This window comes from Perca fluviatilis, chromosome 7 (genome assembly GCF_010015445.1).
Source record: "Perca fluviatilis chromosome 7, GENO_Pfluv_1.0, whole genome shotgun sequence".
NCBI lineage: Eukaryota > Metazoa > Chordata > Actinopteri > Perciformes > Percidae > Perca > Perca fluviatilis.
Window position 1 is genome coordinate 38,327,502 of NC_053118.1, and position 62,075 is coordinate 38,389,576.

The window sequence follows — 62,075 nt, forward strand, 5'->3', positions numbered from 1 at the left end:
CTTTTCAGCAGGACAGGCCTCGCTGTCAACGTCTTCCTGCACTGAGGGCAGCTGTAGCTGTACTTATGATCCTCTTCATCCCAGAAGCCTTTAATACAGTTCATGCAGTAGCTGTGTCCACAGGGAGTAGTCACCGGATCCTTCAGTAGATCCAGACAGATGGGACAAGAGAAGGTTTCCCGGTCCAGCTGAACTCCTTTCTGCGCCATTTTCACCTCTCGCTCAGTGACATCGACTGTCTGAGTCTCACTTCCTGAGAAGCGAAACTAGTCTGAGCTCTGATCTAAATACAGTGATACGCTGTTGTACCTCCCCCCGCATGTTGGTTACACCCCTCTGCAAACTGTAGCTCTGAAGGGGAGGGAACAAGGAAATATGAGCACAGAGTGGAGCTGGCTGTGTTTGAGAGCAGGAAAAGGTGGGAGGGGTTATCAAGTTTTGTTCATTCCTGGAAGAGGAGTGCTTTGATAGAGAGACTGGGTGTGTTGCTATGCCCATACTACCATTTGTATGAGAGGGAAAGATTTAGTTTGTCCCAATACACAGTATGTCTACAGCACTATGCCAAATATATGTTCTAATGCTTCCGGTCGGATTTTGCAGTATGCAAGCCAGCGTGCTTTTCTGACCCACAATCCTCTGTGCAGCATATCTGAACAAGAGGCTCAAAGTTTAAGCTGTGATGTTATCACAGAGTTTTAGATCCGGACTGTCTGCAGACTGTACAGTACGTACTATGTAAGAGCAGCTGCAGTTTGTACTAAAGTAAAAAGAAAAAGTATGCAATAAGGAACGTAGCAACACTAGTTTACAACAGAGCTCATTTCTCATTTAAAAACTCTGTTGACTTCAGCTTTTAGGAGGTAAACTCTTCTTAGAATCAGAGGGCTTGGAGAAGGCTCCCCAGTTTACTAAATGACTGAGTTGTCCTGTAATTAAGTTAATCAAACTGTATAGCTTCACAGCTCTTGACAGAGTAAAATATAAAGCAACCTTAACTCTAACTAGTTCTTATCTCTCTCAAACACCTGAGGGAAACTAAATCCTAGCTCACATAATCCTAGGTAAGAAAAACAGCTCAAACAAATCAGTCACGTTAACGTCAGACAGCAGATACAGTAACAGTGAAGCAGAGAAGCCTATTTTCGTTCATCGTTTCGTTTATTTCACACGTCATCATTGTATCATTAAACACAATTTCAGAAGGTACCATGATCATATCTAGGCCGCGTGAAATGGGAAACCCCAAATCAGCTACTAAAAGCTTTTCAGAGGGGGCCCGATAACAATAAACATACAACAGATAATATGCAAACCAAAAATTCAATTGACCATAGACACAAAATAGACAAATACAGAATACAACAGAATACAGACACTTAACAAAATCAACAAATTCAGTCACAATAGACTCAACATATACAAATACTACAAACAGAGAGACGATCCCAGCACAAATATAGCACTTACAGAATAATCAACAACCCAAGTATATGAGCAATTTTAAAGTGTGACTTTTATATCAGAAAATGTGGGTTTCTATCAACCAAATTGTCAACAATAAATAACATGGATGGTTCAATACAACCGTTATTCTTCACAAGTCAAATAATTTATCAATTTGCAATATTACAGATAATGAGATGAAACTTGATAATTATGTCTTGTACAGAGCTGATAGAGGATCCAGAGGAGGAGGAGTAGCTACATATGTTTCTTCAAATTTGACTTTGTTATCCCTAATGAAAACCCAAAGCATTTCGAATGTCTCTTTATTAAAATAATTGTTCATGAAGACAAACAATTGACTATAAGTAATATTTTATAGACCTCCAAATGTTTCTTCAGAATCTACAAAATGTATTCTGTCTACCATTAACTCTTTAGGTCGCCAGAATGAGCTTTTAATACTGGGCGACTTTAATAGTAATTGGCTAGATCGTTCTTACCCTTAAAAACAGGAACCTATTTGGTAGCATTAATTTGACTCTACTTACATATATATGTGCCTACTAGAGTTGATCGCCAAGTCCAAGTCTCTGCTAGACTGGATTCTTGTCACCAACCCTGACAGAATCCTAAAATCAGGGGTGTTACCAGATTGTCTCAGTGACCACCTTTTTTTTTTGTTTTGGGAGAAAAGGGAGCCTTCTTCTTTTACCACAAGAATTTTTAGATTAAAAAATAAAAAAATTTTAATTATTATGGATATATTTAAAATTTTTTTTCCATAAAGGGGGGGGGGTTTCGGTAAATACCCACTGTTGAAGATGCTTGGAACTTTTTTTAAACTGAGCTAAATGATGTCATTAATAGACATGCTCTTTGGAAATCAATTAAAGTAAAAGGTAGACACTTACCATGGATTAATGGTGATCTCATTAGTCTTTTTAGACAGAGAGACAAGGCCTGGGAAATATATCGCTTATCAAAGGACTCTGATGACTTGAATTCATATAAACTCTTATGGAATACATGTACATTCAAAGCTAGAAATGCTAAATCTAAGTACTTTAAAGACTTTAATTATAAATTTTAATAACCACAAACAGTTTTGGAATAAAATTAACAGTTTAACTAACAAACCCACTAAAAATTAATTTTCTCATATTAGACCCAATAATGAAAATCTTATTGATTCTTCTACAATTGTCAATGCTTTTAGCCAGTACTTTACTTCCATCAGCAGCTCACAGCTCTCTGATTTTCCCTATTTTGAAATCTCTCCCACATAATCCTATATGTCATAGTTCCTTCCCCAGAATTCACCCGGCTGATGTCGAGTAGGTTATTTGTGGATTGAGTTCAGGTAGTGGTGCTGGCCCAGATGGTTTGGAGATTAAGTTTATTAAAATTGCCTCTCATGTTCTTGCTTATCCTATATCTGACTTGTTTAACCTTTCCTTATCCACATGCACAATTCCATCAATCTGGAAATGTGCCAAAGTTACCCCTTTGCATGAAGATACCTGTAGTGAATGCTCAATATGTAAGATATCTAGTTTGGAGGAGTAGATCACTGTATCATCTGCATATAAATGAATATGACAAGTAGGGCAGGATTGCGGAAGATCATTAATAAAAATAGAGAATAACAAAGGCCCCAGAGATGAGCCTTGATGTATACCTTTTTCAATAGTTATAAATTTAGACTGACAACCATTATAAGAAAGATACTGGCGTCCATTGTGAAGGTATGAGTTAAACCAATAGTAAAGAATGTCTAGAGAAGCCAATAGCAAAAAGTTTGTCAAGGAGAAGATAGTGATCAACCATGTTGAAAGCCTTTGTCAGATCAATGAAAATTGCACCAGTAGGCATGTTATTATCTAAAGAAGAGAATATATTATTGGTGAGATTCATAAGCGCAGTGGTTGTAGAAAAATTAGGTCTGAATCCAGATTGGTGTGAAGATATGAAAGTCATTGAAATATTGGGATATTTGATTAAAAATTTGCTTTTCAAACACCTTTGCTATGCTATTAATGATGGAAATGGGTCATTATTGAGGTCAAAAGGGTCATGGGATAACATGTTGTTCGGCACTCAATTTAATTCTCTGCACCCAATTAATAATTGTTCAATTCGCTTCTTAGATTTGATTGGAAAAAAAACAATTGCTTAAATGAAAAAAATAAATTACTGTTTGTGTAGTGTTCAATGTTGTTATCTGTCTTGTTAGTCTGTATTCCCCATTGAAGTTCCACAAAAATCTTGTGTTTGCATTTTCGATGCGTTTTGAGGTGAATTTTCATGGTAAGACAGAGGGGGGAGAGGGACGGAGGGAGGGGAGACACTTCAACTGCACTTCAACACTTATTTACAATTAAACTGCTCTTGTTTCTATCTTGACATATCACAATTTTTTAAAATGTACTTATTTATTTTATGAGTCAGTCATTCAGGCTTGGGAGTGATGTATGTATGTGTGAATGTATTTTGTGTTTTGTATTTACTGTTTAATTGTTTTAAGGACCCCCTCGAAAATGAGATGATTCATCTCAAGGGGTTATCCTGCTAATAAATACTTACTTACTACTGCTGTACACAGGGAACATACTACTTCTACTACTGGGTTACAGGTGCGTAGCAATGGCGACACATACACAGGACATTAAACCTGTTTCAAGCCCTTTGAACCTGTAATTGTCCTCTGTCACTAACAGACAAGTTCACAAACTCACTTGAAACACCAAAATTGATTAGAAAAAAAAAGTGTTATATTATAATTTTTAGGGGGGCTTGAGCCCCCCGCAAAAAAGGTCTGAAAATGCCCGTGATTATTAAAATTATTTTAACACACATTACTTAAATACTGTGGACAAGTGATAGAAAACTCTGCTCATTTCTCTGTGACGGAGCAGTTTTCGTGAGGAAAGTTGAAAGGACAGAGACTGACTGACTCTAAACATGAACACTGTACTTTGTGGTGTTTCAGGAGGAAAAGTACCTCAGTTATACTCTCATATCAGTTTCACATTTTCTCCGTCAGCTTTGTATGAAACCCTGGAATGAAGACAGGAAGAAAATACTTTGTTCATGTTAGTTTATTCATCATGTAAAGCTCCAGTTTGTTCACACATCCCATCAGTAAAGTCTGTTCAAAGACTCTTGTTCAATGATTTCATCAACACATTCACTTCATCCACACAGACAACTGTGGAAACAACATTTTGCTCTGCCACACAAATAAATGTAAATCTAGATTTCTTTACAAATGTCCACAAAGAGAACAAAGTATGTAGGATAAAGGAGGTCTGGTTCTTTTTTGGGGTATTATTGAAAGTGATGAGGTGCTTGGCCAGTTTTTTCCTGAGCCACCTTTGGTCACTTTCAGGACATGTCCTACAATTCGAGACAAACTGGTCTGTAGCCATTTGAAACCAGAAGGCCAACATACTTGGTTGGGATCTAAACCCAAAGGGTCATATAAATGTCAACACTGTAATCATTGTACAAATGTATTACAGTCTAAAACCTTTGTTGATACTGTATCCCTAAAACAGTTTACTATCAACCACTTCATAAGCTGTAAAACGGTATTTGTTATATACAGACTGGAATGCCCTGAATGTAAAGTGTTCTATATAGGAAGGACTAAGAGGCGTTTACAGGACCGTTTGGCAGAACATAAATACGCAATTCGCACGGGCAACATGAACTATCCTATGGCGAGGCACTACAGGGAACACCATAATAGTGATCCATTGACCGTACAGATCTGTGGAATTGATCATATTCCATTGTCACTGAGGAAAGGGGACAGAGTTTCTGGATTGATAAACTGCAGGCTGCTAGTTATCCAGGCCTAAATGAAGAACTTGTTTTTCTCTAAAACTACATTGTTTATTTTTCAATTGGGTCTATTTGTATTTGTGCTGTGCATGTTTTGAATGTAACCTTGGGTTTTAGTCAAATACACTGGTCTATTTAATACAAAGGAGGACATCTAGTGGTCTTTCCATAATCCTACAACTCTGGACCTTCCTCTACCAAAATGGAGGGTTTTGATTGGTTGTGTTTTTTGATTGGTCTGTTTGAAAGCTTATAAGAAGGTCTCTTCCTGTTTTGGAAATTGATTAACTCCCTGACGAAGGCTTGTATGCCGAAACGCGTCAGAGTACTTTAAGATTTATGATGACCAAGCCATAAATAAAGGCTTTGTATTTTTCTAAAAGAGAGTGCCTTGGAGTTTCCTCATTGGTTTCTACAATAAAATAGCATATTCACGTAAAAAAAATAAAAAGGTACATGTAAACATATGAAATCTCAATTTGTCAGAGGTTTCAGGGGGAAAAAGCTCTACAGTTTCTGTAAGTTTAATTGTTGTTTAAAGCTACATTGTGTAAGAATTTCTCCCATCTAGTGGTGAAATTGTATATGATAACCAACTGAGTATTACTTTCTAGCCCTTGCCATTCCGAGCGCGTTCTAACTCCTACGGTAGCCAAACCCGTAATGATCTCTTAGTAACTCCATCGTTTACACGCAGTTGTTCTAGCCATTCCAATATTAACTTTGGTCTGGTTGCTCTGCCTGTCACGTTGTCGTTTTAATTCTCTTTTTCAATTCAATTTTATTTATAGTATTAAATCATAACAAAAGTTATCTCAAGACACTTTACAGATAGAGTAGGTCTAGACCACACTATAATTTACAAAGACCCAACAATTCTAGTAATTCCCCCAAGAGCAAGCATTCAGTGTGACAGTGGTGAGGAAAAACTCCCTTTTAGGAAGAAACCTGGGACAGACCCTGGCTCTTGGTAGGCAGTGTCTGACGGTGGTTGTTGGGGGTGTGATGAACAGTGGCAATAATAGTCACAATAAAGATAATGGAACAGTGACTAGAAATAGTAGTCATAGTAGTTCATGGTATAGCAGGGCACTGCAGGGCGTTACAGGATGTAGCATGGCACAGCAGAACATAGCAGGACATAGCAGGATGCAGCAGGATGTGGCAGGACACTGCAGGGCACCACAGAGAATAGCAGGGAGTGCAGCAGGATCACAGCGACAGCTGCAACCATGAGTTTGGTGCCACCCTAATCCAAGGAACCATGCTGGGCGAAAAAAAAAACATAAGGACTTCGGGGAATAAGCTCTCCAGAGTTAGGTTAGTACCAAACATTTCTGGGACATGGATGCACAGAGAGAGAAGCTCAGTGTGTCTAAGGAAGTCCCCCAGCGGTCTATAACAGTCTATAACTATAACAGCATAATTGAGAGAGACAGGGTAAGGAGAGTAGCCTGGTCAGGCTAGAACTCTCCCCAACCGGATCAGGCTGTACTGGCCTGCCTACCTCTATTTTTATTATATTATTGATTATATGGTAAATTATTCTGTCAACTATGAAGACAGCAGGTGGGCCGAGATAGGCGGACATGGCAACTCCTCACTCCCTAACTATAAGCTTTATCGAAGAGGACAGTTTTAAGTTTACTCTTAAATGTGGTGACGGTGTCTGCCCCCCGAACCCTGGTGAGTAATCACCCCCTGGCATTCATCACGGTGACACTGAGTCTAAAAGTGCAAAAGGTGGAGGTATTATTATTATTATTATTATTATATCATTCAAGCGACTCGCTTGTATGTATTCTGAATGATTCTGAATGTCAGATTCTACGCTTACGAGAATACTTTGATTAGTTGGTGGAAGTAATTACACATGAATGAGCACATATTTGTGAAAGAACAAAGTTTTTTTTAAGATAAAGTAACAAAAACGTGTAAACGCATGAAAAACATCAAAAACACATTGAAAAGTGGCCGGGTTGGCTCAGTGGGTAGAGCAGGTGCACATATACTGAGAGGTTTATGACTCGACACAGATGTCCAGGGTTTGAGTCCGACCTGTGATGATTTCCTGCATGTCTTCCCCTTTCTCACCTAGCTGCAGAGGTGTATAAAGTCCTAGAGACCCATACTTGAGTAAAAGTACAAGTGCTCACTCAAAAAAGTGACTTGAGTAGAAATCAAAGTGCTCTTTAAGCACAACACTTAAGTAGAAGTATTAAAGTATTCAAAAATGTTTGTACATAAGTCTTGCAAGTAATTTATTTTAAAATCTGCTACTCAAGTACTGAAAGTAAAAGTACAAGTATTGTGTTATGTAGTTATTAAAGAAAGCAGTCAAAAGTTTGAATATCATAATGTTTTTATTATTTCAAATGTTTAGCCTAAGGCTGTAGCCAAAGGACTTAACAAATTGTATTATATTAAAAATAACAAATAAACAAATACTGAGATAAAATGTACAATTATCACACTGTGCAAGTAAAATGAACATCCTCTCAGCACAGTAATGATTAAAGCCCAAAAAAACGTATCACACACTAGCTAGCTAGTAACTTGTGTGATGAACAGGAAAGTTAGCAAGCTAGCAAAATAGAGATAAACTAGCAGCTTCACATCACAGGGTCAAATGGTTAACATTCAGTGCTCACTGCAGACTGAAACAACTCAGGAAAAGCTTAACCTGCTGCAACAATAGCTAAATAGAAAGAGTACACACTTACATCGTCTCTGACTTCTGAACGGGCAACCGTAATGAAAAGAAACGCGAGGCGATCTCGGGGATTTCTTACGTAGCCGTAACTACACACACTGTAACCTACGCAGTCTCCGTAGTGTGAGGAATTCACAAAAGTAACGAGTAACGATGCAGCACATCAAAAATGTATCAACGTAAAAGTATTTAATTCATCGAAAATAAATACTCAAGTAAAAGTGGAAGTAGGAGAAAAAAATAATGCTACAAAGTACAGATACAACCTTTTAGTACTTAAGTAGAGTAGTGAAGTAGTTCTACTTTGTTACTATACAGCTCTGCCTAGCTGTCCTGTTGATTAAAGGCGAAAAAGGGCAAAACAATTATTTTTATCTCTTAAAAAAAAAAAAAACATTGAAAAAAAAGCTCTCAGCAACAAACAGAATTTAACCCTTAAATGACTTCTGTCTATTTCAGTTTACAAAACTCAGCAGAGGCTCCATTAGTCGAGAGAAGGCCCCAAACCTCATCAAAACCATAAACCCTTAGTCCAGCATAGAGCGGCTGAGTGAATGTGGTCTGGACTCTGTGGAGGAGAGTCATGGTTTCAGAGACGCTGTAGAAGGACAGAATACCTGCACTGTGATCCAGGTACACTCCTACTCTGGAGGACCAAAGACCTGAGACGGGAGTTTGGACATTGTTGTACCAAAATGTATAACTGTTGTTGTCACAATATAACGCCCAAGATTTGTCATTGAATCCAAATCCACATTCACCTGACCCCCCTGCTCTGCTCATATTCTTGTATGCGACTGCTACAGAAACTTCTCTATTCCTCTCCACCTCCCAGTACCAACGTCCAGTCAGACTCTCTCTACTCAGGACCTGATACCAGCCAGTGAATCTGTCTGGGTGACTAGAATAAGACTGTTGTTCCATCATTACTGTTGCTTTCCTGTTCCTTTCAGATAATACCAGATATGTGTTTGCTGTGTTTGGATCCAGTGTGATTTCACATGAATATTTTAAGAAGTCAGCTCTGGTCTTGGGCTCTGGTTGTGGCAGTAAAACGTCCACTTCAGTCCCTGTCAGTGAGACGTTTGTCCACTTCTCTCTCAGGACGTCTTGTAGTTTATCTCTGACTTCTGACACGGCCGCTGTCACGTCCTCAAAGCAGCTCAGAGGACGGATATGGATGCTGGATGCTGATTGGCTGAGTGGTGACAGTGAGGGGTAGTTGTGTAGAAACTGGTTGAGATCCTCTGTGTGTGAGAGCTTCTTCAGCTCAGCATCTTTCCTCTTCAGCTCAGTGATCTCCTGCTCCGGCTTCTCCTGAAGCTCTTTGACTCGACTCACTTCACTTTTCTGCTGGGATCTGACCTGCTGCTTCACATCAGAGCTTCTTTTCTCCAGGAGACGGATCAGCTCAGTGAAGATCTTCTTGCTGTCCTCCACTGCTTTATCAGCAGAGAGATTGATGGCCTCCGCCTGCTGTTGAAGCAGCTTCACATCTTTCTCTCTGTCCTGGATTCTCTGCTGGATGTTTTGTCGACTCCCCTCAAGCTTTTTCTGCCTCTCAGTCCTTTCTGCTGCAGCTGAGACTGTGTCGTGGCCTTTATGTTCATCCACAGAGCAGAGATAACAGATAAGCTGCTGATCAGTACGGCAGAAAATCTTCATCACCTCATCATGACGAGAGCAGACGTTCTCCTGGAGCTTCTTGGACGGCTCCACCAGCTTGTGTTTCTTGAATGTCTCTGATTCATAATGAGGCTGGAGGTGTTTCTCACAGTAAGAAGCCAGACATTGCAGACAGGACTTGTGTGCTTTGAGTTTTCTCCCAGTGCAGACATCACAGGCCACATCTTCAGCTCCAGCATAGCAGTGATCAGCAGGAGCAGCTTGGAGTCCAGTCTTCTTCAGCTCCTCCACTAAATCTGCTAACATGGTGCTTTTCAGCAGGACAGGCCTCGGTGTGAACGTCTTCCTGCACTGAGGGCAGCTGTAGCTGTCCTTATGATCCTCTACATCCCAGTGGCTTCTAATACAGTTCATGCAGTAGCTGTGTCCACAGGGAGTAGTCACCGGATCCTTCAGTAGATCCAGACAGATGGGACAAGAGAAGGTTTCCTGGTCCAGCTGAACTCCTTTCTGCGCCATTTCACCTCTCGGTCAGTAACAACGACAGTCTGAGTCTTACTTCCTGAGAAGTGAAACTAGTCTGAGCTCTGATCTAAACACAGCAGTGATACACTGTTGTACTTGCCCCAGCATGTTTGTTACACCCCTCTGCAAACTGTAGCTCTGAAGGGGAGGGAACAAGGAAATATGAGCACAGAGTGGAGCTGGCTGTGTTTGAGAGGAGGAAGAGGAGGGGGGGGTTTATCAAGTTTTGTTCATTCCTGGAAGAGGAGTGCTTTGAGAGAGATACTGGCTGTGTTGCTATGCCCATACTACCATTAGTATGACAGGAAAAGATTTAGTTTGTCCCAATACACAGTATGTCTACAGCACTATGCCAAATATATGTTCTAATGCTTCCGGTCGGATTTTGCAGTATGCAAGCCAGCGTGCTTTTCTGACCCACAATCCTCTGTGCAGCATATCTGAGCAAGAGGCTCAAAGTTTAAGCTGTGATGTTATCCCAGAGTTTTATGTCCCGACTGTCTGCAGACTGTACTGCAGACAACAGTACGTACTATGTAAGAGCAGCTGCAGTTTGTACTGATGTAAAAAGAAAAATTACATGATAAGGAACGCAGCAACACTTGTTTACAACAGAGCTCATTTCTCATTTAAAAACTCTGCTGACTTCAGCTTTTAGGAGGTAAACTCTTCTTAGAATCAGAGGGCTTGGAGAAGGCTCCCCAGTTTACTAAATGACTGAGTTGTCCTGTAATTAAGATAATCAAACTTTATAGCTTTACTGCTCTTGACAGAGTAAAATATAAAGCAACCTTAACTCTAACTAGTTCTTATCTGTCTCAAACACCTGAGGGAAACTAAATCCTAGCTCACATAATCCTAGTCTAAGAAAAACAGCTCAAACAAATCAGTCACGTTAACGTCAGACAGCAGATACAGTAACAGTGAAGCAGAGAAGCCTATTTTTCGTTCATCGTTTCGTTTATTTCACACGTCATCATTGTATCATTAAACACAATTTCAGAAGGTACCATGATCATATGTAGGCCGTGTCAAATGGGAAACCCCAAATCAGCTACTAAAAGCTTTTCAGAGGGGGCCCGATAACAATAAACATACAACAGATAATATACAAACTAGGGCTGTCAGCATTAACGAGCTAATCGCGATGCGATTAAGGGCCGAGCATAACGTGTACATTTTTTTTAATCGCATTAATCATATGCTGCCTAACAGGCTACTATTTTGAACCTTTGCCGCCCCTTTACTTATCATCAAGCTGCCATACTTCCTCGTAACACATCCTACTGCTGCAAGCTGCAGGCATGATGGAGAAAGACAGCAGAAAACACAATTCTGTCGAATGGCATATGCTAGCAGGCTCAGGCAAAGCACTATGTTGGAGTGTGTTACTTGCCAACCTCTTGATGAAACTAAATCCAAAAGAATTACTACAGCCCATGCAAAATGGGTGGCAATTACAGTTTTTTCCAACTGCTTACACACAAAATCTTTTCATGTCACACGATTTTTGAAACCTCTCACTCAAAGTGCAAAACTACACAGCAAATCTCCAAAACCATAAGCTATTTCTCAGCCTTTCACTCAGTTTTCCATAGCATAAAACACTTTTTTCAAAACATTACACACAATTCTCTACCTAAGACACATAAATCTAACAGGAAGTGACTTGCTATCCATTTCTAAACACAACCAATCAAAATGCTACACTTATTTACCAGGGCACACACACACACTCCTCACATTTGCAAACACATTATGTCATAACTGAACACTAACCAATCATTGCTTTAGTATAGGCCTATACAGAGGTCAAAGGTCAGATTACCTGTTTTCAACAATGGATGCCAACAATAGACAGAGAGTAAGGGGAGGAGGAGGGAGAGACAGGGGATAACAACGAGGAGGAGGAGGAGGAGGAGGAGGGAAGAAGAGTAAGAAGGAGAGCCATCTCTGATGAGATCAGGGAAAGAAGCCCATCCTAGCTTTACAGTGGCGTCCATACTGCATGCAACTATCTAATGACTATTTCAGCATTACAAATCAATCAGATTTTGTTTTGCACAATTTTGTTTTGTTACAATTCTGTCCCCCCCCGCCCCGACACACAAGCACGGACAAACACTCAACACACACACACACACACACACACACACACACACACACACACACACACACACATACACATATTCTTTATTCTAAAAATGATACCTTTGTTTTACATATGTTTATACTTTTGTTTTCTTGTTTCATGCTACTGTATACAACACTGGGCTACTCTTACAGACGTAATGTTTTGCCCAATACATATTTTCTGTTTGTAACATTAAAAAGAAAATAATTTTTTTTTAAAAAAAATTTTTAAAAACTTTTAGAAGACTATTTTTTTTCTAGAACATTATAGATATAAGCCTATGAAAGACAAAAGAGCTTTAGATTTAGAACAACAGTGTGTACATGGTATGTCAAAAAATTTACTATTATGAAAAAAGTGTTTGCTATTTGATGCAAATGCTTCATTTTGAGATGTGTTTATGGTATTTTGAATGCAGTGTTTCATTTTGAAGGAGATGTGAGGCATTTTGCATTTTGTGGGAGCAGTTTCAGGAATTGTGTGTAGAGTTTTGAAAAAGGGAGACATAGTTTTGAAAACGTGTGTAAGCAGTTGGAAAAAACTGTAACTGCAGACCTGTCAGCATAGTAGATGACTCGGGTCTTAAAGAAGTACTACGGTTGGCATGTTCTGAATTGTGCAATAATGCATTTTTCTTTTGTTTAAAGTAAATAAATAATAAAGAAATACAAATCTTAAAGTCAAGTTCATAAAGCAACTTTCTTTGCATTCATTTGATTCCCAATCAAGATACACTGGTAAGAATTACTTTCCATTGTTAATATGCACTTAAAAACAATTCTGAAATGCAAAATAATAGAATTTTAATCGTGTGATAAAACATATTGATTAATCGCGAATAACTATAGAAATTTAGCAATTAATCATGAATAAGAAAAAATTAATCGTTTGACAGCCCTAATACAAACCAAAAATTAAATTTACAATAGACAAATACAGAATACAACAGAATACAGACACTTAACAAAATCAACAAATCCAGTCACAATAGACTCAACATAGACAAATACTACCAACAGATGATCCCAGCACAAATATAGCACTTACAGAATAATCAACAATCATATGTTATGAGCAATTTTAATTTGAGACGTTTCTTAAATCTGACCCATTTTCAAAAAGTTTCTATAGCAGAAAATGTGGGTTTCTTTCAACCAAATTGTCAAAAAATAAATGTGTGTGTGTGTGACTCTGTGTGTGTGTGTCTGTGTGTGTGTGTCTGTGTGTGTGTCTCTGTGTGTGTGTGTCTGTGTGTGTGTGTGTGTCTCTGTGTGTGTGTTTGTGTGTCTGAGTGTCTGTGTGTGTGTGTGTGTGTCTGTGTGTGTGTGTGTGTGTGTGTTCTATACAACCGTTGCTCTTCACAAGTCAAATAAATGATCAGTTCACTACTTTCATTGAATTTGGGTGCTTGGTGTTCAATTCATAGCATTTTAATTTATGTATTTTTAAGAACATTGAAAAAAATGACAGCAATGTTGGATAAAACTTCAAAAACTGATAAAAAAAATCACAGAAAAAATTGACAAAAACATCGGCAAAAGCGAAAAAAGTGGCGAAAAGGTGACCAAAACATAGGAAAAAAAATTTTTTATTTCAAAAAGTATTTACCCACACAAACAAAAAGTTGCATGGTCAACAGGAGGACAACAAGGGTTCAAGAAACTCAGCCTAGATTCAAGCAGTCTAGCAGTAAGAGACCTCCACAAGTCCAATGCACACTGCATGTTAATTATAAAAGCTTTTATCAGCCTGAAAACATGTTGTTAACCAGCATCAGAAATGGATATTTCATCACTTAATTAATGACTACATTTATATTTAATATCATCTTTGAGACGGATGCATTTACAGATTTTTCACCATCTGGATGAAATGAGTTCTACTTAAAGGTCCAGTGTGTAACTTTTAGCTGCAGCTGTAGTTCCAATGAGACAACCTGTAGGGGGACCGAAGCGAGAAAAGTTACACAGTGTTGCTTTAAGTAAAATACAAGTAGCTCAGAATCATACTTACGTACAGTAGTGGATTAAATGTCAGTTGTTCCTCTCCACCGTTACTATGGCGACCAGCAGATGGAGACAAATCATTACACACTACTGAGAAGCTGTCACTCACACTGCTCTCATATACACTTATACAATGCTCTGTCACACACTACTAAATGCTCTCATATACACTATTACAATGCTCTGTCACACACTACTACATGCTCTCATATACACTATTACAATGGTCTAACACACACTACTAGATGTTCTCATATACACTATTACAATGGTCTAACACACACTACTACATGCTCTCATATACACTATTACAATGCTCTGTCACACACTACTACATGCTCTCATATACACTATTACAATGGTCTAACACACACTACTACATGCTCTCATATACACTATTACAATGGTCTAACACACACTACTAGATGTTCTCATATACACTATTACAATGGTCTAACACACACTACTAAATGCTGTCATATACACTATTACAATGGTCTAACACACACTACTAAATGCTCTCATATACACTATTACAATGCTCTAACACACACTACTACATGCTCTCATATACACTATTACAATGGTCTAACACACACTACTACATGCTCTCATATACACTATTACAATGGTCTAACACACACTACTAAATGCTCTCATATACACTATTACAATGGTCTAACACACACTACTACATGCTCTCATATACACTATTACAATGGTCTAACACACACTACTACATGCTCTCATATACACTATTACAATGGTCTAACACACACTACTAAATGCTCTCATATACACTATAAACAGGGGCGAGTCTAGGATCAGACCTTTAGGGGGCTCAGCCCATAATGAGAATGTGACAGTGCCCCCCACCTGCTAAATCAGTAATTTCATTAGCCGATAATCTCTGAGCTACTGAACAATGTCAGCTAACGTTTTTTGACAATATGATGGAACTAAACCTGACATTTTATAAGTCTCAGTACCATTTTGACAGAATTTTCTAAAATTCAGCAATTTTAGTTGTTTACGTTTCAATTTGGGTTCTAATCTGCACCATGAAATGACCAACTTCTTCTCAGGGAACTACCAACGTTAAACTTCACAACCGTCTCCTGCTTTCCCTCTGACAGATTAGATAGAGACTCAGCCAAAGGCGGGAGTCTTGCATAACCTCCTCTGTTTGGCCAATACTACATTTCTGTTAATCATTTCCTTGACTGGGTTACAGGTGCGTAGGGAACATACTACTACTACTGCTGTACACAGGGAATATACTACTACTGCTGTACACAGGGAAGATACTACTACTGCTGTACACAGGGAACATACTACTAGTACTACTGTACACAGGGAACATACTACTACTACTACTGTACACAGGGAACATACTACTACTACTGCTGTACACAGGGAACATACTACTACTACTACTGTACACAGGGAACATACTACTACTGCTGTACACAGGGAACATACTACTACTACTGCTGTACACAGGAAATATACTACTACTACTGCTGTACACAGGGAACGTACTACTACTGCTGTACACAGGGAACATACTACTACTACTGCTGTACACAGGGAACATACTACTACTGCTGTACACAGGGAAAATACTACTACTACTGCTGTACACAGGGAACATACTACTACTACTGCTGTACACAGGGAACATACTACTACTACTGCTGTACACAGGAAACATACTACTACTGCTGCTGTACACAGGGAACATACTACTAGTACTACTGTACACAGGGAACATACTACTACTACTACTGTACACAGGGAACATACTACTACTGCTAGATTACAGGTGTGTAGCATCAGCGACAGACACATAGGACATTAAACCTGTTTCAAGCCTTTTGAACCTGTAATTGTTTGTCCTCTGTCACTAGCAGACAAGTTTACAAACTCACTTGAAACACCAAAATTGATTAAAAAAAGTTTTATATTATAATTTTTAGGGGGGCTGAGATGAAATTTAGGCAAAAAGGGTCTAAAATTGCCTGGGACTATTGAAATTATTTTTACCCACACTACTTAATCACTGTGAACAAGTGGTAGAAAACTCTGCTCATTTCTCTGTGACAGAGCAGTTTTAGTGAGGAAAGTTGAAAGGACAGAGACTGACTGACTCTAAACATGAACACTGTACTTTGTGGTGTTTCAGGAGGAAAAGTGCCTCAGTTATACTCTCACATCAGTTTCACATTTCTCCGTCAGCTTTGTATGAAACCCTGGAATAAATACAGGAAGAAAATACTTTGTTCATGTTAGTTTATTCATCATGTAAAGCTTCAGTTTGTTCACACATCCCATCAGTAAAGTCTGTTCAAAGACTCTTGTTCAATGATTTCATCAACACATTCACTTCATCCACACAGAACCAGAATCTCAGCTATGTAAAAGAGAAGAATGACTAATTGATTATGATTATGATAACATTTGGTCCGCCAAACTAATAAATGTATCTAGATTTCTTTACAAATGTCCACAAAGAGAACAAAGTGATAAAGGAGGTCTGGTGCTTTCTCTCTTCAGAGCCACGCAGTGGAAGAGAAACTAAATACACTTTTAGTTTGATTTGATTTCTGTGTCACGCCAAACATTTGGCCCGTCCCACATGGGATTACAAGTCACCGCTATTTAACAGACATCTTCCTGTCCCGCAAATACATAACGTGGAGAAATACATGAATAACAAACAACAGCTAATCTCTACAGATCATTTCGGTAAAGATGTTTTTTAACATATCGTCCTGTTTCAACAATCAAAGGTAAAATAACAGATCTCTACTGAGCACATTGAGAGTTTCTGGGACTCCCCGAATGATTTTCTCAACTAACAAAAAATATCTCATCACTTCTAAAACGTCAATACAAGCAAAAGAAATGTCAAACAAGTTTACAAAAACGTTTAGAAAAGCAAATAAATGTCGAAAGAAGTGACAAAATGTTGATAAAAGTAAAAAAATAAGAAAAAAGCAACAAAAACGTGTGAACACGTGAAAAATATTGACAACACTGACAATTTCTGACAAAAATCAGAAATCAGAAATACTTTAATAATCCCAGGGGGAAATTATTTTTGTTACCACTCCAGGTATACAAACAACAAATAAAAACAACATATATTATCAAGACAAAAAATAGAATGTCACAACAATCATCTCTCAGCAACAAAAGTTAAAACACAGAATACCTTAAATGACTTCTGTCTATTTCAGTTTACACAACTTAGCAGAGTCTCTAAAAGACCAATTAAGCCTTAGTCCAGCATAGAGCGGCTGAGTGAATGTGGTCTGGACTCTGTGGAGGAGAGTCATGGTTTCAGAGACGCTGTAGAAGGACAGAATACCTGCACTGTGATCCAGGTACACTCCTACTATGGAGGACTCAGGACCTGAGACGGGAGTTTCTACATTGTTGGACCAAAATGTATAACTGTTGTTGTAACAATCTAACGCCCAAGATTTGTCATTGTATCCAAATCCACATTCAAACGACGCCCCTGCTCTGCTGATATTCTTGTATGCGACTGCTACAGAAACTCCTCCTCTCCTCTTCACCTCCCAGTACCAACGTCCAGTCAGACTCTCTCTACTCAGGACCTGATACCAGCCAGTGAATCTGTCTGGGTGACTAGAATAAGACTGTGTTTGACTCATTACTGTTGCTTTCCTGTTCCTTTCAGATAATACCAGATGTGTGTGTGCTGTGTTTGGATCCAGTGTGATTTCACGTGAATATTTTAAGAATTCAGCTCTGGTCTTGGGCTCTGGTTGTAGCAGTAAAACGTCCACTTCAGTCCCTGTCAGTGAGACGTTTGTCCACTTCTCTCTCAGAACGTCCTGTAGTTTATCTCGGACTTCTGACACGGCCGCTGTCACGTCCTCAAAGCAGCTCAGAGGACGGATATGGATGCTGGATGCTGATTGGCTGAGTGGTGACAGTGAGGGGTAGTTGTGTAGAAACTGGTTGAGATCCTCTGTGTGTGAGAGCTTCTTCAGCTCAGCGTCTCTCCTCTTCAGCTCAGTGATCTCCTGCTCCAGCTTCTCCTGAAGCTCTTTGACTCGACTCACTTCCCTTTTCTGCTGGGATCTGACCTGCTGCTTCACATCAGAGCTTCTTTTCTCCAGGAGACGGATCAGCTCAGTGAAGATCTTCTCGCTGTCCTTCACTGCTTTATCAGCAGAGAGATTGATGGCCTCCGCCTGCTGTTGAAGCAGCTTCACATCTTTCTCTCTGTCCTGGATTCTCTGCTGGATGTTGTGTTGACTGCCCTCAAGCTTTTTCTGCCTCTCAGTCCTTTCTGCCTCAACTGAGACTGTGTTGTGGCCTTTATGTTCCTCCATTAAGCAGAGAGAACAGATAAGCTGCTGATCAGTACGACAGAAAATCTTCATCACCTCATCATGACGAGAGCAGACGTTCTCCTGGAGCTTCTTGGACGGCTCCACCAGCTTGTGTTTCTTGAATGTCTCTGATTCATAATGAGGCTGAAGATGTTTCTCACAGTAAGAAGCCAGACATTGCAGACAGGACTTGTGTGCTTTGAGTTTTCTCCCAGTGCAGAAATCACAGGTCACATCTTCAGCTCCAGCATAGCAGTGATCAGCAGGAGCAGCTTGGAGTCCAGTCTTCTTCAGCTCCTCCACTAAATCTGCTAACATGGTGCTTTTCAGCAGGACAGGCCTCGGTGTGAACGTCTTCCTGCACTGAGGGCAGCTGTAGCTGTACTTACGATCCTCTCCATCCCAGTGGCTTTTAATACAGTCCATGCAGTAGCTGTGTCCACAGGGAGTAGTCACCGGATCCTTCAGTAGATCCAGACAGATGGAACAAGAGAAGGTTTCCTGGTCCAGCTGAACTCCTTTCTGCGCCATTTCACCTCTCAGTGACGACTGACTCTGACTGCGACTTACAGTATGTGTGAGTGTCTTATCAAGGGATCCAGGTTCAAGGTTCAGCTTTGTTGTAATAATACAATACAGGGAGGGGTTATCAAGCTTTGAGTCATGCCAGGATGAGGAGTGGCACCTTGACTTTGAGCTTTGTTTCCTCATTTTAAATGACACCTCAGTTAAAACGTCCTCTACATCAGAAAACATGACATTTCTAGTTGTAAAATACTTCTTGGCTCCTCAGGTTTTGTCGATGTCTCCATACGTCTCTGACTCTTATTCAAAGTCTCTTAAATTTTCCTTTTACTGGTTTAAAATCAACTGAAAGTTATCAAACTAAACTGTCATAAAACCCTTAAATTGCTGTATAATAATGTCAGAATCCTAGAATGCGTGTGAAAGGTGTCAGAGATAAGAACTCTGAACACAGTTGCATAACAAGATGCCATTTTATCCCCTTTGTTATTTTCTCTGTAAACCACTGAGTTTAAAATCCAACACCAGGGCTGGACTGGGACAAAAAATTAGCCCTGTCATTTTTTGGCCCAGGCGGCCCACACCCACCGTGATTGGTCAGACACATTCCCTGCAGACAGTCCTCTTAAAATATGCCTGCATTCCATGATAGGAGATGCCTAGTGTTCTGAGTTCATGTGATAGTTTTGGATCCTTCAAGAGGGGTCTCAAGACTTATCTGTTGATCTTACACTTAAATAATTAATCAATTCTTAGAGTTATGATTTGTATATTTATGGTATTTTTTATTATTTTTTTTATTATTGATATTTGATATTGTATTGCCATTATTCAGTGTGCCGATGTGCTGCAATAGCAGCAATCGGCAGAATGACTATTATCCTGCATACTTATTCCACCACTTTTTTGTCCCGCTACTAGTCAAGGAGCGTTGCCAACACATGCACATAAATACATCAAAACGTGTGCAATGATTGGGAATGGTGTGCTATGACTTTTCTAAGAGATTTGCTGTGAGTTTTTCACGAAATCATAGACTTCAATGGGAAATCTTCGGAAAATTGCTTAACATAGCTCAAAACAACTCCACTTTGGGGTCATGCTGTTACATGTCTGCGACCTGCACAAGTGTTCCTACATTCTGACCAACAATGATGTATGAAGAGTAGGGTTGGGTACCGGTACTTTTAAAACGATTCCGATTCCTAAACGATTCCTAAACCGATTCTTGAAAAACTGAAAAATGACATAAAAGAAAGGCTTTTTATGGAGTTTTTTTTTTTATTGAAAATTATTTAAATTTAACAATATATTAATGTTTTAAAGTACTTAAATATGTAATAAGTAAACCTAAGTCACCTAACACACAGCTACAATCATTTAACAAATAACACTTACACTATTAACAAGTAACAACAAAATAAATGTTGAGTTGGTATGCCAACCAGCTTCAAACTTTAGCCGTTCTTAAGATACTCCACCTCTCCTGACTTATGGCATGTCCTGCACAGGAGAAAACTCTCTCAGGCGGTGTCCAAGAGGTCTGTACACACACAGGTAGGAGTTTGAAAGGGCAGACAATTTCGGAAGGCTGTCCTGCCTCCCCCACCACCAGGCTACAGGCTCCTGTCCTGAACGATAGACTAGCAGAGTAAGTGTAATATGTTTACTAGCGATCACGTGCAGTCAGTGAATGGTTAATATGCTTTCACGTCCGTTTAGGTGAGCCCAGAGGGAAAATATGCCATTTTAAAAGTAGCCTACATTTACGGTAGCTAGCTAACGATAGACTACAGAGAAAGTGTGATGTTTTTACGTCCGTTTCAGAGCGTGTACAAAAAGGCGTATATCAGCAGTGATTGTAGAGTAGCATGTCGGGGGAATAGTGCGGACACGCTGCCACCAACCATGAAGCGGGCATTACGCCACTTCGGCAGAAAAGGGAGAAAGAAAAAAATAGTCTGCCGCTGTCCGGAGCGACAGAGGGAAAATATTTCAGTCGGAACCGAAATGAGGAACCGAAATTCACGTTCTAATCCGGTCCGAATACTACCGTTTGCGTAGGAACCGGTACCATAGTGGAACCGGGTTTCGGTACCCAACCCTAATGAAGAGTGAAAACTGTAGGGGAGAGAGCAATTTCCCCTCTGTCCTCCCCTCTGGGAGAAAGTATCTAAAATGAGTCAAACGTGTCCATATAATGATAATTATACCTCTCACGTTTGTTCTGTAATTCAACAACCTTGGGTCCAAATGGTAAAAATATTATCATTACAAGAGAGATTAAAGTCTGGCAAACGCATTGATGTGGTTTGTGGTGTCAAATAAGACAGGGAACCGTCTGCATCTTTCCAGATGCAGACGTTTCTTTCTATTTCTGTCTATCGGCAGTTGGTATGAACAGAGCCAAAATTTTAACTCCGGTGGATTCCATAGTTACATGTCTGTGACCGGCACACAATTTCTTACATTTTGACCAACCATGATGTATGAAGAATGAAAACTGCTGGGGAGAGAGCAATTTGTTTAGAAATATTTCAGAGAATGGTACTGCAGCTCCCCCCTCTGTCTTCCCTCTAACTCTCAACATTCCATCCACATAAACACACACATTGGAAAATCTGAAACTGAAAACTGGACGATACATAAACTGTGATTTGGTAGAAACCGTGCTTGATGTCAGAATGCCCATTCAGCCCAATGAAGGCCAAAGTCTTGTCTTCCGTTTAAACTTTTAATTATTTTTCTAAATTAAAGCTCTGTGTGTGTGTGTCTCTCTCTCTCTGTGTCTCTGTGTGTCTCAGTGTGTGTCTCTCTCTCTGTGTCTCTGTGTGTCTCTCTCTCTGTGTCTCTGTGTGTCTCTCTCTCTCTGTGTCTCTGTGTGTCTCTCTCTCTCTGTGTCTCTGTGTGTCTCTGTGTCTCTGTGTGTCTCAGTGTGTCTCTGTGTCTCTGTGTGTGTCTCTCTCTCTGTGTCTCTGTGTGTCTCTCTCTCTCTGTGTCTCTGTGTGTCTTTCTCTCTCTGTGTCTCTGTGTGTCTCAGTGTGTCTCTGTGTGTCTCAGTGTGTCTCTGTGTGTCTCTAACACAGATGTAACAGATGTGGTTAGGTTGTGAAGACAGACAACCTCAGCTGACGGTTTTCCAAGATTTATTTTCTATTAGACATCCATCCATCCATCCATCTTCGTCCGCTTATCCGGTGTCGGGTCGCGGGGGGAGCAGCTCCAGCAGGGGACCCCAAACTTCCCTTTCCCGAGCAACATTAACCAGCTCCGACTGGGGGATCCCGAGGCGTTCCCAGGCCAGGTTGGAGATATAATCCCTCCACCTAGTCCTGGGTCTTCCCCGAGGCCTCCTCCCAGCTGGGACGTGCCTGGAACACCTCCCAGGGGAGGGCGCCCGAGGGGCATCCTCACCAGATGCCCGAACCACCTCAACTGGCTTCCTTTCGACGCAGGAGCAGTGGCTCTACTCCGCGCTCCTCACGGATGACTGAGCTTCTCACCCTATCTCTAAGGGAGACGCCAGCCACCCTCCTGAGGAAACCCATTTCGACGCTTGCACCCTTGGATCTCGTTCTTTTCGGGTCATGACCCAGCCTTCATGACCATAGGTGAGGGTAGGAACGAAAACTGACCGGTAGATCGGGAGCTTTGCCTTCTGGCTCAGCCTTTTTTTGTCCACAACGGTGCGATAGATGGAATGTAATACCGCACCCGCGCCCGATTCTCGACCAATCTCCCGCTCCATTGTCCCTCACTCGCGAACAAAACCCCAAGGTACTTTGAACTCCTTCACTTGGGGTAAGGACTCATTCCCTACCTGGAGAAGGCATTCCATCGGTTTCCTGCTGAGAACCATGGCCTCCGATTTAGAGGTGCTCTGATCCTCATCCCAACCGCTTCACACTCGGCTGCGAACCGATCCAGTGAGTGCTGAAGGTCGCAGGCCGAGGATGCCATCAGGACCACATCATCTGCAAAGCAGCGGTGAGATCCCCAGCCCACCGAACCAACCCCTCCCCACCCCGACTACGCCTCGATATCCTGTCCATAAATTATACAAACAGGATTGGTGACAAAGCGCAGCCCTGGCGGAGGCCACCCCTCACCTGAAACGAAGTCCGGACTTACTGCGGGAACCCGGACACAGCTCTCACTTTGGTCGTACAGAGATTGGATGGCCCTGAGTAGAGACCCCCTCACCCCATACTCCCGCAGCACCTCCCACAGTATCTCCCGGGGACCCGGTCATACGCCTTCTCCAAATCCACAAAACACATGTAGACCGGTTGGGCATACTCCCCGGCCCCTCCAGGATCCTTGCGAGTGAAGAGCTGGTCCGTTGTTCCACCCACCCGGACGGAATCCGCATTGTTCCTCCTCAACCTGAGGTTCGACTATCGGCCGAACCCTCCTTTCCAGCACCTTGGAGTAGACTTTACCAGGGAGGCTGAGAAGTGTGATACCCTGTAATTGGCACACACCCTCTGGTCCCCTTTTTAAAGGGGAACCACCACCCCAGTCTGCCACTTCTTTGGCACTGTTCCAGACTTCCACGCAATGTTGAAGAGACGTGTCAACCAGGACAGCCCCTCCACACCCAGAGCCTTGAGCATTTCTGGACGGATCTCATCAATCCCCGGGCTTTGCCACTGTGGAGTTGTTTGACTACATCAGTGACTCCCGCCGGGAAATCGACGATAATCCCCATCATCCTCCAGCTCTGCCTCTAACATAGAGGGCGTATTTAGTCGGATTCAGGAGTTCCTCAAAATGCTCCTTCCACCGCCCTATTACCTCCTCAGTTGAGGTCAACAGCGTCCCATCCTTACTGTACACAGCTTGGATGGTTCCCCCTCGCCCCTCCTGAGGTGGCGAACAGTTTTCCAGAAGCACTTTGGTGCCGCCGAAAAGTCCTTCTCCATGTCTTCTCCAAACTTCTCCCACACGCGCTGCTTTGCCTCTTTCACGGCAGAGGCTGCAGCCCTTCGGCCCTTCCGGGTACCCTGCAACTGCCTCCGAGTCCTCTGGGATAACATATCCCGGAAAGACTCCTTCTTCAGTCGGACGGCTTCCCTGACCACGGTGTCCACCACGGTGTTGTCGTGGGTTACCGCCCTTGAGGCACCTAAGACCCTAAGACCACAGCTCCTACGCGCCTTCAGCAATGGAAACTTTGAACATTGTCCACTCTAGTTCAATGCCCCAGCCTCCACAGGGATGCACAAAAGCTCCGCCCGGAGGTGCGGAGTTGAAAGTCCGTTGGACAGGGGCCTCCTCCAGACGTTCCCAATTTACCCGCACTACACGTTTGGGCTTACCAGGTCTGTCCAGAGTCTTCCCCACCCCTGACCCAACTCACCACCAGATGGTGATCGGTTGACAGCTCTGCCCCTCTCTTCACCCGAGTGTCCAAAACATACGGCCTCAGATCAGATGAAACGATTATAAAATCGATCATTGACCTTCGGCCTAGGGTGCTCTGGTACCAGGTACACTTATGAGCATCCCTATGTTCGAACATGGTGTTCGATTATAGACAATCCATGACTAGCACAGAAGTCCAACAACAAACAACCGCTCTGGTTTAGATCAGGGGAGGCCGTTCCTCCCAATCACGCCTCTCCAGGTGTCTCCATCATTGCCCGTATGGCGTTGAAGTCCCCCAGCAGAACAATGGATTCCCCACTGGCGCCCATGCAGGACTCCACTCAAGGTCTCCAAGAAGGCCGAATACTCCGAACTCCTGTTTGGTGCATATGCACAAACAACAGTCAGATTTTTCCCCCACAACCCGCAGGCGTAGGGAGGCGACCCTCGTCCACCGGGGTAAACTCCAACGCGAGGCGCTCAGCCGCGGGGGCTTGTTAGTATCCCCACACCCGCCGGCGCCGCGCACCCTGAGCAACTCCGAGAAGAGAAAGAGTCCAACCCTATCCAGGAGTACAGTTCCAGAACCGAGACTGTGCGTAGAGGTAAGCCCCACCAGATCTAACCGGTAGCGCTCCACCTCCCGCACCAGTTCCGGCTCCTTCCCCACAGAGGTGACGTTCCACGCCCCAGAGCCAGCGTCTGCTGCCCGGGTCTGGTCCGTCGAGGCCCCTGACCTTCACTGCCACCCATGTGGCAGCACACCCCGCAGCGGTTCCTCCCACAGGTGGTGGGCCCATGGGCTGGAGAGATGGGAGCCCGGTAGCTTGTTCGGGCTGTGCCCGGCCGGGCTCCGTGGCAAACCCGGCTCCAGGCTTCGCCCGACGAGCCCGCCGTCTGGGCCTGGCTCCAGACGGGGGCCCCGGGCTTCCTCCGGGCAGGGTCACTCCATTTCTACCTTGTTTTTCCATTGGGGTTTTTGAACCATTCTTTGTCTGGCCCCTCACCTGAGACCACTTTGCCTTGGGAGACCCTACCAGGAGCACAAAGCTCCAGACAACACAGCCCTCAGGTTCACAGAGACACACAAACCTCTCCACCACGATAAGGTGATGGTTCACGGAGAAGTTCTATTAGACAATATAACATTAATTGGCTTCTGGTGTACGGTTTCCTTCTATCTGCACCTCTGCTCCTCAGCAATACAACACGGTATTGTCACAGGGTGATCTCATTTTCTACCATACATACACAACAATCACATCATAGTATAGCATCTCACTCAACTCTTAGTATGCACATTGCTAGCCAACAGGAGTAATTAAAATATACTTGGAAAACCTTACTTGAATTATAACAATAGTCTATGTGACAAACAGGAGAACCAAAATTTTATACTTTTTAACAGTTTCGGTGGGCAAAGGTAAACAGTATGTGGGTTTGGGGACTGCACAGATAACAAAAAGAGTATAACGTCTAACAAAGAAATATACATACCTGCAGAATACACTATAACACTAATTGGCTTCTGGTCTACTGTTTCCTTCTATCTGCACCTCTGCTCCTAAACATTAAATAACAGAATTTACACATTCAAACTGGACTGCTGAGCCTCCGTTATTTACATTGCACAGAAACAGCGCAAAAATGGTGCGAAAAGATTTAAACAAAGCATCATTAAAACTTAAATTTAACCGTAAAAACGGTACTAAACAGCTTAGTTAATATCGTATTAGCTTAGAGGCACTAAATAGTGAAGGGTCACAACACAATTTTCAAAGAAAACAACAAAATAGCGCAGCAGCATTTTACACGCTACCTACCTCAGTAATACAAGACAGTATTGTGAGGAGAAGACGGAAGCTACGGCAACTTAGGAGGTACAATAGAGGGGCACTGAGCAACAACATGATAAATAAATTAAACTCAATAAGATAAAATTCACAAATACCTAACAAATCATTAAAAAATTATTAAAATATTAAAATATGATTACAATTGAATTAAACATAAATTGGAAATTAGAATCAATAAAGTGCATTTTTAACTCCGTTACACAGACACACCTGTCCGACCGTATATGGACTTCCCTCTGCAGGCTGTTACATGTCGAAGGATCACGTGCGTTTACATCTCGCAGCGTTGCATAACTTCGTCCTTTTCCTTCTGTGCCGGGAAACAACACTGTGCAATGTCTCTGCACGTCTCCCTCAGGTGCCCGTTCCAGAAAGCAGGTTTAGTGAAAACTCTGAATTAGTTAACCCTGAGATGAGGGAAACTCTGGGTTTTCTGTTTCAGAAAGAGAGGTAACTCCACCTCAGAGTCAGTTACTATGGTAACTCCACTTCAGAGTCAGTTACCTGGTAACGGAGCCTGTGAACCTAACCTGGTCGGGAGCAGGTTTTCTTCAAGAAACCTCGAGTTTCTCCCTCTGAGAGGGAGGAGACTGAGAGAAACTGAGAAAAAAAACCTTGAGTTTCTTTCAGCTCATTTCCTCATTCATTCATTCAGTCTGTCTCAGGCACATTTTAATGCAGTTTGTTATCTGCATGAATAAAAAAAACAACATATTGGTTTATGTTAGACTATAAAACGTTTTTTTCTCAAACATGTCATGTCCTTTTGTCGACGATCCCGTTGATGAAAAAGCTGTATTAATTCACAGAGAGTTTACGTCGGGAGATGATAGGCTATTGAGTCCCGACTATAGATGTATTTTCATTTCCACATAACCGATTTGAGAGGTATTTTTTATCACAGTCCATTAGATATGTAGATACCTTATCTGTCCTCATATCACTAACATCAACCATCGTGGACAGGCTTTAACATCTAAGCAGATTCTTTGTGTCGTATTACGTTTTTAGCAAACGGCAGTTTTCTTTATAACAGTGTAGCGGTATTATTACAGTATGATGCGGATCATACTGTGATAGTAAAGCCACTGTATGCAGAGCCGTCAGAAAAGTGTGACTCGCTCTGAAACGTTTTTTTAAATGTTTTTGTAGTGTTCCCTGGACACAAACCAGTGAGAGCCATTAAAAAGAAATAAATGATTATACATTATAGTTCTGTTAATGATCATGGTGCTGCAGCTTTAGAATGGGATTAGTATATTTTACTTTTTCGCCTGCAGGGTTGTATCTAAATGAAATTATAGGTGTAATACAATTCCAGTTTTTTTTTCACCAGTAATATTATAAGTTAAAGAAATTAATACACTGTTAATGCGTACGCATTGACTCGAGCAGCAATTTTCTCCCACACCAATTCTCTCTCTTTTGCAGCAGCAGCCGCTGTGTTGCTTTTTTTTTACGAAATGCATGTTCAAACGGTTCAAACTCGCTGTTTGTGCGCATGAGTATTTCCACCGACCCGTTTGTTTGTGGTTGTTGCCATGGTGAATCGTATTATCATGGCTCCATTCATACTGCCTTTTTATAGTGGTTGTGCACACGCGTAACCCTGAGTGAACATACTCCGAGTTGATTGAACCAACTCATATCAGTTGTTCTGGAACCGAAAACTCAGAGTTTCCCATCTCAGGGTAAATCAACTCAGACATCAGGGTTACACTCAGAGTTTGTTAAAAACCAGGGGTCCTTCCTGGTTTACAGCTCTGTTTGTGTTTCTCTCTCTCTGTGTCTCTGTGTCTCTGTCTCTGTGTGTCTCTGTGTCACACTTCAGAGGCCCGTTCCAGAAAGCAGGTTTAGTGAAAACTCTGAGTTGGTTAACCCTGAGATGAGGGAAACTCTGGGTTTTCTGTTCCAGAAAGAGAGGTAACTTAACCTCAGAGTCAGTTACTATGGTAACTGAGTCTGTGAACCTAACCTGGTCGGGAGCAGGTTTTCTTCAAGAAACCTCGAGTTTCTCTCAGTCTCCTCCCACTGAGAGGGAGGAGAAACTCATTTCCTCATTCATTCATTCAGTCTGTCTCAGGCACATTTTAATGCAGTTTGTTATCTGCATGAATAAAAAAACGTATTGGTTTATGTTAGGCAGACTATAAAATGTTTTTTTTCTCAAACATGTCATGTCCTTTTGTCGACGATCCCATTGATGAAAAAGCTGTATTAATTCAGAGAGTTTACGTCGGGAGATGATATTGAGTCCCGATAGATGTATTTTCATTTCCACATAACCGATTTGAGAGGTATTTTTTATCACAGTCTATTAGATATAGATACCTTATCTTCTTTTGTGATTCTTTGTGTCGCATTACGTTTTTTAAAAACGGCAGTTTTCTTTATAACAGCAGCGGATCATACTGTGATAGTAAAGCCACTGTATGTAGAGCCGTCAGAAAAGTGTGACTCGCTCTGAAACTTTTTTAAATGTGTTCCCTGGACACAAATCAGTGAGAGCCATTAAAAAGAAATAAATGATTATACTTATAATTCTGTTAATGATCATGGTGCTGCAGCCTCAGAATGGGATTAGTATAGTTTACTTTTTACGCCCGCAGGATTGCACCTGAATAAAATTATAGGTGTACCTACATTGTTAATTCCAGTTTCAATAGTATAAGTTAACTGTGATTAAATATGAAATTAATACACTGTGAATGCGTACGCATTGACTTGAGCAGCAATTTTTCCTCCACACCAATTCTCTCTCTTTTGCAGCAGCAGCCGCTGTCTTGCTTTTTTAACGAAATGCATGGTATATATATATATATATATATATATATATATATATATATATATATATATATTCTGGTTTCAAACTGCGCTGTTTATAGCATGCGTATTTCCGCCGACCGTTTGTTTGTGGTTGTTGCCATGGTGAATCGTAGAATCATGGCTCCATCCATACTGCCTTTTGTGCAGCGTAACCCTGAGTGAACATACTCCGAGTTGATTGAACCAACTCAAATCAGTTGTTCTGGAACAGAAAACTAAGAGTTTCCATCTCAGGGTAAATCAACTCAGACATCAGGGTTACACTCAGAGTTTGTTAAACCTCCTACCTGGAACGGACCCCTGGAACGGACCCCTGGAACGGACCCCTGGGGTCAGGGTTCAATCAACTCGGAGTATGTTCACTCAGGGTTACGCGCGTGCACAAAAGGCAGTATGAATGGAGCCATGATTCTACGATTCACCATGGTAACAGCCACAAACAAACGGGTCGGCGGAAATACTCATGCGCACAAACAGCGAGTTTGAACATGTGTTTCGTTAAAAAAGCTGCTGCTGCAAAAGAGAGAGAGAATTGTGGGAGAAAATTGCTGCTCAAGCCACGCGCACGCTCACAGTGTATTAATTTCATATTTAACTCAGCTAACTTTATAATATTAGCCCTGGTGAAAACTGGAATTGTAGGCTACACCTATAATTTCATTTAGGTGCAATCCTGCGGGCGAAAAAGTAAACTATACTATTCCCATTCTGAGGCTGCAGCACCATGATCATTAACAGAACTATAATGTATAATCATTTATTTCTTTTTAATGGCTCTCACTGGTTTGTGTACAGGGAACACTACAAAAACGTTAAAAAACGTTTCAGAGTGAGTCACACTTTTCTGACAGCTCTGCATACAGTGGCTTTACTATTACAGTATGATCCACTACACTGTTATAAAGAAAACTGCTGTTTGCAAAAAATGCGATACAAAGAATCTGCTGGGATGTTAAAGCCTGTCCACGATGGCTGATGTTAGTGATATGGGGGATAACGGGATAGGGCGCATCTACATATCTTATGGACTGTGATAAAAAATACCACTCAAATCGGTTATGTGGAAATGAAAATACATCTATAGTCGGGACTCAATACCGACGTAAACTCTCTGAATTAATACAACTTTTTCATCAACGGGATCGATAACAAAAGGACGTGACATGTTTGAGAAAAAAACGTTTTATAATCTGCCAAATATAAACCAATATGTTTTTTTTATTCATGCAGATAACAAACTGCATTAAAATGCGCCTGATACAGACTGAATGAATGAATGAGGAAATGAGAGAAACTCAAGTTTTTTCCCTCTGAGAGGGAGGAGACTGAGAGAAACTCGAGGTTTCTTGAAGAAAACCTGCTCCTGACCAGGTTAGGTTCACAGACTCAGTTACCATAGTAACTGACTCTGAGGTTAAGTTACCATAGTAACTGACTCTGAGGTTAAGTTTCCTCTCTTTCTGGAACGGAAAACCCAGAGTTACCCTCATCTCAGAGTTAACCAACTCAGAGTTTTCACTAAACCTGTTTTCTGGAACGGGCCTCAGGTGTGTTTGTCCAGATGACTCAGCACTCATCTGCTGAACATAAAAACAGGTTTTACAGTCATTACCACTTCAGGGAAAGAGTTGTACATTTACAGACATAATTAAAGAAAAATATTTACTTCATATGCATGTTTTAGTAGTATTTATCCTCCACCCTGACGACACCTTTGAGCATGTTTACACTGGGCCGCAGCCTGTTTTTAGTCAAAACAACGTCAGAAAAAGCGATACAAATGTTAAAAAAAGCACACAAAACATTGAAAAAGTGACAAAACGACAGAAAAAGCAATACAAATCTTGAAAAAAGTGACCAAAACGTTGGAAAAAAACATAAATGAAAAACTTTTAAAAAACGGACTAAAACACTGACATAGGGACAACAAAATAGCTTTTTCATGGTTGACGGGTAGACATCACAAGGGTTAAAGCTTCTGTAAAACATTAAAAATTGTAATCCTTTTCACTTTCTGCACAGAAAGATGGGCGTCTGGCATTATGCAGTGGATGAAGAAGTCATTCAGAGTGAAGCATGGTGATAAATCCTTGGCTGTACGTTATGAGAAGACATAGAAACACACAGGCTGCAGAGAGAAGAACAGTCATCGGTAAGTTTCCTCTTCAGGTTTGAGAGCCGGGCGTCTCTCAGTTTAGTCAAATATAATTCAGATGAACTCGTCAAACAGTCGCTGTAAAGAAGGACCTGCTATTTCATGTTTGGGGTGACGGTGATCAGCCAATCAGCGCCTTTGTTTTGGGGTCACAGAAAGGACGCCTGTGTTGCGCTGGCTGATAAGTTTTGTTTTTGAGTTAGTAGTGAGTGGCCAGGAGAAGCACATGTAGATATTTCTGGGGTGTATCTTTGTCGTCTGTGTCACCATCTGTGCATGTGTGCGTGCAGAGACATGTGAGTACAATGGTGTAAATGTTTACATATGTGTATTTCGGTGCCTTGGGTTTATATGAATGTTATCTGTTCTGGGATACTAATTTGAAATGCAGCATGTTAGCATAAAAAATCGTTAGCAGCATGCTAATGCCTAGTATTATTAGTGTTACATTACTATTGTGTTTATATGTCCTCACATGACACTGCACAATTATTATCGGAGTGTTTACAATGGTTGTGTGGTAGAGAATGATGATTGGGCTGCTGTTACTGAGACCCAGCAGTAAGAAGGCTGCTTTAATTTAATAAGGAGCTGATGTGTGTTATCTGGTATATTCTTTGGTTATTTGATATAAGCAGCTATATATATATACCTGGAGTGAAAGTTATACTAATTACCATTTATTAGTCTTACTAATTGCATCCTAGCACTGTTGTGTTTTTACTTGTATGCTGATATTTCCTTTTTTTATTCTTTATTGTAGAACCACACATACCCTCATGAAGACACAGACAATCATCTGCTAATAAACCCATTGAAGAGCACCAGAGCATTTGACTACATTCTTACCGATGCACCACAGCAGCAGTGCCGACCCTTTTGTTTTTTTTGTATGAGTTTTTTGGGATTATGGGGAACCATTCATAAATTTTAAATTTAAAATTTTAATTTAGGTTTTTGTATCGGCGGCTGACACAGCGGTCACCTATCCCCAACTAGCCATAGTTACAGTCCTAGTCGTCAATCCTCCATTACAGTCGCTGAGTTCTGCTCCGTAATCAGAGCTGTCACTTTCTGACGACCTCACAAATATTTAAAATGAATGACTCATAAAGATGCTTAATAAGAAGTGTGAGCAAAGAATTGACAGAGTACTTCATGTTCCAGGGGCGGAGCCAGATGTTGTAAACATCCGAGGCTCACTCTAAATCTATTTCTCCCAAGGATATTTCTATCCCATTTACCGGAGCTGTTTACACTACATTTCAAGACATTTCAGATAATAGAATGACTAAACATCTGTACATCATTTGGCAAAAACATGATAGTTGCCATGAAAATATCTAATTGTTCTTCAATTGTCTTTATCATTCTGAAACCAGAACACTATAGATTATAAATTATTGAAACACGCTCACTTTCCTATACACTATTGAAATTCTTTTAACATACAACATAAACACTCTCATATACACTATTGTAATGCTCTAACACACACTACTTAAATGCTCTAATATACTGTACACTATTACAACGCTCTAACACACACTACTTAAACGCTGTGAACAAGTGATAGAAAACTCTGCTCATTTCTCTGTGACGGAGCAGTTTTAGTGAGGAAAGTTGAAAGGACAGAGACTGACTGACTCTAAACATGAACACTGTACTTTGTGGTGTTTCAGGAGGAAAAGTACCTCAGTTATACTTTCATATCACTTTCATATTTTCTCCGTCAGCTTTGTATGAAACCCTGGAATGAAGACAGGAAGAAAATACTTTGTTCATGTTAGTTTATTCATCATGTAAAGCTTCAGTTTGTTCACACATCCCATCAGTAAAGTCTGTTCAAAGACTCTTGTTCAATGATTTCATCAACACATTCACTTCATCCACACAGAACCAGAATCTCAGCTATGTAAAAGAGAATTATGACTAATTGATTATGATTATGATAACATTTGGTCCGCCAAACTAATAAATGTATCTAGATTTCTTTACAAATGTCCACAAAGAGAACAAAGTGATAAAGGAGGTCTGGTGCTTTCTCTCTTCAGAGCCACGCAGTGGAAGAGAAACTAAATACACTTTTAGTTTGATTTGATTTCTATGTCACGCCAAACATTTGGCCCGTCCCACATAAGTTAAGAAAACACCTCTATTTAACAGACATCTTCCTGTCCCGCAGATACATAACGTGGAGAAATACAAGAATAACAAACAACAACTAATCATCTACAGATCCTCTTGGTAAAAATCTTTTTTAACATATCGTCCTGTTTCAACAATCAAAGGTAAAATAACAGATCTCAACTGAGCACATTGAGAGATTCTGGGGCTCCCCGAATGATTTTCTGAACAAACAAAAACATCTCATCACTTCTAAAACGTCAATACAGCACAAAAAAACTCAACCTAATTTACTAAAAACATTTAGGAAAGCAAATAAATGTTGAAGAAACTGACAAAAATGTTTGATAAAAGCAAAGAAAATAATTAGATATATATATATATAATAATAATATTTTTTGGGGCATTTTAGGCCTTTATTTGACAGGACAGCTGAAGAAAGAGGAGAGAGAGGGGGAACAACATGCAGCAAAGGGCCGCAGATCAGAGTCAAACCCGGGCCCGCTGCCTCGATGAGTAAACCTCCATATATGGGCAAACCGCTCTACCAACTGAGCTATCTGGGCGCCCAACATCTCATCACTTCTAAAACGTCAATACAAGCAAAAAAAAAAACGTCCAACAAATTTAGAAAAATGTCAATAAAAGCAAAAAAAAATAAGAAAAACCAACACAAACCAACCTAATCTCACAGAATTATGTGAAATGAACACGGCCCCTAAACTCAAAATCTGTGGCAGGTTCACAGAATAGCCAAAAATTCCGCGATGGGCCCGCGAAATAATTGCGTGAAATGAACAAGGCCGCTTAAGTTAAGGAAAAAGTCGTAGGTGGGCGGGACAACAGTGGTTTGCGTTTAGGAAAAGAACGGGACTGCCGTATTCAGCAGACAGGTTGGGTTTAGGAAAAGAACAATGGGACGGTTGGGTTTAGGAATCCTGACACTTTCAGGGTTTCATACTACTCGCTACCATTGTCGCTCCTAATGCTACGTCATCTTCTCATTGACTTTACCTTGGCATTGTTTTCCGTGGTGGCCACACAGAATTTTCACACATTCTGTCCCACCACCACGTAATGAGCTGTTAACAGTTTGTGATCATTTCACGGAATTCTGTGAGACCAGGCTCACAAAAACATGTAAACACATGAAAAACGTCGACAACAGTGACAAGAAAAGGTGAAAAAAAAAGTCAGAACAATCAGCTCTCAGCAACAACCATGGAGACTAAACAGGTCAAAGACTTAAAACACAGAATTTAACCCTTAAATGACTAATTCAGTTTACATAACTCAGCAGAGTCTCCAAAACAACTATAATAAAACCTTAGTCCAGCATAGAGCGGCTGAGTGAATGTGGTCTGGACTCTGTGGAGGAGAGTCATGGTTTCAGAGACGCTGTAGAAGGACAGAATACCTGCACTGTGATCCAGGTACACTCCTACTCTGGAGGACTCAGGACCTGAGACGGGAGTTTGGACTTTGTTGGACCAAAATGTATGAATGTTGTTGTAACAATATAACGCCCAAGATTCGTCATTGTATCCAAATCCACATTCATCCGACCCCCCTGCTCTGCTGATATTCTTGTATGCAACTGCTATATGAACTCCTCCTCTCCCTCTTATCTCCACCTCCCAGTAACAACGTCCAGTCAGACTCTCTCTACTCAGGACCTGATACCAGCCAGTGAATCTGTCTGGGTGACTAGAATAAGACTGTTGTTGACTCATGAATGTTGCTTTCCTGTTCCCCTCAGATAACAACAGCCATGTGTGCATTGTGTTTGGATCCAGTGTGATTTCACATGAATATTTTATATATTTATTTATATCCAGCTCTGGTCTTGGGCTCTGGTGGTGGCAGTAAAACGTCCACTTCTGTCCCTGTCAGTGAGACGTTTGTCCACTTCTCTCTCAGGACGTCCTGTAGTATATCTCTGACTTCTGACACGGCTGCTGTCACGTCCTCAAAGCAGCTCAGAGGACGGATATGGATGCTGGATGTAGATTGGCTGAGTGGTGACAGTGAGGGGTAGTTGTGAAGAAACTGGTTGTGATCCTCTGTGTGTGAGAGCTTCTCCAGCTCAGCGTCTTTCCTCTTCAGCTCAGTGATCTCCTGCTCCAGCTTCTCCTGAAGCTCTTTGACTCGACTCACTTCACTTTTCTGCTGGGATCTGACCTGCTGCTTCACATCAGAGCTTCTTTTCTCCAGGAGACGGATCAGCTCAGTGAAGATCTTCTTGCTGTCCTCCACTGCTTTAACAGCAGAGAGATTGATGGCCTCCGCCTGCTGTTGAAGCAGCTTCACATCTTTCTCTCTGTCCTGGATTCTCTGCAGGATGCTTTGTCGACTCCCCTCGAGCTTTTTCTGCCTCTCAGTCCTTTTTGCTGCAGCTGAGACTGTGTCGTGGCCTTTATGTTCCTCCATTAAGCAGAGATAACAGATAAGCTGCTGATCAGTACGGCAGAAAATCTTCATCACCTCATCATGACGAGAGCAGACGTTCTCCTGGAGCTTCTTGGACGGCTCCACCAGCTTGTGTTTCTTGAATGTCTCTGATTCAAAATGAAACTGAAGATGTTTTTCACAATAAGAAGCCAGACAATGCAGACAGGACTTGTGTGCTTTGAGTTTTCTCCCAGTGCAGACATCACAGGCCACATCTTCAGCTCCAGCATAGCAGTGATCAGCAGGAGCAGCTTGGAGTTCAGTCTTCTTCAGCTCCTCCACTAAATCTTCTAACATGGTGCTTTTCAGCAGGACAGGCCTCTGTGTGAACGTCTTCCTGCACTGAGGACAGCTGTAGCTGTACTTACGATCCTCTCCATCCCAGTGGCTTCTAATACAGTTCATGAAGTAGCTGTGTCCACAGGGAGTAGTCACCGGATCCTTCAGTAGATCCAGACAGATGGAACAAGAGAAGGTTTCCCAGTCCAGCTGAAGTCCTTTCTGCGCCATTTCACCTCTCAGTGATGACTGTGACTTACTGTATGTGTAACTGTCTTATCAAGGGATCCAGGTTCAAGGTTCAGCTTTATTGTCATTACACAATAAAGGGAGGGGTTATCAAGCTTTGATTCCTGCCAGGATGAGGAGTGGCACCTTGACTTTGGACTTTGTTTCCTCATTTTAAATGACATCTCTGACTCTTACTCAAAGAGTCTTAAATTTCCCTTTTCCTGGTTTAAAATGAACTGAAAGTGTTATGTGGGAGCAGGGAACGTGGACCCAAACGCAAAGAGAGGGAGGCCGGCAGGCAGGAGATGGTCGAACTCAGGGATTCATTAACAAAAAGCGGCAGTACAAAGACTGGGAAACACTCAGAGTCACGCAGGGAAAAAACCAAAAGCAACAGACAAATCCACAACAGGCTGACGGCAACACACAGGCAGGAACGAACAGGAACAAATGCAAAATGATCTGACAAGAAACAAAGGGAACACAGAGGCTAAATACATGAGGTGATGGGTAAATCAGAAACAGGTGAGACAACAGGTGAAGCACATCAGGGCGGGGCAGGACAATCACAAAGTAGGGAAAACACAGGAAGTAAATTGGACGAGACAAGACAGAAAACCAGACTATCAAAATAAAACAGGAAACAGAAAAGACAGAAAACATGAAACTTGACACAACACCAGACTACACAAGGGAGAACAGGGAACACAGGAATTAACCAAAACACACAATACACAGAACGGAATACATCAACACAATAGGGAACAGGAATATGCAGAATATACAAACACAGGAAACATACAGAAATCAATAAGGCAACAGAAGTCAACAAACAGGCAACAGAAATGGGACAAAATGCAACGCAAAACACTGAAACCATAACAGAAAGATATCAAACTAAACTGTCATCCATCCATCTTCATCCGCTTATCCGGTATCGGGTCTTCTTAAACTGTCATAAAAACCTTAAATTGCTGTATAATAATCTCCCAATCCTAGAATGTGTGTAAAAGGTGTCAGAGATAAGTACTCTGAACACAGTTGCATAAGAAGATGCCATTTTATCCCCTTTGTTATTTTCTCTGTAAACCACTGAGTTTAAAATCCAACATCAGGGCGGGACTGGGACAAAAAATCAGCCCTGGCATTTTTGGCCCAGGCGGCCCACACCCACCGTGATTGGTCAGACACATTCCCTGCAGACAGTCTTCTTAAAATATGCATGCATTCTGTGATATGAGTTGCCTAGTGTTCTGCGTTCATGTGATAGTTTGGAACTTTCAAGAGGGGTCTCAAGACTTATCTGTTGATCTTACGCTTAAATAATTAATTCATTCTTTAAGTTATGATTTGTATATTTATGGTATTTGTTTTTTATTATTATTGATATTTTATATAATTGCCATTATTCAGTGTGCCGATGTGCTGCAATAGCAGCAATATGCAGAATGACTTTTATCCTTCATACTTATTTGCCACATCCCACTACTAGTCAAGGAGCATTGCCAACACATGCACATAAATACATCAAAACGTGTGCAATGATCAGGAATGGTGTGCTATGACTTTTCTAAGAGATTTGCCGTGCGGTTTTCATAAAATCAGCAAAAAACAGTGTGAAATTTTCCCATAGACTTTAATGGGAAATCTTAGGGGAAATTGCTTAACATAGCTCAAAACAACCTCTATTTGGGGCCATACTGTATTGCCATACTTTAATGTAGAAAAATAATTAAAAGTTTAAACCGAACACAAGACTTTGGCCTTCATTGGGCTGAATGGGCATTCTGATATCAAGCACGGTTTCTACCAAATCACAGTTTATGTATCGTCCAGTTTTCAGACTGTTTCAGATTTTCCAATATGTGTATATGGGGACGGAATGTTGAGAGTTAGAGGGGAGGACAGAGGAGGGAGCTGCAATATAATTCTCTGAAAAATGTCCAAACACATTGCACTCTCTTCTACAGTTTTCACTCTTCATACATCATTGTTGGTTAAAATGTAGGAACATTTGTGACCATCGCAAACATGTAACTATGGAATCCACTGGACTTAAACTTTTGGCTCTGTTCATACCAACTGCCGATAGAAACAATGAAACAAATTATCTGGAAGGACGCAGACGGTTCCCTGTTTGTTACCTGCTCTGTGTCGCATATATTTGACACCACAAACATAAAAACCACATCAATGCGTTCGCCAGATTTTTATCTCTCTTGTAATGATAATATTTTTGCCGTTTGGACCCATGTTTTTTGAATTACAGAACAAACTTAAGAGGTATAATTATCATTAAATGGATTAAATGTTTGACTCATGGAAGATACTGTCTCCCCCTCCCTCCTCTACTCCCTCACTCTAGAAATCACCATAGCAAGTTCTGACACATAAACCTATCAGGTAGACTCTTTACTATAGGCCGTGTTGTCCTCACTTTTCAGGACATGTCAAACAGCAGATTTACTGTTAGCTAGTGTTATTCGGATGTGCACCAAGTAGTAGGCACACTGTCAAAATTTCTTGCGAAATTTTCTAGTTGTTATTACAGTTTTTCTCAATTGTTTACACACAATTACTGGTACTTGAGACACAATGACCACAACATGTAACTCATGCTCCAACCCCCTTAACCAATTCTGCTGAACTACAAGCACAATTCCTGCTTTACACTCAAATTTCAGTTCTAAAACACACTTTTTTCAAAACACTACACACAATTTCTCTGCATTTGGCACAATTTTCATGCAGAAAATCTCTTGTTTTCACAAGAAACACACTAACATTCAAATATGAACACTGACTCATCACATGGGCAAACACCCATCACACAGTTTTACAATTAGCAATCAGAGCTTTAGCATAAAAGGGCAACAGGTGAGCTCTTCTGTTTTGGAGCAATGGATGCCAACATTGGAAACAGAGGCAGAGCCAGAGGAGTGAGAGTAAGAGGAGGAGGACGGGGAGGACGGGGAGGACGAGGACGAGGAAGGGGAAGGCCAAGGATCGTAATCTCTGATGAGATCCGAGCCACTTTGGTTGATCATGTGGTCAACCATGGTCTAACAATGAGGGAAGCTGGGAAAAGAGTACAGCCAAATTTGAGCAGGTACACTGTAGGATCCATCATCCAGACTTTCCGAAATGAGAATAGGTAAGAAATACTCTCACTAGAAAATTGCAGTACTACATATCAATACAGTACTCAGTGAGTACAGTAGTACAGTATTGCCTGTGGACTGTTCTGTAGGACTGTAAAAATAAAGTGTGTTTCAAGTATTTGGGAAATGTATTCCTACTTTGTATTTACAGTATTTTACTATTTGTTTGGCAGAACTGAAAGATTACCAACACAAGGTGGTCGGGAACGTCTTCTGTCTCCTGAACAGGAAACTGAAATAATCAACATGGTCCTAGAAAATAACGCCATAACATTACGGCAAATACAAAGAAAAATCCTAGAAAACAATGAGATGTTTCAAAATATTGATAGGGTAAGCTTATCAACACTGGACCGTGTCTTGCGCAGAAATAATCTGAGGATGAAGCAGGTCTACAGGGTGCCATTTGAACGCAATTCAGAAAGAAATTGCGACATAACTATGTGCAAGTGAGTCCTATACAATCCCACAATTGATGCATACTCTCAACACTGTATAAATTATACATATTTCAGTATTGTAATCATAATGATTGTGCTCCACAATAGTGACCACTCATGTCTATATCTGATATTGTCATGTGTGTTTCAGAGAGTCCTCGAGCTAGAGGTGGCTGCAGTGGAGCACCAGTTCATCTTCATTGATGAGGTTGGATTCAACCTCACAAAAAGACGAAGGAGGGGAAGGAATATCATCGGCCAGCGTGCCATTGTTGAAGTCCCTGGCCAGGGGGCGGAGGGAAGATGGGGGAAAAGGAAAAAAGGGAGAGAGCAAAACCCCCCAACACCCACCCCAACCATAACCACACTTTGCCTCCCTCCCAACCGTGCATTTGATCAATGGGTTTTGGGGGGGGGGGGGAGACCCCAGGGGGGGGCCCCCTGGGGGCCCCAACACTGTTTATTACGTTCCTGGACACCCTACCCAACACACTCATTCCACCAGATCAGGTAGATGGCCCAGAGCAGCTCAGGTATGTTGTCATTTGGGACAACGTAAGTTTCCACAGGGCTGCTCTGGTTCATAACTGGTTCACTGCCCACCCACGCTTTTTAGTTGTTTATCTCCCTCCATATTCTCCATTCCTCAATCCTATTGAGGAATTTTTTTTCTGCCTGGAGATGGAAAGTGTACGACAGAAATCCACAAACGTGTATACCTCTTCTTTTTTTTTTTATGTAACTGTATACAGTAAATTCTTCTGTTGTTTTGTATGTAGACCACTGTATGTGCAACTTTGTGTTGGTTTGGAATGGGATGTACACAGTGTACATTGTTTTTGTGGGAAAAATAAAACATATTTTTGTTACCGTGTATTTGTGTTTTCTGAGTATAAGAACAATATTCTCAAGTATTTTACAACACACTTATGTACTGTCTGTAGTAAGTGTAACACTGAACCAAAAAAAAGGCCTAAGTCATTATGATGAATGGAGAAGTGTTTTCAGTGTTTTACATTGAGCACATCAGTGTTCATCTGGTTCTTATAAATGTCTATTCATGTGATGGTTTGTGTGTGTCATTTGAAAACAAAATACCCTTTTGAGAAGAAATAACATTATTTTGAATGTAAAGTTTAATTTTGCAGGAGCATTGAGGAGTTTTGCCCATTGTGTGTGTGTTCTTTGGAATTGTGTGTAGAGTTCTGAGAATATGAGGCATGCTTTCAGAAAATGTGTGTAAACAATCGAGAAAAACTGTATTACTATTTTGCTTAATATTTGCTTAGGAACTTTTAAAAACAGTTTACTGTTAATTTTAACTATTGTAAGATTCATATTTTGTCACTTTGTCTGCTAAATACATGAACCATAACCCTTCCCAAAAGCTACAATAAAGCTGAGAGTATATGCCCTGTAAAAAAAGCACCAATACAAGAGAAGCTAATTAAGCAATTCAAGGAACACTGATGCTTTACTTGTATCAATGCTGATTTTATAGATCACACAGACTTTTCAGCTAACCAACAGGCCAACCGCTAGCATTTTCAATGTAAGCTTAAACAGTTAGGTTACCTGACAGCCACTAACTTTAATGTTACAACCAAATTGCTTGTTGTCGTTATGACGTGAGTGCACATTACACACACACACACACACACACACACACACACACACACACACACACACACACAGAGCCTCCGTCCTTTCCTGAGAGTCCCTATTAGGGAACAACATTAGGGAAATTAATTACAAGATGTCTGCTTGTGAATATATAATTTGGCAAATAGAATGATGTTGTATAATACATCTGCGATGCTAACATACACCCTCTTCTAATGGATGAAGCCTTGGCCTGGAAGAGAGGTCGTCAGGTGGTCCCCAACCTTTTTTGTGTGTTTCAACCCTTAACCACAACACCCTCCAGTTGGCGGGTCAGCAGTGACTGTCCAGGTCACTGCCCCTCTCCTCCAGGCTTCCAGCTTGTGTCCTCTCTCTTGTGCCAGAGCCAGCAGGAGGCTCTCTCTGACGCTTCTCCCAGCCTACGAACGGCTGCTTTCCTCAAGTGGCCTCTGAGTCCAACCTTTGTCAATAGATTTCACAGATTGAGCTGGGAATCCTCGACATCCGACTTCCACCGTCATCAGCCATGTTGTCCACCCCTTGTCCCGGCAGTTGCTGGTATTTGGCTTTTTTCCTCTCTGCAGCTTCCTCACAGCCCTCCTCCCACGGCACCATCAACTCCACCAGGATGATCTTCTTTCCCTCTAGAGACCACATGATGATATCGGGCCTCAGAGTTGTGGACAGTACCGCTTCGGGGAAGTGGAGTTTCCGCCCGAGGTCGACCTCCATTTCCCATCCCTTGGCTGACTGCAGGAGATTCTGCCTGGCTTGGTTGTGGATGACAGGTCTTTGAACCTCTTTCACAAAGTTGATGGTGCTCAGCAGTGGTCTTGCTTTGGCTAGTTGTTTCTTCCTCCTTTCTTGCTCCAGGATGTCTGCGAGCACTGCCAACACTTTGTCATGGCGCCACCCGTATCTCCCCTGTGTCAATGCGATCTTACACCCTGACAGAATGTGCGCCATTGTTCCTTTCCCACCGCACAACCTGCACAGTGGGTCCTCCCTCATCCCCCACTTGTGCAAATTGACTGGGGTTGGTAAGGTGTCATACACTGCTCGGAGTAGAAAGGCTATACAGAAGGGCTCCAGCCGCCACAGTTCACTCCATGTGATGGTTCTCTTGGGAAGGTCCCACCTCGTTCAGGCACCTGGAGTCGCAAGCTCGATGGATTTTGCTCTTCTCCCTTCTTCCTCGAGGTTTCGGACTTCATCCTGAATCCTAGTTCTCTTCTCCTTAGGGGTGGACTTTGACCACTGCTGGAAATGTGCTGTTCCTGTTTTCCTGTGCAAGGGTTTCCGATGATGTCTTTGGTCCTGAGAGAATATTCTGCCTGGTTAATTGCCGTGCTGGCGGCCCACTTGCGACCAGATCTTGTTCTGACTCCTGCTTCCCTGGTGAGTTGGTCTCGAGAGTCCCTATATGTCAGGGACAGTCTGCATTCGGCGACTTTAAACTCCACCACTGATGACAGGAAAAGCTGAAGCTGGCCCGACCTTATGTAGAGCCTCACGGATGTAAAGCTCGGCGGTATTCCCAACCATCTTCTTAGGTGCTTGTTGAACTTCCTCTCCATTTCTTCAACAGTTGATAGGAGCACCTCATATATGATGAGAAGCCACATGAGTCTCGGGAGCAGGCCATGTTGGTAGATCTAGCACTTGTATTTCCCAGGCAGGCCAGACTTGTCAATCTTCAACCATTCTTCAACTTGTTTTCCAGTGCTGGAGATGCTGTTCTTGTCTGACAGGGAATCATCATACCACTTTCCAAGGCATCTAATTGGGTTCCCCTGGATGTTTGGGATCACTTCCCCTTGAACAAGCAGTTTGAACTTTCCAGATGTTTTACCCTTTTGGATCACCAGGCTCCTTGATTTCTTGGGCTTAAAGACCATCTTTGCCCAAGTGGCCATGCGATCCAGTTCTGCCAGGACCCATCTTGCCCGCACCTGAGTTGGTGTTATCACTGTAAGATCATCCATAAATGCCCTGAAAACTGGCTGTTGCCCTCCTGCTGCGGTCTTTGGCCCTCTTGACTTTGTACTTGCTGCGGAGATGATCAGGTTCATTCCCATGATGAACAAGATGGGAGAGATTGTGCATCCTGTCACTATCCCCTTCTCAACTGGCTGCCACTTTGTTGTAACCTTGGCGGACTGGAATCGTAGCTTGATGATCTCAGGTAACTGGGATGTGGTAGTAGTCCAAAGCATCTTGGATCAAGTTATGGGGAATAGACCCATATGCATTTGCAAAGTCAAGCCAGACAACTTTTAGGCTGCCTTTCTTCTCCTTTGCTTCTTGGATAAGTTGGCTGAGGACCCCTGTATGCTCCAAGCACCCTTCAACACCCTTTTGGATAGAGGTGTTAATATATCCATTCTGGGTCATGTAAGTGCTCATTCTCTTCTTAAGCACCGCAAAGAAAATCTTTCCCTCCACACTAAGTAGGGAGATAGTTCGAAACTGGCTGATCTGTATGGATCCCTGTTCTTTGGGCACAAAGCACCCTTCCGCCCTTCTCCAGCTTGTTGGAATGGTTCCCTTGGACCAAATTACCAGCATAAGCTTCTACAGCCTTCGGAGGAGCTTAGGGCATTTTTTGTATACTTTGTATGGTATACCACTGGGGCCTGGAGCAGAAGATGATCTTGTGTGCTTGAATACATCTTGAACCTCTCTCCATGATCGACACTCTGTGCTGAGGGATGTGGTAGGTGGGTTGATGTTAGTAAGCCCGTGATTTCCTTCCAGGGCATCGTCTCGTGAAGGGTCACTGAATGTCTCCTCAACAGACGGCTCCACCTCCTCTTTGGAACTTATTAGAGTCCCCGACCTCGTCTCCCCCAGAAGTGATTTAGTAAAGCGGTATGGGTCCTTTACAAACTGGGCTCGTGCAGCTTCTTGCTTCTTCCGCCCCTGTTTGAACCTCTCAGCTCTTCTTGTTTGGATGAGCTGCGCGCAGAGGCTGGCTAGCAGCTCTTTTATTCCTTCCTTTTCATCTGTGCTAGCCAGTTTGAATTGCTTTCTTTCTCTTCGGTTGTTCTGCTTTTCTGGTCTTGCTTTATTCTCTCTCCTTGGCACTGTTCCAAACCGTTCCTTTGCCACGGTCTTGACTCCGACTCAAACCTTTTTGGACTCAGTCTTGACTTGGTCTTGACTAGTCCTGGTCTTGGACTCAACAAAGGTGGTCTTGACTATAGCCCTTCTGTAATGTATAGGGCGATGTCAAACTGGAACATATTACCACTGCATTAAACACAGATTACAAGTGAGATCAGTTTCAAAAATTGAGTTAAATTAGCAATTATTCAAACAGAAATCATCTTAAAGTGCATATTATAGTGGGGATGTGAATATGGATTAATATTGTGTTGTTTACCTAAGTACGGACACTAGTGTACACTGGTCCAGTGTCTATTGCTTACTTGTGCCAAACGTTTGTTGAGAAGGAAATGACAATGCATTATAAAACTATATTTTATTGATAATGTGGAATTATTAAAGGTCCAATATGTAATATATTTACTGTAATAAATCCAAAAATGACCCCAATGTGTCATCAGATATTAAGGAAACATGCTAAGTTGAAATACTGCCTTTTCTGACAACAATGCTAATGCCAGTATATATACACACACACACACACACACACACACACACACAATGCCAGTATTTTCTCCTTTTGAAATCTCCGTTGCGTGACGTTTCGGCCTGTGTGTTGTTATCAACTGCCCAGTTTGACAGCCAGGCCGGGTTGCCAGATATGCCTGTAAACACGCAAACCCAGTGCACTACAGCTGTAATGTTAGTACAGCCATGAAAGCAGCAAATAAACTAAAAAACAGGATCAACAGAGATAGATTCTACTAGACATAAAAAACCCTGGCATGTTTCTACCAGTTGCGATCAGAAATGTAATAAACCATGGGTAGATATTGGAAATGTATTTGTAATCAGAGCTAAAGCTTCTCTGACAATATGTGTGAGTTCATTTTGGTATAAATTATTTCCTGAGAAAAATTTAAAAAGGCATTTGTTTTTGTGCAGAATGAGTAAAGAATCCCTCCGTAGTAACACATCATATTACTAAATATTTTGAGCAAAAAAAGTCTAAATGTTTTGAGAAAAACGGCAAAATAATTTGAGAAAAAAAGTTGAAATATTTTGACTTGGAGATGGACACAGCTTAGAGCCCAAAAGGATGCCTAGTTGGCTAATTTCCACCTGAACAGGTAACGTTAGCTTCAGGCTAATTTATCACGGCTACAAGGGATGAGCATTTTATGCAATTTCAATATTTGTGTTCTCACATTGAATTATGTAGCTAGAGTACTCGAGTTGGTTACTCACTAAAACAACTGAGACACTGCCAGTAAAGATCTTAACTGTTACACAACACAATGAATCTGACTGCACATTGTACTGTGTGTGATTGTGGTTGTAACAAATAAATAAAAAAATATATTTTAAATTTTGACAAGATTAATCAGAAATTATCTCATCATCAAAAAAGTGGAAATATTTTAAGAAAAAAAAGTCAAAATACTTTAAGAAAAAAAGTCGACAATTTTTGAGAAAAAAAGTCAAAATATTTATTATTCATCATCATCAATAAAACACAATTGAAACATCTTAGAAGACAGCGGTGATTTTTATTCTTAATAAATGAAAACAATAAATATTTAACACGATCACATTTCATAGTTTTAATCTGAGACTTGGGAGGCCCGGAGAAAATAAAAGACTTTAAATTATTACAAAATATATAATCGTGTGAAACTCTTTTATGGTTCTTATATTCACAGCAGGTTTCATCCTGTTAACAGACAGAATATATAAACAGATACTTACATTCACATTAAACTAATGTTAAGCACGTTCATGAAATCGTCTTCGGCTCGAACATAGTAATAGTAGCTATTATGGATTTCTGTTCTGAAATTATTTTGACTTTTTTTTCTTAAAATATTTTGACTTTTTTTCTCCAAATATTTTGACTTTTTTCTCCCGAAATATTACTTTTTTCTCCCTCAAAATATTTTGACTTTTTTTCTCAAATTATTTAGGCTGTATTTCTCAAAAATATTTTGACATTTTTTCTTAAAATAGTTTGACTTTCTTTCTGAAAATATTTCGACGTTTGTCTGACAACATGAGTTCTTTTCGGGATGAATTATTTCCTGAGAAAAATATAAAGAGGCATTTTATTTTTGTGCAGAATGAGTGAAGAATCCCTCCATAGTAACACAGCATATTACTAAATATTTTGAGAAAAAAAAAGTCAAAATAATTTAAGAGAAAGTCGAAATATTTTGAGAAAAAAAGGCTAAATAATTTGATAAAAGAAATCCATAATAGCTACTATTACTCTGTAGTTCGTGTCATTTTAATTTACAGACTTAAAACTTTAACAGTTAACAGTTTAGACTTGCAGTGAATAAAGAGAGCAAACATGCACTAAACCTTTTCATTTAGTCTCCATAGTTATGATATCGTAATGTATCAGAGGAGTTGCTTTATTGTGATATTATCGGTATTGTAAAGCCATGTATCGTATCGTGATTATGAGAGAAGTTCTTGACGTTACGAGGGAACGCTCTCCATCGATTGGTTCATGTTGTCTCAAACACCTCTGGAGCATAAAAACTAAAGAAATATCCCTTTAAAGTTTCTGTAGAACAGATACAAAATGTGACATCAATTTGCTATTTTTGTCACTTTTTCCAACGTTTAGTTTTTGCTTTTTCTGACGTTTAAGTTTGTAAGACTGACGCAGCATTTCATTGTTACTTTAACAGAGCATTAGTAAAATGCTCATATATGCTTGTTACACACACAGGGACGCACAGCAGCACACACACATGCAGAAGATTACAAATAAAAATATTACGGTGCAAATCCTCCATCATAACAGCAATGCTCCAAGGTTCAAACGCGCCTGGCTTTTAAAGGGAATGGGAGATGATCTCTGATTGGTTGATTGCATGTTACGCCCAAAACACACCTCTGATTAATGAAGACACTAAGGACAACCCTTTAGGACCATGCATCCACCATCAAACTAGCAAAAGTGGATTTGGACACGCCCTAAATGCACCTGCACAATTTCACACCCTGCGCTTAGATCGTTAAATAGAGTCCACACATAGACTGTTAATATTAATGGACAACGCATCCGGTTCGACGAAGTGCTGCAAATGCGGAAGTGCCTTAAACCTGCATTCTACCTGAATTCCTGCAGGGGACGACACGTACGGTTGCAAAAGTAGTTCGGTTCCTGTAAGAGTCTATGAGAAAGTGACCCACTTCTCACTTGATTTATTACCTCAGTAAACATTTTCATAATTAGTTTATGGTCTCAATCTCTAGTTTTAAGTCTTCTGCAACACAGAATGATGTTCATTTTTTGAATTATGGTCTCTGTTGATTTTAAAATCAGCGATAAAGAAGGGGGTGTTTTAGGGCGTGGCTATGATGTGATTGCCAGTGAAAGTGTGTAACGTAGAGTGTAAGCAGCTCCTCCCTCTCTCCTCCCTCTCGTCTAAAATCGTCACATCCACAACCAGGGTGGCAGCGCCTGTAACGGCAAACTCGACGACTCATAGCAGATCTCCACAAACCAATGGGTGACGTCACACATGCTCTGTCCATTCATATACAGTCTATGGGCCCACACTGTTAATAAGAGCAATACAAACTTGAACAATATCCCTTTAAAGTACATTTAGAGCAGATAAGAAAATGTGCGATTAATGGCGAGTTAACTTCGGTCAATCGGCACTTCCAGCGTAGGACTATGAGTTGAGTCGTTACTCCACCTTCACCTCGGGCCCCCCGGCGTCCTCGGGGCTGCTCAGAGACGGAACGGTCTCCATCGATTGGTTGGTTTTGCCGCCGTCCTCCGAACCGACCAGAGAAATCTTTTTGAGTCCCGTTTTCCTTTGGCGCCACACGTGGATTCCTGCGAGTATCAGGACGCAGACGCAGGCCGCCAGCAGGAGGGAAACGACCACCAGCTCGCTGTAGAAGCTCTTCTCTCGGACGCGGAGGCGTTCGTCAGCCGGCTCCACCCCCAACCTGGCGTCTCTTTCGGGAGTCACCTTGATCTCGTTCTTCAACCCAGAATCGGCTTTGTCGGCGACGACGATCTCGTCTCTTAAATCGGTCGGGTATACATCGCTCCAATCGGTCGTCCCCGGCACACCTGAGAAAGAGCACAAAAACAGTGATTTTGAATTTGACAAATTCAAACTATTGATTAATTAGAAATAATTTGAGAGAAAAAGTGAGTCAGGTATGGCTGCAGCCTGTAGACCTCCAGTCTCATGCCTCCCGTCCATAGACTATATATTAAATGAATATTATTATTATTAATATAATATATTAATAATATATATATAATATATTAATATAATATATTAATAATATACAGTCTATGCTCCCATCTCATGACCTCCCGTCTCATGCCTCCCGTCTCATGCCTTCCCCAAGCTTTGACTTTTCAAAATAAAAGCTTGCGTCTGGTCCGCTATGTCTTTATACTTTGTTTTTTTGGATGTATTTGAACGAAACAGTACGGCAATCATGCTAATGAATGAAATTATTTTTTCAGCAGATGTCTTAGTTACAACACAATGGAGCTAGCAAAGCAGTTTTGTGTTCATATGTGCGGGCGGAATTTATTCAGTTTGGGAAATCCCACGATCTCTACTAGCTATAGCTCGAATTGTCTGGCTGACTAAACAGGGAGAGACTAGAGACCTTGTCTGTTTTGTTTTGTTTTTCAAGAGCGAATTGCTCCATAATATGAATACAGATTGATTATCACTTATTTTGTTGGTAACTGTTGATGTATGATCACAATATTACACTTGAGGAGGCCTACACTTTAGTAATGCGCCTTTCAGACTTCAAAATTAAACCCGCTTATGTATTATGGCTTAAACTAACTAATCACTGATGCAGTTTTAAGTGTTTTATGATTTCAGAAAGGAGGAGGTTAACCAATATTTTATATTAATCCTAATGTTTGTTGTCAAATTTCATATCTATAAATGCAGCTTTCAAAATTATAGAAGATTAGAAAGATTTAGCCTATAATAAAATATTGGTTAACGTCCTGTTATCTAAATTTTAGATATCAGATCCCCTTCTAATGGGAGGCATGGAAACCTATTTATTGGAGCCTACTCTTCTGTGGTCTCATATGTTATAATTGTAAAAGTGTATTTATTTTAGTATTATGTGGGTGGCGTCATTGTTGAGCTATATTTTTTCACTTGGCATACATTTTTATGTTACACTTGTTCTTTTTTTTACTGTTATGAATTTGCAAATAAAGACTAATTAAAAAAATGTAAGTCATCGCAGGTTTCATCAAATAAACAACAAATCTTAACATCATGGAGACAGCATTAAAGGTCTCATAGAATGGAAATGTCACTTAATGAGGTTTTTTAATATTAATATGAGTTCCCCCAGCCTGCCTATTGTCCCCCAGTGGCTAGAAATGGTGATAGGTGTAAACCGAGCCCTGGGTATCCTGCTCTGCCTTTGAGAAAATGAAAGCTCAGATGGACCAATCAGGAATCTTCTCCTTATGATGTCATAAGGGGAAAGGTTACCTCCCCTTTCTCTGCTTTGAGAGACTTCAGATACAGTATTAGGGGACCACTAAGGCCTATATAAAAGAGACTTCAGATACAGTATTAGGGGACCACTAAGGTCTATATAAAAGAGACTTCAGATACAGTATTAGGGGACCACTAAGGCCTATATAAAAGAGACTTCAGATACAGTATTAGGGGACCACTAAGGTCTATATAAAAGAGACTTCAGATACAGTATTAGGGGACCACTAAGGTCTATATAAAAAGAGACTTCAGATACAGTATTAGGGGACCACTAAGGTCTATATAAAAGAGACTTCAGATACAGTATTAGGGGACCACCAAGGTCTATATAAAAGAGACTTCAGATACAGTATTAGGGGACCACTAAGGTCTATATAAAAGAGACTTCAGATACAGTATTAGGGGACCACTAAGGCCTATATAAAACAGACTTCAGATACAGTATTAGGGGACCACTAAGGTCTATATAAAAGAGACTTCAGATACAGTATTAGGGGACCACTAAGGCCTATATAAAAGAGACTTCAGATACAGTATTAGGGGACCACTAAGGTCTATATAAAAGCATCCAAAGAGCATCATGTCATGGGACCTTTAACATCCACAATTCTGCCAACTATAGGCTATGTATGGTTATCGTTAATTCAAGAGTTTAAACAGCGTTCAATTAATTGCATCATGTTCACTTACTTAACCGTGACTTCATTTAGAAAGTAATTCACGATTTTGTATTCTGAACATCTGCATTTAGCGTTCGACACGGCCAGGCATAAGACGGGAGGTGTGAGACAGGAGGAGCATGCGACAGGAGGTCTCCAGGCTGCAGAAAAAGTTGACCATTTTTGAGAAAAAGTCGAAATATTTTGAGAAAAAAAGTCTAAATATTTCATCATTATCATCATCATCAATAAAACACATTTGAAACAAAGTTAGATTTACGTTTCAGCCACTGACGATAAACACGACAACGGTGATTTTTATTCTCAATAAATGAAAACAAATATTTAACACGCTCACATTTCATAGTTAAGATGATTGTACCATCTGAAATTGTGTTTTAAAGATACGATGATGACGTGTGAATAAACTAAACTGAAACTGTATCACCTTTGTCTTTCATCCCGGAAAAAAAGTCGAAATGTTTTAAGAAAAAAGTCAAAATATTAATTTTTTTTAAAAGTCTGCAATTTTTTAGACAAAACTAGAAATTATTTGACAAAAAAGAAGTAATAAAAATGAGACAAAAGTAAAAAAAAAAACTATTTTTGAGAGAAAAAGTGACAATTTTGAAAAAAGTAAAAATAATTTGACAAAAAAGTCAAAATAATTTGACAAAAAAGAATAAAGTCAAAATAATTTGAGAAAAAATGTCAACCTTTGTCTTTCATCCCGGAGTCCTCCGGTTCTCCTGAAGGTTTCGTGGTAGAAGTCTTCGGTTCCTCAGTGGGAAAGAAAATTTCTTCCAAGGGTTCGTCTTCACTGTCGGTCTCGTGGTCGTCTTTGGGAAAGGGGCTGAAGGAGCGCGGCGAGGCGATCTGCGGAGGAGCGATGTCCTGGACCTCGTAGCTGGCGACTGTTTCCCTGTACCCGCCTTCCTCCGCCTCGCAGCGATACGTCCCGAAGGTTTCGGCAGCGGCGAGGAAGCTCAGACTTCCGTCAGCTGAGCGGATGAAGAGTTTGTCCGGCATGCTGTCGGATCGAGAGGAAGTCCAGGTCAGAGCGGCCATGTTGGAAGGTTTCCGACACTGAAGCCTCACCGCTTCGTTCAGACGAACGCGGACTTCTGGAGGACAGAAAATATCAGAAGGAAAACACGTGAGAGGCAGGATCCGAAATTAACTCTCGCCAAGCTTAGTCGTTTTGTTGTTTTGTTGTTTAACGCCAACTGCATTAAATTCCTCTTGAGGGAAAACAAAGCTGAACTGAAAATGTAAATGTTAGCGCACATGTGTCAAACTCAAGGCCCGCGGGCCAAATCCGGCCCCTGGCAGATTTATATCCGGCCCTCATAACAATTTAGGTTCATAATAAATTTTGGCCCACCTAATTTTTGTCACTTTTTCTGAAGTTTTTGTCACTTTTTTCAACGCGTTTGGCACTTTTTGTTCAACGTTTATTGCAAATTTTGGCAAAATTTTCTTGCCGCATCTTCCAACTTTTTTCGACCTTGTTTCTTTGATGGCTACATTACTTTTTTGTGGCTCTATGTCGACCAAGCTGTAAGTGAGAAGAGTATATGAGACGTGCAATAATAAAGTCAAAGATGTTTGACTTTTTCGATTAAATAAAAACATGTCAATAAACTAAACATGTCTGGCCCTTGAAGTGATTTTTATCTTCCAGTGTGGCCCGTAGGGAAACACCGCTGTGTTAGAGACACTTAAGGCTGTTTCATGCTTCTGCGTCAACTCCACGCCGTAGCTATGTCATCGTTCCTACGGCGCTGTGACCCTTTCGGAGTTCTGCGTCGGGCTTGCTTTGCATTTCACCTTCATAACACTAGGGGGCAATAAGTCTGAGGTTATTTGCGAGGTGTCTGCCATACAGTTTATGTTATGTTAGCAAGCAAACTTTAGCACAACTGGCCACAAAGTCCTGCTTGCTGGCGAAGTGCTAATTTCAAAACGTTACTGACATATAGACACGTTACAAACAGATAACTCCGTCATTGTAACCAAAATATGTCTGAGTTTATTTGCAAAGCTGATGTCAGTGAACTAGCATGTTGCTACTCCGCACAGTAGGCTGCTGGAAACACCCACTATCAACACACAGGACCAGTTGACCAATCACAGTCACACAGGACCAGCTGACCAATCACAGTCCTTGAAACACAGACTATCAACACACAGGACCAGTTGACCAATCACAGTCACACAGGACCAGCTGACCAATCACAGTCCTTGAAACACAGACTATCAACACACAGGACCAGTTGACCAATCACAGTCACACAGGACCAGCTGACCAATCACAGTCCTTGAAACACAGACTATCAACACACAGGACCAGTTGACCAATCACAGTCCTACAGTCTGCGCCTCAACGCAAGGTAACATTTTTTGGAGGTGCACGGCGAGCTACAGCGGAGGGGGGTTCACAGCCACGCAGAGGGGTCTGCGGGGGAACGCCGTTGATACGATGCAGAAGCATAAATCAGCCTTAAGATCAGGAAACTTCAGCCCATAGTAGGTTTCTAAAACATGTCCCATAAGATGTACTGTATATAAGATGTTACCTGTGGCTGGGAGCAGACTGTTCCTGGTTTGTCCCGGACATTGTTTTTCAACATTACCGTCCTCCAGGTCTTGAGCCCTGAGGAGTAAAGCGACAGTCAGTCATTAAAAAAAAGAAGCAAAAAGCAATAAAACATCAAAAAACTTTAGAGAAAGCGGCAAAAATCCCCAAAACATCTAAGAAAGTGACACAAATGGGGGGAAAATGACAAAAACATTGACAAGTAAGTAAGTAGGTAGGTAGTTAAGTAGGCAAGTAAGTAAGTAGGTCTAAGTAGGCCTAAGTAAGTAAGTAAGTAAATGGGGTGAAGGTAGTAGGTAAAGTGGGCTCAGTGCTGTAGGTAGTGGGGTGTAAAGGTGCTATTAGTAGAGTATGGGTGAGTGGGTTGTGAGTAGTAGGCTAGAGGGGTGGTGTAGAGTGGGTCTAAGTGGTTGGTAAGTGTAAGTGAAATTGGTGGGTAGAGTGGGCCTAACTGAGTAGGTAGTGGTGAAGTGGGTGAAGTGTAGAGTGGTGGGTAGTGGGCAAGTAGGTCGTGGGGTAAGTGAAGGGGGCCAGGTGAGGTAGAAGTGAAGAGTAGGGGCTAAGGTGGGCTCAAGTTAGGTAAATAAAGGTAGGGTGGTGGGTGGGTGGAGTTAGGCAGGTGCAGTTGGAAGTGCAGGTGGGTAAGTGGGGTGCAAGTAGGGGGGTGGGTGTGGGTTGCAAGTTCAGTGGTAAGTGGGAAGTAGGGTGAGTAGGTAGGCCTAACTAGAGTAAAGTGAAGTGGGTGAGTGAAGTGGTGGTGGTGGGTAAGGAGTGAGTAAGTGGGGTGAGTAAGAGTGGTGGTAGTGAGAGAATGAAGGTAAGCGGGCAGTGGGTGAGTAAGTAATAAAGTGGGTAGAGTGGGTGGGTGGTAGAGTAAGTTGGGGTAGAGCAGGTAGGTGAAGTAGAGGTGGGTAAGTGGGGTAGAGTGAGTGGGTCTGGTGGTAGGTAGGTGGGTAAGTAGGTGAGGTAGGTGGTGGTGGTAAGTGGTGGTGGGAGGTGGGCTAGGTAGGTGGTTGGGTGAAGTGGAGGTGGGCCGAGTAGTAGAGTGAGTAAGCGGGCTAGTGAGCTAAGTAGAGTGAAATAAGTGGGAGGTAGATTGGGTGTGAGTAAGTTGGGTGTGGGTAAGAAGCAAGGTGGGTGAAGTTAAGTGGGCTAAGTGAAGGTAAGTAGAAGTAAGTGGGTCTAGGTAGTTGGTATAGTGAAGTAAGAGTGAAGTGGTGGGGTAGTAGTGGTGGGCTGAGTAGGCCTAAGTGAATAATAACTAAGTGAGCCTAGGTGAGGCTAAGGAGTTAATAAGTAGAGTGGTGAAGTAAGTGGGCCTAAGTGGGGCAAGTGAGTAAATAAGTGGTGAGTGGTGGTGAGTAAGTGGGCTGGTAAAGTACTAGTGAAGTGGGTAGAGTGGGTAGAGTGAAGTGGTGAGAGTAGTGAAAGTGGAAATGTATTCATGAGCACATTTAAACACCTTAAAGTGATGGTTCGAGATGAATTCACCCTCAGGGTCCTTTGCACCATTGACCACCGAAGCCAAACACCCCCCAGAGCTTTTTTCACCTGGGTCTAACATTGGGAGGTTAGGCGTTAGCGTGTAGAGCGTTAGCTTGGCTAAATAGCTTAAGCGTGGGGGCTAATGGATCAGAAGTGTCTCTAACATTACCCCCTAATATGCCGAAATGATACCAACGTCTACACTAGTATATATAGGTTATGCACTCATAAAACGATGGATTGTAAAGAAAGTTTGTAAGTACACACCAGAAGTTGTATGTAAATAACACTTGCCTGCTGGCTTCTGCTCTCTGCTGTTGTTGTTGCTGCTGTAAGACGAAAGTGCTTAGGGCCGTCTACAAATTACAACACCGAAAAGAGATGCAACAAAAATATTTATTAATCTAACTTATTTTTTTAAGTAAGTACTGTAGTATAACTAGCAGGAGACAGGTTATAATTGAGGTAAGTTTGGAGACATTACCTTATTTAATCATTAAATTAATAAATATTTTTGTTGCATCTCTTTTCGGTGTAGTAATTTGTACACGGCCCTAAGCACTCGTACTGCCCGGTAGTAACAACAACAACAGCAGAGAGCAGAAGCCAGCAGGCAAGTGTTATTTACATACACTTCTGGTGTACTTACAAACTTTACAATCCATCGTTTTATGAGAGCATAACCTATATATACTAGTGTAGACCTTTGGTATCATTTCGGGCATTATTAGTGGGGTAATGTTAAGAGACACTTCGGATCCATTAGCCCCTGGCTAAACTATTCAGCTGATAACGCTTCTCTCATTGCTCTCTATTGAGCCAGGTGAAAAAAGCTTCTGGGGGGGTGTTTGGCTCGAGGTCATGGTGCAAAGGACCCTAGGGTGAAATTACTCAGAACCATCACTTTAAGCTGAAAAAAATGACAAAAACCAACAGGAAGAAAGCGACAAACACATTTAACATTTTGTCCCGTACATGTCGTGTTGCTGGGCGTCCAGGGCGGTGCAGACGCCAGCGGAGCGGCTCCATCCACACAGCGGATCTCTGGCCAGAACACACTGGCTGCAGGTCCTGTAGCCCGAGCACCGGGCCACCGGGACCGCCGTCACGCCCTCCGATGTCCCCACGTAGACAACTCCCTACAGGAGCAGAGAACACAGTTACACACATTGGGCCCTATTTTAACCATCTAAGCGCACTGCGTGAAGCCATCCACTAAAAGTTCTGTTGTTGCTGCTGACAGACTCAGATTATTATTCTAAGTGTCTGACAACATTATGGAAATGATCCCTACAGAGATAGAGCTTTTTACAACCTCTTTAAGACCTTTCTGTTTAACCAGAAACAGCTCTGAGGTGCTAAACCCACCAGACTCCATCCAAAAAACAATACTTTTAGCATGAATAGAGCCAACATGTGTGTGTGTTTGTGTGCGTGTGCCTAATATCCTCTGTATACAATGTATAAAGTGTTTTATTTGTAAGTGTACTTTTTTGTACGAAGCACATTGTGTTATATTAACTTATATGAAATGTGCTATAGAAATAAAGTTTGATTTGATTTGATTTGAACATATCTTCACATGTAAATCGGTAAACTGTGAAAAAAAGAAAAAAGATAAAAGAGTTGTGATGGTTGGAAAAGTGGAAAGATGACCAAAAATGGCTTTCAGTACTTATATTTTGTTTCTGTCCACTTTGAATGAAGAGTATTTTATGATGCTAAAATGATTGTTATCTACATGGAGTCTGGTGGGTTTAGCGAACGCTATTTCGCTGATGTTTTTATTTTTAAAAAAAGGATCTTACTCTTTAACAGAAAGGTCAACCTCCTTAGAAATCCTTTCCATAATGGTGTCAGACACTTAGAATAATAATCTGAGTCTGTCAGCGGCAAAACGAGCACTTTTGTGAACGTAAATACAAGATGTACAATTGCCCTATTAACTATTAATTGTAGCTTGTTTCTCCGCTGACTGCAGCAATCTCGCTTAATACTGGACCAAAGTCAAAGATTGTTGTTTACATATATGCCATCCTTGCCAGAGAGTGTGCGGTTTTACCTTTGAGGAGGAGAGGACGATGCTTTTCACCAGCTGAGGCTGAGAGAAAACCTGAATCTCCTCAACAACATGCGCACCCCGAGCCAACAAAACCACTTTGTGGAGGAATCCAGACTCTAAAACCCCAGAGAGAGAAGAGGTTGTTAGATTAAAACTGTTGTCATTATAGGTAAGTAAGTAAGTAAGTAGGTAAGTAGTTAAGTAGGTAAGTTAAGTAAGTATGTAAGTATGTAAGTAAGTAAGTCAGTAAGTAAGTAAGTAGGTAAGTAAGTATGTAAGTAGGTAAGTAGTTAAGTAGGTAAGTTAAGTAAGTAGGTAAGTAAGTATGTAAGTAGGTAAGTAGTTAAGTAGGTAAGTTAAGTAAGTAGGTATGTAAGTAGGTAAGTAGGTAAGTAAGTAAGTCAGTAAGTAAGTAAGTACGTAAGTAAGTATGTAAGTAGGTAAGTAGGTAAGTAGGTAAGTAAGTAAGTAGGTAAGTAGGTAAGTGGGTGAAGTAAGTATGTAAGTAGGTAAGTAAGTATGTAAGTAAGTATGTAAGTAGGTAAGTAAGTAGGTAGGTAAGTAGGTAAGTAGGTAAGTAAGTAGGTAAGTCTGTAAGTAAGTAGGTAAGTAAGTAGGTAAGTAGGTAAGTAAGTAAGTAGGTAAGTAAGGCATGAATTACTTGTTCCATATCATGAAAGGAAAGTGGGCTTGAGTTTGGAAATGGTTCTTAACTGTTTTATGAATGTGACTTTACACATGGGTTGAGGTGGCCTAGCATAGTGTTGAGTTTAAAGTCTCACCTGTAAGAAGGAAAAGGACAGTATACGGGTTTCCATTGGCTGCCTGCGTCCTCAGCGCTGCTACGTGACTGTACTGCTGCCCTGAAGAAACCACGACGGGACCGCCTCCGACCGGTTTCACCTTGCCGCTGGTCATGAAACTCTTCTTCACCTGCTCTAATTCAGAATCTGAAGCTTTGTCCAGTCCACACTGTCGGGAGAGTCACACAGGAACATCTTACCACACGGTATAAAAACCAGACACAGTTTGATGTCCACACTCACAAACTTTGAGGCGCGTTCCCGCTAAGTCTGTGAGGGCTTAGGCTGCGTTCACTCCGCATGCGTCGGCAGTCCATCAACTGGCAAAACACAGGTCTTTTATTTTTCTAAGTTCATAAATTCAGAATCTAAAATTGAAGGTAAAAAAAATTCAATATACCAAATTCAGCTGCAAAATGTAATGTTTAAAATTCAGTGTTAACTTCTGGGAAACCAAGGAAAAGCAATCAATACTAGAATCTAGATCGGGAGTTTGTAGTAGCTGCAACCAACAACTGGATTTCATTCCTAAATTTACTTCTGAGACGTTTTTTATGCGAGAAATCAACTGTGCAGAGTTCGAATATGGCCAGTTTTGCAAAAATGAATGGCAAATTGCACATTTGCTCGGATCAGAAAAGGTTTTATTGTTACCATGAGTACACTCAGAAGTTTGCCTTGGTGAAAGGTGCATACATAAACAAACATATTAAACATTAAAGCTATAGTGTGTAATTTCTGTCGCCCCCATGAGGAATTCTAAGCAATGACAACAACACTGTAAGTAAGTGCATCAGACAGAGTTACGACACGCACAGAGATGAGAAGGGTATGTATGGACTTATCTAACTCTGGGGGATACCGTGAATAAGACAAAGTCCCAATAAGTCGGCGTGTTCCTTTAATATCAAAAAGTTACTAAACTAAAGCTTTAACTTCTCCTGGGACAAGAACTCTGCCCTCCCCCCTTCCCCCTCTTGAGAGCCCTGTGTTTTAGGAGCCAAACATCCCCCCCGACCTCCTCCCTACATGGATTTTCACGCTCTTATACAGCAGCTGTCAACGTGCTGCAGACAGTCATAAATACAGGTATACAGAGCTTTCCCTTAACAGTGATATGTACGAATGCTTCATGTGGCTAAATATGTCAGTCCTTCCAGAAAAATGCAGAGTTGCGGGCAAAAATCCTTGATTATGCGGCACGTTTTCTTAAAAAATGCGATGGAATATGTTATATGATATTTATGCAATTTTATGCGCTGAAATTGCGGGAACTTGCAAAAATTGCAGTTTCATCATGTGAAGTAAACGCAACATTTTTCAACTTTCTGCTAAGATATATGTGACTTTTTTGCAACGAAAATGCGGGGATTATGAAATCATGCAAGCCCCGCATATTTTGCGTGGAAATTAGCAATTTATGCGGCGAAAGTGTGGCGTATTTGACAAAGTATGCAGCCCCTGCATATATATGCGGACTTTGGCTGATTACGTATTGAATTATGCGATCGCATAATCGCATTTTTCTGGAGGGACTGATATGTGCATGTGACTCTTGTGTGGAAGTGAAAGTGTGCTCCCCACCTGTCCCAGGTAGGGGTGTTTTCCCAGCACTGTACTCCACTGCTGGTTCTGGAAGTCGAAGTTCATGTAGGTCCCAGCGAACACCGCTCTGATGTCCTGCAGCTTAAACACGCACACGGACGATTCTGGACCCGAGGACCTGCACCACACCACAGACAACACGCATGTTATTTTCTGCTTGGAAAAAGCTTGCTTGATTTACCGGCGGCTAAACGTGGACCTCTGGGTATTGGTGCCGTTTAGCTGCATGTAGCACGGGCATAACTTTGTGCTTTGTCAACAAGGTTTACCAGGGTTAAGGCTAGAGGGGATACAGCTACCACCACGACAGTTCATTTTAGGAAAAAGATTGTGGTTTGGATTGAAGTAAGTAAGTAAGTAAGTAGGCAAGTAAGTAAGTAGGTAAGTAAATAAGTTGGTAAGTAAGTAAGTAGGTGTTATGTCTGAAAAACGTTCAGTATTGTGTCCTGTTTGACTCTGTTATGTTATGTACTGCGCGTGACAAGTTACTGTGCCTTTAAGGCTTACAGCAGTGTTTTTACGGCAAGGGTGGTAAATGTAAGGTTTGCGGCAGTTCAGTAAACGCAACGTGAACGGAGCTACACGGTGTGGGTTGGAGTCCTACACAAACATAATAGTAGGTAAGTAAATAAGTAGGTAGGTAAGAAAGTAAGTAAGTAGGTAGGTAAGTATGTAAGTATGTAAGTAAATAAGTAAATAAGTAAGTAAGTAAATAAGCAGTTAAGTAGGTAGGGAAGTAGGTAAGTAAGTAAGTGAGTAAGTGGTAAGTAAGTAAGTGGGTAAGTAAGTAAATAGCGATGGAAGTGGGTAAAGTAGGGTAAGGTGGGGTGAGTGAAGTAAGTGGGTAAGTGGAAATGGGTAAGGTAAATAAAAGGTGAAGTAAGTGGGTGAAGTTAGAGTGGGAAATAAGTTAGGTGGGGGAGTGGGAGTGGGTAGAGTAGGGTATGTAGGGGTGAGTTAATGGAGTGGGTAAAGTGAGTAAATAAGTGGGTGAAGTGGGTGGAGTGAAGTGGTGGTGGTGGTGGTGGTAAAGTGGTGAGTAAATGGAATTAGGTAAGTGGGTAAGTAAGAGTGGAGTTAAATAGAAGTGGGTAAAGGGGGTGAAAAGGTAAAAGGTGGTGGTATAGGTGGTAGGTGGGTGGTAGTGATAGGTGGTTGGTGTTGGAGTGAATTGTGGTGGTTGTTTAGTAATTTTATGTCTGAAAAGCGTTCAGTATTGTGTCCTGTTTGACTCTGTTATGTTATGTACTTGGCGTGACAAGTTACTGTGCCTTAAAGGCTTACAACAGTGTTTTATGACAAGAGTTAAATGTTAAGGTTCTGACAGTTCAGTAAGCATAGCGTTGAGCGGAGCTACAGGTGTGGTTATGAGTCCTACCCACACATATAAAGTAGAGTAAGTAAATAAGTAGGTAAAGTAAATAAGTAGGTAGGTAAGAAGAGTAAGTAGAGTAAGTAGGTAGGTAAGTGGTAGTGGTGGTAAAGTAGAAGTGTGTGTGATAGCAGTTAGTAGGTAAAGTAAAGTAGGTAAGTGAGTAAGAGTAGAGTAGATGAAGTAGGTAAGTAGAAGTAGGTAAAAGAGTAAGAGTAAATAAGCAGGTAAAGTAGAGTAGAGTAGGTAAGGAGTGAGTAAGTAAGTGGTGAAGTGGAAGTAAGTGTGGTGGAGTAAAGGTAAATGGTGGGTAAAGTGAAGTAGGGTTGGGTAGGTGGGTGTGGGTGGTGGGAGGTGGTGAGTAATTAAATAAAGTGGGTAAGAGTAGAGGTGAGTGGTAGTAAAGTGAGTGGGTGGTGAGTAAAGGAGATGGGTGAGAGATGTAAATTGTGTTGTGATAATGGGTAAGTAGAGTGGGGAAATGGGTAAGTAAGTATGTAAGTTGGTAAATGGGGGTGGGTGAGATGAAGTGTAAAATTGGTAGGTAAGGTAGAATGTTAAGTGATTAAGTAGGAGTAAGTGGGTAAGTAATGGAGTAGAGTAAAGTAAATAGAGGTGGGTGGGAGTGAGAGTAAATGGGGTGGGTAAGAGTAGTGAAGGGAGGTGATTAGGGTGGAGTAAAATAGTGGGTATGTAGTTAGTGGTAGAGTAGAAGTAAGTGAAGTAGAGTAAAATAAGAAGTGGGGAAGTGTTCGTGAAGAGTAAATAAGTGGGTATGGTAGTAAGGCAATTAAATGGTGGGTAAGAGTGGGAAGTGATAATGGAGTGGGTGGAGTGAAGTGGAAATGAAGTAGAGTGATTAAGTGGGGAATGAAATTGGGTGTAAGTAATGAAGTGAGTGGAAATAAAATGAGTGGGTGGAGTGGAAATGGGGTAGAGTAAGTGGAAATGTGATGAGATTAAGTGAAGTAAATGAAATTGGGTAGGATTGAGTGAAGTAGAGTAAAATAGAGTAAAGTAAGAGTAAATGGGAGTGAAATGAGATTAGGAAGAAGTAAGAAGTAAGAGTAAATAAGTAGGTAAAATAGTGATGAAAGTAAGTAAATAAAGGTAGAATTAAGTTAAACAATGCATGAAA

General features: G+C 41.3%; 4 protein-coding genes, 1 long non-coding RNA gene and 1 pseudogene across 5 annotated transcripts in view; 1 reads left to right on the forward strand and 5 right to left on the reverse strand.

The window, feature by feature from the left end:
- The window catches only part of LOC120563006 (tripartite motif-containing protein 16-like), a 2,472-nt gene extending 2,220 nt beyond the window's left edge, over nt 1–252 (reverse strand). The window contains exon 1 of the mRNA XM_039807009.1: nt 1–252. This exon is cut by the window's left edge and continues 2,220 nt beyond it. Within this exon, the coding sequence (XP_039662943.1) occupies nt 1–209 (209 nt within the window). The 5' untranslated portion in view covers nt 210–252.
- A 7,730-nt stretch (nt 253–7,982) lies between these two features.
- Nucleotides 7,983–10,214, reverse strand: LOC120563000 (tripartite motif-containing protein 16-like). The gene has a single exon (XM_039807005.1). It carries the CDS (start codon nt 10,151–10,153, stop codon nt 8,459–8,461), a length of 1,695 nt encoding a protein of 564 aa, XP_039662939.1. The 5' UTR covers nt 10,154–10,214; the 3' UTR covers nt 7,983–8,458.
- Nucleotides 10,215–16,576: 6,362 nt separating this feature from the next.
- On the reverse strand, nt 16,577–19,200 carry LOC120563004 (tripartite motif-containing protein 16-like). The gene has a single exon (XM_039807007.1). It carries the CDS (start codon nt 19,198–19,200, stop codon nt 17,533–17,535), a length of 1,668 nt encoding a protein of 555 aa, XP_039662941.1. The 3' UTR covers nt 16,577–17,532.
- A 15,397-nt stretch (nt 19,201–34,597) lies between these two features.
- Nucleotides 34,598–36,959, reverse strand: LOC120563001 (annotated as a pseudogene).
- Nucleotides 36,960–39,617: 2,658 nt separating this feature from the next.
- On the forward strand, nt 39,618–40,348 carry LOC120563039. The gene is made up of 3 exons (XR_005639905.1): nt 39,618–39,643; nt 39,824–40,099; nt 40,242–40,348. It is a non-coding gene; the product is annotated as an uncharacterized LOC120563039 (long non-coding RNA).
- Nucleotides 40,349–48,160: 7,812 nt separating this feature from the next.
- On the reverse strand, nt 48,161–59,683 carry LOC120563012 (semaphorin-4G-like; the record flags this gene model as incomplete). Its single annotated transcript, XM_039807021.1, is given in 7 exon segments — nt 48,161–48,923; nt 51,728–52,135; nt 53,591–53,667; nt 56,071–56,234; nt 57,158–57,273; nt 57,940–58,129; nt 59,545–59,683. Coding segments are annotated over 7 exon segments (1,416 nt in total). The 3' UTR covers nt 48,161–48,528.
- Nucleotides 59,684–62,075: the final 2,392 nt, after the last annotated feature.

Coding starts and splice junctions, on each gene's coding strand:
- LOC120563004 (XM_039807007.1), bottom strand. CDS start 19,200: ATGGCGCAGAAAGGAGTTCAGCTGGACCAGGAAACCTTCTCTTGTTCC.
- LOC120563000 (XM_039807005.1), bottom strand. CDS start 10,153: ATGGCGCAGAAAGGAGTTCAGCTGGACCAGGAAACCTTCTCTTGTCCC.